At 46.8% G+C, this 71,125-nt stretch overlaps 2 protein-coding genes and 1 pseudogene across 2 annotated transcripts; 2 read left to right on the top strand and 1 right to left on the bottom strand.

Annotated features, from left to right (window-relative positions):
* Positions 1 to 29,160: 29,160 nt before the first annotated feature.
* LOC129496809 (protein PIP-1-like) lies at positions 29,161 to 34,729 on the bottom strand. Its single transcript, XM_055305143.1, has 3 exons — positions 34,560 to 34,729; positions 30,044 to 30,157; positions 29,161 to 29,285 (listed from the first exon to the last, which is right to left on the bottom strand). The coding sequence occupies exons 1-3, from the start codon at positions 34,624 to 34,626 to the stop codon at positions 29,161 to 29,163; spliced, it is 306 nt and encodes a 101-aa protein (XP_055161118.1). The 5' UTR covers positions 34,627 to 34,729.
* An 8,472-nt stretch (positions 34,730 to 43,201) lies between these two features.
* Positions 43,202 to 45,347, top strand: LOC129497417 (protein SDA1 homolog; annotated as a pseudogene).
* A 1,769-nt stretch (positions 45,348 to 47,116) lies between these two features.
* Positions 47,117 to 70,629, top strand: ACRV1 (acrosomal vesicle protein 1). The gene is made up of 8 exons (XM_055305304.1): positions 47,117 to 47,200; positions 48,029 to 48,162; positions 56,538 to 56,621; positions 59,719 to 59,791; positions 64,545 to 64,617; positions 67,284 to 67,904; positions 69,455 to 69,574; positions 70,505 to 70,629. Exons 1-8 carry the CDS (start codon positions 47,117 to 47,119, stop codon positions 70,627 to 70,629), a joined length of 1,314 nt encoding a protein of 437 aa, XP_055161279.1.
* The last annotated feature ends 496 nt before the right edge of the window (positions 70,630 to 71,125 follow it).

Raw genomic sequence — 71,125 nt, 5'->3', positions numbered from 1 at the left:
TTGGTGGGCCAGGAGTCTCGACATCGGGTGATCTGAATCATGCCAGGGATGCGGTCCTAGAAGGATTACACTGATCACCCAAGGAAGGGTTGCCTCTCGACACAGCCGTATACTACATTTTCATTGTCTCTTCACATAGCACATTTTTCGAAAAATAAAATAAAATGCAAACAAGAAAGACTATAGTAGAGTGGCCAACTCCCTCCATTTGGCCCTGGGGCTTGACTGGTTTTGGCATCAAAAGCCTCACGTCTTAGAAAACCCCTTTCTCCCAGGCAGATCCAGAAGGTTGACATTTATACACATGAGAATAAACATGGAAGTATTTAAACTAAAATATTTATATTGATTAACCCTGGTTAGTGACTGAGCAAATCACTGGTTAATAGGCTACTGTTTATTTTAATTTTATTCTGCATGATCTTACCTACATTTTTTGTCTACAGTGACCAACTTTTAATTTGCTAAACAGGAACAGTATTTTAAAACAATACCAATTCCATTTATTGGTCTGGACTTTATCATCGTCAGGCCATCCGTGAATCCCTGAACCTCTGGGTTAGGACCAGACCCAAATCGACGCATAAAGGCCGGGGACTTTGCATTTGGTGTTTGTTGCTCTTGGTGGTGGGACTCTTATGGTGGTGCAGAGAAATCACCAGACCCTAGCCTACCAGACTCGCCCATCTTCTGTTTCTGTCTTTTCTGATTCTCCTTATTTTTTAAAAGTTCACGAAAAACATAATCTTGGGCAGCCTGGGTGACTCACCGGTTTAGCACCGCCTTCAGCCCAGGGTGTGATTCTGGAGACCCAGGATCGGGTTCCGCGTCGGGCTCTCTGCATGGAGCCTGCTTCTCCCTCTGCCTGTGTCTCTGCCTCTCTCTCTCTTTCTCTCTCTCTGTGTCTATCTCATGAGTAAATTTAAAAAAAAAAAAAAAAAACATAATCTTAACAACCTGAGCATAAAATATATACTTATTGAAGCTTCTTATTGAGAAAGAAAATGTTTTAAACTAATCATAAATAAGCACAAATGAATTAAAATGGGAAAGGTTAAAAAATAGATTCAATTATAAAATAAACAACAAAAAATATCCTTCACTTCACATCAAGTCTAGTTTTTAAAAAGGGCTGGGGGAAAGAAGGGGAAGAAGAAAGAGAGAAACAAAAGAATGGAAAGGAAAAAAGAGAAAGGAGAGGTTTGAAATGTGATAAGATGCAAGAAAGAAGGGGAGAGAATCATCTAAAGGAAAGTCAAAGATACAAATAAAAGATAAAAAAATACAGATAAAAACAGGGATGCTTAAACCCATGAGATAGACTTCCTACACTGAGAGGAAAGAAAAATAGAAAACAAGAAATCCGTCTTTGCCTACTAACATGCTAAATGTCTCTTCGTTAAAAAAGTGGTCCTTTGCTTCCACGCTCCCTCTAGCTACCATGCCATGACCTCATTCTCTTCTCAACATTTCCTTAAAACCCTTAATCTACTCTGCTTTCTGCCACCAATGCTCACGGTGCATGCTCTGACCTCAGTCATCAATAATCACCAAGGTCTCCCTTGTATGTTTGGACCTTATCCTATTTCTCTGAGCAGCCCTCCTCATTCTAAGGGTGTTTTCTTCACCCAACTCTTTAACTTTTCCATATCTATAAATCCCACAATTTTCTTGTCGCTCATCACTTGGTTCAGTGGTCAACCACCTAACTCTCATGACTTTTGCATCATGTATGTCCTTGGTCCTCATGTAGCTGTTCATGGTCCCAAACCTCCCATCTCCAGCCATGAAAATCTTGGCACAAAAAGGTGGGTCCTCCATTTTTCCTCCCCTATATCTCATCTGTCACAGTCTTCTCTGTGTGTTCCTCACATGTTTCTCTCAGCTCAAACTTGTTCTTTCATACCTGAGCCCACAGCCACCCTCTCCAGACAGGCGGTCACCACCTCCACTCCTGTGTGATTTCACCTCCTTGACCTTTATCCATGCTTGAGAGCGTCCTGAACCCCAGCTCCCCACGTCTCCACCTCAGTCCATGATGGGAGAGACATGTACATGGTCTAATAGGACGAGATCAGGCTGGGTCTTCAAAGCCAAGCTGTGAGCTTTCCAGACTATTCAAGAAAAGAAAAGCCGCTGAGTGAAGTAAGTCAATCGGAGAAGGACAAACAGTGTATGTTCTCATTCATTTGGGGAATATGAATAATAGTGAAAGGGAATACAAGGGAAGGGAGAAGAAATGTGTGGGAAATATCAGAAAGGGAGACAGAACATAAAGACTCCTAACTCTGGGAAACGAACTAGGGGTGGTGGAGGGGGAGGAGGGCGGGGAGTGGGGGTGAATGGGTGACGGGCACTGAGGGGGGCACTTGACGGGATGAGCACTGGGTGTTATTCTGTATGTTGGTAAATTGAACACCAATAAAAATTAATTTATTAAAAAAAAAAAAAGAAAAGAGAAGCCTGGGAAGCCACGTGCTAGACTAGAAGAAGCCTTGATGGCTGCAATGTTCAGAGAAGGTTATCGTGGACCTAAGCCTCTGAGGGGTGACAGGGACCTTACAGGTCATCAGGCCCCACTTCTCCCACTGCTCCTCCAGGTTCCCAGCCTGTTCTTGTACAGAATTCCCCAGGCTTCCAAGCTCACCTCAATCCTTATCAGACCACCAGCAGTGAGTTGAGGCTGGATCAGAGTGGAGCAGGGTGGCTAATGGCACAAGCTCTGTCTCCATTGGGTCTCAGCCCAAATTCTGACTCCAGCACTTACTGGTCTGAAACCCTGGCCCAGTTACTTAAACCTCTCTGAGAGCATCAGTTGCTCCATGTGGCAAATGAGGACACTAATAGACCCTACCTGCAAGGGTTCTGCTAGGATTAAATAAAATGATGCCTTTTAAGTGTTTGATATGTGTTACCTATAGTCTTATTGTCTTATTGTTAACTTTCTGTTTTCGCCGCACAAGCCTAGGAAAGAGGCGAAGACTGAATGTGACCCTCCCCCAAGTTTTCTTCCTGTGTCCTGTTATTCTCTTGAGCCCTACTCTTCCCAACACAAGCAAACATTCCCCCCAGCCACACTTATCCCCCCTCACACGCCTCACACGACAGAACATGAAACCCTGCTAGGCCTCAGCCTAAGGGCCTACCTGGTCCCAGGGCTGTCGCTTCCCACCTTACATTCCTTCCTGTCCCAGATGTCTCACTTGGAGCAGCCACTGTCCCAGCCCAGGCCAAAGGGCAAGGTGGAGATGGAGACTAGGAATAGAAGGATTAGCAGCCAGCCCAGGCCAGGGGTTCCTCATCAGTTTCCAGGTTATACCAGTGGAAATGGTGTCCCCTACAGCACTGGTCGCAGCAGGACCACATCAGCCAACCAGGTGTGCCCTAGTGAAGGAGCTCAGGTAGTGTGGGGACAGGCTCCTCTGCCATCCCTGTCAGAGCTCCTTCCCCACACAGCCACACCCCTGGCCCCGCCCCCCATGACGTCCTCAGCCTGGCAATATGGGAAGGATTTGTCTGCTCTCTACCTGTCTCTGCTGTAGCCAAGACTCTTCCTGTTGTGTGTCAGGTATAGTTGGATGTGTGGATGGTTGGGGAAGATGAGGGGATAAATAACTAGGAGTCGATGGGTCAGAAATGCTTCCTAGGGGACAAGCAACCAAGAACCTGAAGAATCAGGCTTTGACTCTGATTTGGTCTCCCAGCTGACATGAGCACACGGCCTCTCCTGCCTTATCTTGGGAAAAAGAAGTGTTCCAAGAGAACTCCTCCCCACCAGCTTTCCATGGGCCTTTGCTCAGATCTCCCTCCCATGGTGTCACCACCTGTGACAGACCAACCCTACTGCCTCTGCCCATTCATATGTTGAAGCTCTAACCCTGCATGGGAAGGTACTTAGAGATAGGCCTTTGAGAGGTAACTAGGTTTAGATGAAGTCAGGAGACTAGAGCCTTGAGGATGGGATTAGCACCCTTAGAAGACGAGACACCAGAGAGCCTACAGATTGTCTACTTGGAAAAATTCAGGTCCTGAAGCAACAGACAAGCTGCTGGGGATGGGAGAAGCTGTGCTCTCCATGCTAAGTGCCTGGTGCTGAAAGCAGAAGTATGGGTTCCTCTCCATCCCAAGCCACCTCCACCAGCGAAGTTATCTGAAGGGTTTGGAGGGTCCACTGGTCTGCAAGGGCCACCACAACAGAGTGCCATAGACTTGGTGTATTAAACCACAGCCACTTATTTCTCACAGTTCTGGAGGCTGAAAGTCCAATATGTAGGTGTCAGCAGGGTTGGTTTCTGGTGAAAGCCTCTTCTCCTAGCTTGTAGGTGACTGCCTTCCCGCTGCGCCCTCACCCTCGTGTAGGCTTCCCTCTGTGTGCATGAGAAAGGGGAGAGAGAGAGAGATCTAGGGTCTCTTCCTCTTAAAGGACACCAGTCCTATCAGATTAGAGTCCTACCCTTATGACCTCACTTAATTATCTCCCTAAAGGCTCTCTCCCCAAATACAGTCACATTGTGGGTTATGTCTTCAACATGAGAATTTTGAGGACACATGATTCAGCCCCTCAGAGAGATTGCTCTCCCCTCAGAGGGATCGCTGGAGTTTAGGGAACAAGGATGGTTTTGTTGCCTGTTTCCCACAGGTTCAGAATAAAGCCAAGGCCTGAAGTCTTACATGTGCTCAGGGCTGTGGTCACCTATGGAAGAGCCACTACTCAAGATCACATGCTTCTGGATATTCCTCTTTTTGTGGGGTACATTAGTATATAAAATACACACACACCACATTTGAAAAAAGGTTTGAAGGCTTTTATACCAAAATATCAACAATGATTACCTCTGGATGATGTAATTATGGGTGTTTTTTAGTTTTCTCTTTGTACCTAGAAAATCATTTCTACAATATAACAAAGGCCACTTACAGAGCCTGTCTCCACCATAGGTGGCCCCTTTCTTGACACTCCTGCAGACGGCCAGTTCCAACTTGATTCATGCTGACTGGAACTTGGAAAGGTAGGTCTGCTTGTAGCTGTCTTTCATGTTCATTAGATTCTTGAGGTAGTTTTAATTTAATTTAATTTAATTTTATTTTATTTTTTAATTTTTTTTTTTAATCTATGATAGTCACATAGAATGAGAGAGAGAGAGGCAGAGACACAGGCAGAGGGAGAAGCAGGCTCCACGCACCGGGAGCCCGACGCGGGACTCGATCCCGAGTCCCCAGGATCGCGCCCTGGGCCAAAGGCAGGCGCCAAACCGCTGCGCCACCCAGGAATCCCCTCGAGGTAGTTTTAATAAAGAGGATTTAGTCGAAGCTACTTGCACTTGCCACCACATGACCTAATCTCTTCCTCATCCCTTCTTACATTTCTAGGTCCTATTTTTTTAAATTCATCATATTGCCTTTTAAATATATTATTGGATTTTCCATTTCAGGGGTTGGCAAACCTTGGCCCACAGCTACGGTGGCTTATTTAATCCAGCCTGTGTGCAACCCACCAACTAGGAATGGTATTCACTACTATTTTTCTCTTTCCCTTAGCTGGCCGTGATGTGCAAATGAAGGATATTATTAATATTTGTTTTTCTTATTAAACATATTTTAGAAAAAAAATAAATGTATATATTTTAGCTTCTCTGTTTATGGTCTAAAAACCACAAAACAGGGCAGCCCCGGTGGCTCAGCGGTCTAGCACCACCTTCAGCCCAGAGCGTGATCCTGGAGTCCCAGGATAGAGTCCCACATTGGGATACCAGCAGGGAGCCTGCTTCTCCCTCTGCCTGTGTCTCTTCCTCTTTCTCTCTGTGTCTCTCATGAATAAATAAATAAAATCTTAAAAAATAAAAATTAAAAAATAAATTAAAAAAAATTTATTTAAAAATAAAAACCACAGAACATTTTCTATTTCTTTAATTCTAAAAACACTAATAAGCTGTCAATTAAGATTTTTGTAAATAGGGATCCCTGGGTGGCGCAGCGGTTTGGCGCCTGCCTTTGGTCCAGGGCGCGATCCTGGAGACCTGGGATCGAATCCCACGTCGGGCTCCCGGTGCATGGAGCCTGCTTCTCCCTCTGCCTGTGTCTCTGCCTCTCTCTCTCTCTCTCTCTCTCTCTCTGTGTGTGTGTGTGTGTGTGTGACTATCATACATAAAAATTTAAAAAAAGATTTTTGTAAATAGTAGGATACAGAGAGAAAGGGGGGGGGGAGAATTGCAAAACAGTGAAAAAATAAACCAGAAAAAGATACAAATTAAAAAAGCAAAGAAAACAAAACCCAAGAACAAACGGATACAGTGAAAGACACAAAAAGATGAAGAGAGTCCTCTGGTTCTACTTTGCTTGAAAGAGTCTTTGTTTATCCACAAGCTAAAATCTCTCCCAACATGTAACACGATGAGCCCCAGTGATGATGAGCCCTTCCAAGGACTATGCCACTCTCTGATTCCCTTCACTAGCTTTTTGGAAGAGTTGACCTTACTCCTTCATCCACTGGAATCCAGTCCTTCTCACATTCACTCGTGACCTGCAATCACTAGATTCAACTGATTCCTGTCGGTCCTTCTCTCACTCACCCATTCCAAGCGTCCGTTCTCCGTTCACCTTCTCTGCTCCCTGGAGTTCCTGTCCATGAGAATCTATAACACGACCCCTTCTTGGTGCTCCTCCTGCCTTCCTGCCCATTATCTCTCACTCCATCTTAGTCTCCTTTATCACCCCACCCTTAACACTGACATCTCCTGGGGTTTCTTCTTTTCTCATACAGCTTTGTCACAGAATTCACCAGAAAAAAAAATCTAGTTAAGTCTCATAAATAAGAGTCATCAAATGCTATTGGAATGCACTTAACCATTTACTGTACAGGCTGATGATCTCGAATCTTTTATCCATAGTCCTGACATCTTTCTGCATCCTCAGACCCCTCTATCCTGTTTCTTGGTGCCATTGCCACCTGGCTGTTTCTCTGGCCCATCATATTCATCATGGCCTACACAGAACTCATCATCCTCCCATGCAAACTGCTTTCCCCCTCCTAAATTCCCAGTCTAAAAGCCTTTGGTTACATCCAAACCTAGGAGTTTGGTCTGTCCACGCTTCTAGCCCCCATCCAATCTATCAGTAAGATTTCCCCTGCTAAGCATTTTGTAAATCTATTATCTTCTTTTCATATCTACGAAAACAGTTCTAATAGCTTGGCGCACAAAGTAACCAATGACCTTCTGCCTACTTCTTTTCCAGACTCCTTGCCCACTCTTTCTTGCTTTCTACTTTATCCTTGAGTAATTCTGAACAGCTTGTGGCTGTCCATGTACACCTCACCTAGCTCCAGTTCATTGGTCTTACAGTATCTTTTTTCTAGAATGTTTTCCACCCACTCTTCCTTCAGCTGGCTCTAAACAATCCTCACAGAATTCACCCAACAATCACCTCTTACAAACCTAGAACCCCCAGACTAGCTTAGGTGCCCCTGATCTGTGCTCCCATAGCATCCCGACACATACCACATTGTAAGGAAATTGTTTGTGCCAGACGTCCTAACTGAAAGCAAGGAATGTATCTTACTGCTCTGACAGTGTCCAGCACTCACAGGATATCTGGCAGTAAATACCAGAAAGGTATAGAGGAAAATTGTGAGGTCTTCTGCCCCAGACACAGTGTGGATACATAGATTATCATTTTGGAAAGGATCTTAACCTTTAGAAATGTCTATTGAATGAAAAGCTACTCTTTACAGATCATCAAAACTATTCCTCTCTTCTGCAAGATTTCATCTAAAATGAAGAACTAAGGGATGCCTGGGTGGCTCAGTCGGTTAAGTTTCTGTCTTCAGAAAAGGAGAAAAAATGAGTGGGAAATATCAGAAAGAGAGACAGAACATGAGAGACTCCTAAGTCTGGGAAACAATCTAGAGGTGGTAGAAAGGGAGGTGGGTGGGGGGTGGGGGTGACTGGGTGACGGGCATTGAGGGGGGCACTTGACGGGATGAGCACTGGGTGGTATTCTATATGTTGGCAAATTGAACACCAATAAAAAATAAATTTATATTTTAAAAAAAGGTGTCTGCCTTCGGCTCAAGTCATGATCCCAGGGTCCTGGGATTGAGCCCCACATCGGGCTCCTTGCTCAGCAGGAAGCCTGCTTCTCCCTCTCTCTCTGCCTGCAGCTCCCTCTGTGCAGTCTCTGTCAAATAAATTAATTAAATATTTAAAATAAAAATAAAAATAAAGAAGAACTAAAATAAGATCCAGACCTCTATGAGACAGCGTTAGTGACTGAGGAAGTAACATCCTGGCAAAGTCAAGGGATGAATTGGAACCATGTTTGGGGATCTTCATTCTTCTCTTAAAGAGAGTTAAACATGAATACTGAAAACCATAGTAGATTCTTCTATGCCTTGTCTTACTTTTAACTTTTGGAGGGAGGATAGATAATTAAGAGGCAGCAACTTAACTGATTTGTTGGTTACTTCCGACCTCCCTTGGAAACCCCAAAGAGAAGCCAGGTCAGATGATTCTGGGTCTTTCACAAACCCTTTGGAAGGCACCAGGGCACAAAATGTCATTACATCACCAAGGAGACAGGCATGCTTTCCCACAGTTAGGGTGAGTCAGCGTGCTTTATTTTGTGTTTCTCTTTCAGCTTTTCCCACCAACCCACCTACGGAAACAGCTCACATCTCTTAGTTACAAGATCCCGTGTTCACAACTCCCTCAGATAAAAATATGCTGGAAAAGCACTAAAAATTAATTCACTTTGGTGAATAGCTCTATTTAACATTCTCTAATGTGTTTTATCAGATACCTAAAAATGATCTTACTTATTAATATCATGTGATCTCTCTGCCCATCCTCTAATCAAGTTGTCCATAACTGTAAGACCTAGTGTCTATTTAATAGCTGAGATGTGCTCTTGAGCAATTTTCTCTTACTTCAGGACATTCACCACGTTTTTATGCTTCCATTTATAGAGTATTTTTACAGGTCAGGCAATGCGTTAAGCACTTCCCATGCATCACAATGTCAGATTTCAGGTTGTACTACAAAGCTGTGGTCATCAAGACAGTGTGGTGCTGGCACAAAAACAGACACATAGATCAATGGAACAGAATAGAGAACCCAGAAGTGGACCCTGAACTTTATGGTCAACTAATATTCGATAAAGGAGGAAAGACAATCCACTGGAAGAAAGACAGTCTCTTCAATAGATGGTGCTGGGAAAATTGTACATCCACATGCAGAAGAATGAAACTAGACCACTCTCTTGCACCATACACAAAGATAAACTCAAAATGGATGAAAGACCTAAATGTGAGACAAGATTCCATCAAAATCCTAGAGGAGAATACGGGCAACACCCTTTTTGAACTTGGCCACAGTAACTTCTTGCAAGATACATCCACGAAGGCAAAAGAAACAAAAGCAAAAATGAACTATTGGGACTTCATCAAGATAAGAAGCTTTTGCACAGCAAAGGATACAGTCAACAAAACTCAAAGACAACCTACAGAATGGGAGAAGATATTTGCAAATGACGTATCAGATAAAGGGCTAGTTTCCAAGATCTGTAAAGAACTTCTTAAACTCAACAGCAAAGAAACAAACAATCCAATCATGAAATGGGCAAAAGACATGAACAGAAACTTCAGCAAAGAAGACATAGACATGGCCAACACGCACATGAGAAAATGCTCCGCATCACTTGCCATCAGGGAAATACAAATCAAAACCACAATGAGATCCCACCTCACACCAGTGAGAATGGGGAAAATTAACAAGGCAGGAAACCACAAATGTTGGAGAGGATGCGGAGAAAAGGGAACACTCTTACACTGTTGGTGGGAATGTGAACTGGTGCAGCCACTCTGGAAAACTGTGTGGAGGTTCCTCAAAGAATTAAAAATAGACCTGCCCTATGACCCAGCAATTGCACTGTTAGGGATTTACCCCAAAGATTCAGATGCAATGAAACGCCGGGACACCTGCACCCCGATGTTTCTAGCAGCCATGTCCACAATAGCCAAACTGTGGAAGGAGCCTCGGTGTCCATCAAAAGATGAATGGATGAAGAAGATGTGGTTTATGTACACAATGGAATATTCCTCAGCCATTAGAAACGACAAATACCCACCATTTGCTTCAACGTGGATGGAACTGGAGGATATTATGCTGAGTGACGTAAGTCAATCGGAGAAGGACAAACAGTGTATGTTCTCATTCATTTGGGGAATATGAATGATAGTGAAGGGGAATATGGGGGAAGGGAGAAGAAATGTGTGGGAGGTGTCAGAGAGGGAGACAGAACATGAAGAGTTCTAACTCTGGGAAATGAACTAGGGGTGGTGGAGGGGGAGGAAGGCGGGGGATGGGGGTGAATGGGTGACGGGCACTGGGGGGGACACTTGACGGAATGAGCACTGGGTGTTATTCTGTATGTTGGTAAATTGAACATCAATAAAAATTAATTTATAAAAAAAAAGGAGGGGAAGGAAGGAAGCAGGGGCTATAACCCCCCCCCAAAAAAAAAAATCCTAGAGGAGAACACAGGCAACACCCTTTTTGAACTTGGCCACAGTAACTTCTTGCAAGATACATCCACGAAGGCAAAAGAAACAAAAGCAAAAATGAACTATTGGGACTTCATCAAGATAAGAAGCTTTTGCACAGCAAAGGATACAGTCAACAAAACTCAAAGACAACCTACAGAATGGGAGAAGATATTTGCAAATAACATATCAGATAAAGGGCTAGTTTCCAAGATCTATAAAGAACTTATTAAACTCAACAGCAAAGAAACAAACAATCCAATCATGAAATGGGCAAAAGACATGAAGAGAAATCTCACAGAGGAAGACATAGACATGGCCAACACGCACATGAGAAAATGCTCTGCATCACTTGCCATCAGGGAAATACAAATCAAAACCACAATGAGATACCACCTCACACCAGTGAGAATGGGGAAAATTAACAAGGCAGGAAACAACAAATGTTGGAGAGGATGTGGAGAAAAGGGAACCCTCTTGCACTGTTGGTGGGAATGTGAACTGGTGCAGCCACTCTGAAAAACTGTAGAGGTTCTTCAAGAAGAAAAATAGAGCTACCTTACGACCCAGCAATTGCACTACTGGGGATTTACCCTAAAGGTACTGATGTAGTGAAATCGCAGGAAACCCGCACCCCAATGTTTATAGCAGCAGTGTCCTCAATAGCCAAACTGTGGAAGGAGCCATGATGCCCTTCGACAGATGAATGGATAAAGAAGATGTGGTCTATGTCTACAATGGATATTACTCAGCCACCAGAAGACATGAAAACCCACCATTCGCTTCAACGTGAATGGAACTGAACGGTATTATGCTGAGTGAAGTAAGTCAATTAGAAAAGACAATTATCATATGGTGTCACTCATATGTGGAATATAAGAAATAGTGAAAGGGACTATAAGGGAAAGAAGGGAAACTGAGTGGGGAGAAATTAGAGAGAAAGACAAACCATGAGAGACTCCTAACTCTGGGAAACAAACAAAGGGCTACAGAAGGGGAGGTGGGTGGGGGATGGGGTGACTGGGTGATGGGCATTGAGGAGGGCACTTGATGGGTGAGCACTGGGTGTTATACTATATGTTGGCAAATTGAATTTAAATAAAATTTTAAGGGATGCCTGGATGGCTCAGCAGTTGAGTGTCTGCCTTCAGCTCAGGGCGTGATCCCTGTCTGGGGATCGAGTCCCACATCAGGCTCCCTGTGAGAAGCCTGCTTCTTCCTCTGTCTATTGCTCTGCCTCTCTCTGTGTGTCTCTCGTGAATAAATAAATACATAAAATTTTTAATAAATAAATAAAATTTAAAAAAATATTTTCAAAAAGAGCAATTCATAGTGATGAATAGTCCCCACTAATACAAGTACAAAAGGTTGTGGGATCCCTGGGTGGCACAGCAGTTTAGTGCCTGCCTTTGGCCCAGGGCGCGATCCTGGAGACCCAGGATCGAGTCCCACGTTGGGCTCCCGGTGCATGGAACCTGCTTCTCCCTCTGCCTATGTCTCTGCCTCTCTCTCTCTGTGTGTGTGACTATCATAAAAAATTTTTTAAATTTTTTTAAAAATTTTAAAAAAAAGGTTGGTTTCTATGTCACTTTTACAGGGGTTTTTAACAGAAGAATAACCATTGTTTAAAGTTTAAATGTACCTGATGTTTGATTTAATAGCTATCCCAACATAGATTTAACATTTCTCCTGCTGTTGGACATCTAGATCTTTCCAAATTGTTGCTGGTAAAAAAAATGTTATAATAGATTTTTCCTGCTTATGGTTTTTCTCTTTTCTTTTCACCAATTTACCTATTTTAAAGAGATGACATAAATCATACATACATGTGATTTTAAAAAGTCTCACTGAGAGAATGATGTTACCTCCTGGGGGACGTAAGACAGTCCTCCTTTTTAACCCGCTTTTTAAACAATGATTAGAAATCTACCGATAAGCAAAAGCGCTTTTGTGGGTGTTGTGGGATCTAATACAATATGTCAAGAGACCCTGGTGGAGTCTCATCCACCTGTGTATGTGGTAATAGGCAGACAGACTTCAATACAGGCTGCAGAACCTATGGAGCCAGCAAGCCTGCCCAGACTCACCTTGCCAGGGTCAAGGGGGAAAAGTTGGAAGGTGCTGACCTGGGAAGATCAGCATCAGAGAGTTTGCAGACGTTCAGCCACCCGTAGGGGAGATTCTAGTACCTCATTGGATCCAAAGAAATTAAAGTAGGAATTTGGTTGCAGCAGAAGCAACAGTGAGAAACTTTCCCAGCATCGCCTTCCCCTCCCAAGGAAGCAGCGCTTGGGGCTGATCTACCCAAGAGCGACAGCTTCCCATGGCCAGTAAAGGGGACCAGTGAGTGAGTGCCTGGCTACGCCAGTTGTGCAGGACACAGCTGAAGAAACTTGTTTCTCTTCATCAGCCCCCAGCACACCAGGTGAGACCTCCATGACTGAGGTGTAAGAGGATATTGGGAAGGAGTCAGATAGGAATTTCAAAAGACAATGAAGACCGTGCTGCAGTCAGTAGGAAGTCTACCCAAAAGCCTCTGTGAGTAGCACAACTGGAGATCTCCGTACTGAGTCTGGGCACCCCTAATGCCCCAGGTGCTAAACCCACACCTCCTCCCACTCTGCAGCCAGCTCCTTGTACCCACTCCTGTGTGCTGCACAGGCGAACGCTCCAGGAAACAGGAAGAACAGCCTAGAAAAGAAGCTTTGGTCTAAGGGTAAAGAGGAATCTACAAACGTAAGCTGTAGCACCACCTTCTGGAAACCAAGAGAGAGGTTTCCAGCCGCCAACCTAGGAGTTGTAAGAACCAGAGAAAACACAAAAACTTAAGAATTCTCCCATGAGACAGAGCAAGAAGGGTGGAAAAGACATACCAACACAAAGACAGAAAAGTCCATATAGTAACAGCATGGAAGAGAATACATCTGTAAGTCAGTAACAAAGACTTAAGGAGATGTTTGCTACTTCAAATATGAAAGCATCAGCGCAGAACTACAGGGAACATTTAAAAAAATCAAGGAAACATGCCATCACAAAATAAAATAATAATTCCCCAATAACTGGCTCAAAGACATAAAATTTTGTGATCTAATTGGTAAAAGAATTCAAAATTGCTGTCCTGAAGAAACCCAACAAATTAAAAACTCATAAAGACAATTCAATGAAATGTTTTTTAAAAATACATGTTTTTAAAAAAAAATTCAAAATGAGATTTTTTTACAAAGAGATAGAAATCATTTTAGAAAATCAGATTGATTCCAAAGCTAAAGAATTCAATTAATGAGAAATTTCATAGCACCTGCAGTGATTAGAACAAACAGAAAACAGAAGTATTGAGTTAGAGGATAGGAATTTTGAAATAACCCATTTAGAGGCAAAGAAAAAAAAAGAAAGAAAAAGAGCAAGGAAAGTCAATATGCTCTATAAGACTCCATCTAAAGAACAAAATTTAGAATAGTTGGATTTCCGAAAGAGAAGATTGGAAAAGGGGAACAGAAATTTTATTTAGAGAAATAATAACTGAGAACTTCCCAAGTCTGGAGGGAGAAGTGAACATCCAAATACAGGAAGCTAACGGATCACTCAATTGTCTCAATGCAAAAGACTTTTTCCAAGACATATTATTCTCCTATTTAACATAATACTGGAAGTCCTGGCTAAGGCAATTAGGCAAGACAAGGAAATCTGTAAAGAACACCCAAATCAGAAACAAAGATGTAAAATTGTCATTATTTGCAATTGATATGAGCTTATATAGAAAATCATAAAGACTCTTCAATTTATTGTAACGACCTAACAAATTTTGTAAAGTTACAGGACACAAAATCAACATACAGAAATCAGTTGCATTTCCACACAAGAACAATGAAACCTATGAAAAAGAATTTTTTAAAAAGATTTTATTTATTTATTCCGGAGGGACCCACACGGGGATTTCGAGGCGGTAGGGTTTCACAGAAGGGTTTTATACCCAAGGGGCTGGACTGCCCTTCCCACTGCTCTCACATCCCCTCCCCTTCTTTGCTCCTGAGCCCTAGGAGCCTCGGGCCTGGCCAGAACCTTCGTCATGTCACTAGGAGGACAACTGTCTTCTCCATCCCCCATCTCTGTGCTGGTCCTTCCTCCCAGATTTACCCACTCAACCGTCTCTCTACAAAAACAAGGCTCTCAGCTTTTAGAAATGGAAATGATTGAAGGTTCTTTGTCCTCCCTCAGCAGCAAGACGTCAATCAGCCTCAAGACAAAGCCAGGTCACTTGGAAGTCACCGTTTTCAGTGCTTCCGTTTGTCTCTGTCACAGCATCATTTTCATTGAACGAAGCTATAATCCGTGTTCCTGCCAAAGTCTCCGATTCCTCCAAAAGCTTTCTCTCCAGAATTCAGAAGTGAGTCCTTGAACTCCTACCATGGGGAAGGCTCTCTGCAAACCTGAGGTCCACCTGTAGGAGGCAGCACAGGGCACGGTCCGACTGTTGCCACCACAGGACAAGCTGGGGAGCCTCCTTCCCACCCCCCACCTCTTCTGAAGCTTGCCAGGCTGCCGGCTGCTGACGCTCAGGCCCGAAGCTCACCCCCAGGCAGCCCTGTCCATTCCTCTCTGTAGCTGGGAATCCATCTGTGTTCTGCACATGAGGCGGCCCCCCTCAGCTGCCCTCCCAGCTGGGACTCCTGACCCGTGAGAATGCTCCCAGACGCCGCAGGGGGCGCCACCCACCCTGCCCTGGTTTGGGAGGCTGGGTCTCAGGGGTGATCTCAGAGAGTTCTTTTGACAATTGTGCATCTGGCTTCTCTTGATTGCCCAATTGGTGGAAAAGAGAGACATAAAAATGGGGGCACCAGAAATAGGCGCTGTAGTTTCCATAACCTGGCGCTTGGTCTAAGACCGCGAAGCCGTGACTGCCCCAGAAGTAGACCTAGAGCTTCCACTGGAGGCTCCCGGGCCTCCTCCAGGGCACTTGGTGACCAGTTGGGGATAAGTGCTCAGGAGGAATGGGTTCCCCGTGCTGAAGGTGACCTGCTGTAGGTTGTGCCCAAGGGATGACGTATCCGTAGGAATTTGATTTTTTTTGGACAGATTTTATTTATTCAAAGATTTTAATTTATTTATTCATGAGAGACACACAAAGAGAGACACAGGCAGAGAGAGAAGCAGGCTCCATGCAGGGAGCCCGACGTGGGACTCCATGCCAGGTCTCCAGGATCAGGCCCTGGGCTGAAGGTGGCGCTAAACCACTGAGCCACTGGGGTGCCCTGGACAGATTTTATTTTTAAGGAAGCTCTACACCCATTGTGGGGCCCAGACTCACAACCCCGACATCAGGAGTCCCAGGCTCCACTCACTGAGGGCCCCACGTGCCCCACCCGGGAATGTCATAGTTTTAGTCATCCAGGAATGGAAGCCTGCTTATCACTCGAAGCTAATTTGCACATTATTTTCACATCACATTTCAGGATCCGTGGTGCCTGGAGCCCAGCTGAGCTCGCAGAGGGCTCTGCCCAGAGCTGAGCCCCTAGCCTTTCAGACCACACCTGCTAGGATTTTGAGTGGAAAACCCCAGCCCTTAACCCTGTCCCAATTCCAAGGGGGAACGGTCAGCGGCAGGGAGCAAGTCCCAGCCCCTGTGGGTGGGGCCGGCCTGCTGGTTTGGTCCCTTCCCCAGTGGCAGGTGCATGGGAATTGGGGGGTGGGGTGCACCCGGGGCCTTCTCTCGGCCGGGACACAGTAACGTCCCCTGTTACCACGCATACGTAGGTGCACCTGTCTGTCTCCTCTTGTGTGGATAAAGCCTTTCCCTGATGGGACTCCTGGAGGCCAGAAAGCCATAAAAGCTGAGCACTCGGAGCTCTCAGAGCACCTGCCACCAAACCCAAAGATTCCTGAGTTCAGATGAGCTGATTGTGGAACCGGTCATATTGGCCGTAGGTCACACCAACCTCAAGAAATTTCTGTGTGAGGAGGTGCCCCAGAAAACACTGCACGGTCCCTTTAGGGGATTAGATCGGGTCTCAGAAACCCAGACGGTGAGCAAAATAGATGCTTCAACTCTAGAGGCTCAAATGAGCCTCCTTCGGGCACACCTGCTGAACTTCTGCCTAAAACTATGGTCCTGGAAGCGACACCTATCTACGAGAGTGAAAAAATGTGACTACATCCTGAAACCTCGTTTTAGTAACCGTCCCGCTGAGGGACCCAAGTATGGTGCTCTGCACCCATTTGGGACCAGATTTGGGCTGACGGAAATGTGGGTGGAACTGCATTGGCGGCTAAGAGTCCAACTGAACTGCTGCCAGCCTTCAGGATGGTGACAGGCCGCTGGGAAGAACTTTCCCCGAATGTAAGAAAATGTAAGGAGTGCACTTTGAAGTCGGGCTTTCAGAATTAAACAAACAGGTTGTGATACCCATTTTACTTGGCATAAGGAAGTTTCCAAAAGGCCTCAGAATTCCAAAATCGTTTCATTGAGAGATTCCTGCAACACCCCCACGAGAAACTACAGAAACTACAGGCTTGTTCAATCCGGCCAGCAAGTGTTACTGTTTGTGCCACCTGTGACTACAAAGTAGGTGTTGGAGAAGATGGTGGAGGAGTGGAGTCCCCAAGTCACCTGTGCCCGCCACCTTACCCGGATAATTTTGAAACCATCCTGAAAATCTACGAATTTGACCTGAGATGTAAAGAGAGAACAGCTGGAATGCTATAGAGAGAAGGGTTTGTGCCTCTAACAAGGTAGGAAGGCAGGGGGAAAAAATAAGAAAGAATCCAGTGGGGACTAGGGATGGGAGAAAGGGAGGTGGGTGGGGGGTGGTGGTGACCGGCACTGAGGGGGGCACTTGATGGGATGAGCACTGGGTGTTATTCTATATGTTGGCAAATTGAACACCAATAAAAAATAAATTTATAAATAAAATAAAATCACAATGTGGGAAGTGTGTAAAATGCAGAAAGATGAAAATAAACAAACCATCTGTGGTTCTACCACTTGGAGAGAAAAATAAATGAATAAAAAATAAATAAAAAGAAAAACCACTCAAAAAAAAAAAAAAGGAAGAGTCCAGTGGGGGAGGCCCCGCAGGAGCCTGTCAGGGGGCGCAGGAGCCCCGGGCAGGAGAGCCCCGTCCCGGAGGAGCGGGGACTTTAAACATCCGCCCCGGATTCTTCCCGGAGGGAGAGGTGCTGGCAGGGAACCCGGGCAGGACCGCAGGAGGGGCGGGGTGGGGGGCTCCAGGCTCCGGGGTCACTAGGAGAGGAGGGGCCCCAGGGCGAGCGGTAAAGGGCTGGAGCCCAGGGCTCCCCCGGGGCAGGCGGAGGCCGGGAGGACACAGGACGGCGAGGATGCTCCCGCCGGGTGCCCTGAGCCGTGCAGGTCAGCGCCCCCGCCCCAGAGCATCCAGGCCTCTGCGGACTGGGAGCTGCGGGAGTTACTGGGGGAGCGGGAGCGGACTCCAGGGCTGCAGAGCTGGCTGCAGCCAGTGGGGTTGGCCCTCCAGGTGTCACCCTGTACCCGGGACAGAGCGGGGCCACCAGGAAACAGGGGCCTCACAGGGTCAACAGCTCCCCCTGAGTCGTGCACCTGGCAGGGGCGGGGCAGCTCCCCCAGGTGCACACACCTGAGAGTCAGCACTGCAGCCCCTCCCCCAGAAGACCCGCTGGAAGGACAGGGGAAGAGCAAGTTCTGGACCGGGCAGCGCTGGGAAGCTCCAGGGGAAGTCGAGGAATTTACAATATATAGAACCAGAGGGTGCATCTCCTATTTTTTTATATATTTTTTTCTTCCTTTTTCCAGTACAACTCGTTTTTATATCAGACCGTAAATTTCCAATTTTTTTTCTCCTTTCCCACCTTAACTACAATATTTTACTACCTTTTCATTTTTAAGACTCTTCCTTTTTGACTTTCCTATTTCTACAATGACAGGTCCTAGATATATTTTCCACTTCTAGATTCCCTTCAACATACTCAACGTAATTTGGAGAGATATACAAGATGTTTTTTTTGTTTTGTGTTTTTTTTTTTTCTCTGCCTCATTTTGTTCTACAATGGCGGAAGTTAATGGCTTCTAAAACATGACGAGTAAGCACCCAGAGCCAAGTGGTATACCGTGCTGGTTCATTCTGTGAGATTCCTCATTCCCATTCTTAGCCCCCTCTTTTATCTCATTTATGTTTTGTTGGTCATTAGGGCCTTCTACAAGTATTTTTGGTTTATATGCATTTGGGACTGAGCATCTTCTAACGTACAGAATTTAATACATTCAGAAACAACAGGATCACCCTCTAGAACCCCTCAGGTAGACTACATTCTCCCTCCACTACAACTTTGTCACCACCACCATCTCCCAGTCCCCCCCCTTTTTTTCTTCTCCTTTTTTTTTTCTTTTTTTTTTTCCTCTTCTTCTTTGGGATTCTTGGCCTTTTACTTTTTACTACTTTGTTTTAAAATTTGTTTTTCACTTTAGTGGCCCTTTTGTTTTATATCATTCTGATCCTTGTTTTCAATTTCTGGTATCTGACCTCAGCAGAATCATCTAGAGTGAAATTTACTTAGGTTGTGGTTGATAATCTTGACTCAGCCCGCTCATACACCCACTCTGCACTGAGCAAAATAACTAGAAAGAAGAACTCACCACAAAAGAAAGAATCAGAAACAGTACTCTCTCCCACGGAGTTACAGAATTTGGATTACAATTTGATGTCAGAAAGCCAATTCAGAAGCACAATTATAAAGCTACAGGTGGCTCTGGAAAAAAGCACAAAGGAATCAAGAGACTTCATGACTGCAGAATCTAGATCTAATCAGGCTGAAATTAAAAATCAATTAAATGAGATGCAATCCAAACTTGAGGTCCTAACAACAAGGGTTGATGAGGTAGAAGAAAGAGTGAGTGACATAGAAGACAAGTTGATGGCAAGGAAGGAAGCTGAGGAAAAAAAAAAAAGAGAAAAACAAAAAAACCATGAAGAAAGATTAAGGGAAATAAATGACAGCCTCAGAAGGAAAAATTTACGTATAATTGGGATTCCAGAGAGCACCAAGAGGGACAGAGGGCCAGAAAGCATATTTGAACAAATCATAGCTGAGGACATCCCTAATTTGGGGAGAGAAACAGGCATTCTGATCCAGGAGATAGAGAGGTCCCCGCCACAAAAATCAATAAAAACTATTCAACACCTCAACATTTAATAGTGAAACTTGCAAATTCCAAAGATAAAGAGAAGATCCTTAAAGCAGCAAGAGACAAGAGATCCCTAAATTATATGGGGAGAAATATTAGATTAACAGCAGTCCTCTCCACAGACCTGGCAGGCTAGAAAGGGCTGGCAGGATATATTCAGGGTCCTAAATGAGAAGAACATGCAGCCAAGAATACTTTATCCAGCAAGGCTCTCATTCAGAATAGGAGAGATAAAGAGCTTCCAAGATAGGTAGAAATGGAAAGAGTATGTGACCACCAAACCAGCTCTACAAGAAATATTAAGGGGAGCCCTGTAAAAGAAAGAGGAAACCCACAGAATCCACAAAAACAGGGACTGAATAGATATTACAATGACACTAAATTCATATCTTTCAATAGTAACTCTGAATGTGAATGGGCTAAATGATCCTATCAAAAGACGCAGGGTTTCAAACTGAATAAAAAAGCAAGACCCATCTATTTGCTGTCTACAAGAGACTCATTTTATTTTTTTTAGGATTTTTTATTTTTTATTCATGAGAGATGAGAGAGAGAGAGAGAAGCAGAGACACAGGCAGAGGGAGAAGCAGGCTCCATGCAGGGAGCCCAATGTTGGACTCGATCCCTGGTCTCCAGGATTACATCTTGGGTCGAAGGTGGCACTAAACCACTGAGCCACTGGGGATTCCCGAGACTCATTTTAGACCTAAGGACACCTACAGCCTGAAAATGAAATGTAAGAGAACCATTTGCCATTCTAATGGTCCTCAAAAGAAAGCAGGGGTAGCAATCCTCATATCACATAAAGTTTATTCCAAAGACTGTAGTAAGAGATAAAGAGGGACACTATATCATACTTCAAGGGTCTATCCAACAAGAGGACCTAACAATCATGAATATTTATGCCCCTAATGTGGGAGCTGCCAAGTATATCAATCAATTAATAACCAAAGTAAAGACATACTTAGATAATAATACACTAATAGTAGGAGACTTCAACACAGCACTTTCTGAAAACGACAGATTTAAGCACAACATCTCCAAAGAAACAAGAGCTTTAAATGATACACTGGACCACATGGATTTCACCTTCACAGACATATACAGAACTTTACATCTTAACGCAACTGAATACACATTCTAAGTGCACATGGAAGTTTCTCCAGAATAGACCACATACTGGGTCACAAATCAGGTCTCAACCGAAACCAAAAGATTGGGATTCTCCCCCGCATATTTTCAGACCATAATGCTTTGAAACTAGAACTCAATCACAAGAGGAAATTTGGAAGAAACCTAAACACATGGAGGTTACAGAGCACCCTGCTAGAAGATGAATGGGTCAACCAGGAATTTAGAGAAGAATTAAAAAGATTCATGGAAACTAATGAAAATGAAGATACAACCATTCAAAATCTTTGGGATACAGCAAAAGCAGTCCTAAGAGGGAAATACATCACAATACAAGCATCTCTCAAAGAATTGGAAAGAACTCAAATACACAAGCTAACTTCGCACCTAAAGGAACTGGCAAAATAACAGCAAATAAAACCTAACCAAGCAGAAGAAGAGAGTTAATAAAGATTCAAGCAGAACTCAATGAAATAGAGACCAGAAGAACTGTAGAACAGATCAGCAAACCAGGAGTTGGTTCTTTGAAAGAATTAATAAGATAGGTAAACCATTAGCCAGCCTTATTAAAAAGAAGAGAGAAAAGACTCAAATTAATAAAATCATGAATTCTCATTCATGGGGAGGTCACAACCAATACCAAGGAAATACAAACGATTTTAAAAACATATTATGAGCAGCTATACGACAATAAATTAGGCAATCTAGAAGAAAAGGATGCATTTCTGGAAAACCACAAACTGCCAAAACTGGAACAGTAAGAAATAGAAAACCTAAACAGGCCAATAACCCAGGAGGAAATTGAAGCAGTCATCCAAAACCTCCCAAGACACAAAAGTCCAGGGCCAGATGGCTTCCCAGGGGAATTCTATCAAACGTTTAAAGAACGTTTAAACAATACCTATTCTACTAAAGCTGTTCTGAAAGATAGAAAGGGCTGGAATACTTCCAAACTCATTCTATGAGGCCAGCATCACCTTGATTCTAAAACCAGACAAAGAGCCCACCAAAAAGGAGAATTATAGACCAATCTCCCTGATGAACACAGATGCAAAAATTCTCAACAAGATACTAGCCAATAGGATCCAACAGTACTTTAGGAAGATTATTCACCAAGGCCAAGTGGGATTTGTCCCCCGGGTGCAAGGCTGGTTCAACACTCATAAAGCAATCAACGTGATAGATCACATCAACAAGAGAAAAAACAAGAACCACATGATCCTCTCAATAGATGCAGAGAAAGCATTTGACAAAATACAGCATCCATTCCTGATCAAAACTCTTCCGCATCTTAAAAGCCACCTACAAAAAGTCCACAGCAAATATCATTCTCAATGAGGAAACACTGGGAGCCTTTCCCCTAAGATCAGGAACAAGACAGGGATGTCCACTCTCACCACTGCTATTCAACATAGTACTAGAAGTCCTAGCCTCAGCAATCAGACAGCAAAAAGAAATAAAAGGCATTCGAATTGGCAAAGAAGAGGTCAAACGCTCCCTCTTCACAGATGACATGATACTGTACCTAGAAAATCCAAAAGCCTCCACCCCAAGATTGCTAGAACTCATACAGCAATTCGGCAGAATGGCAGGATACAAAATCAATGCCCAGAAATCAGTGGCATTTCTACACACTAACAATGAGACTGAAGAAAGAGAAATTAAGGAGTCAATCCCATTTACAATTGCACCCAAAAGCATAAGATAAGTAGGAATAAACCTAACCAAAGAGGTAAAAGTTCTACACCCTAAAAACTATAGAACACTTCTGAAAGAAATTGAGGAAGACAAAGAGATGGAAAAATATTCCATGCTCATGGATTGGAAGAATTAATATTGTGAAAATGTCAATGCTACCCAGGGCAATTTACACATTTAATGCAATCCCTACCAAAACACCATGGACTTTCTCAGAGAGTTGGAACAAATAATCTTAAGATTTGTGTGGAATCAGAAAAGACCCCAAATAGCCAGGGGAATATTGAAAAAAAAAAAAAACAGAGCTGGGTGCATCACAATGCCGGATTTCAGGTTGTACTACAAAGCTGTGGTCATCAAGACAGTGTGGTACTGGCAAAAAAAAAAGAGAGAGAGAGAGAGAGTCATAGATCAATGGAACAGAATAGAGTATCCAGAAATGGGCCCTCAACTCTATAGTCAGCTAACATTCGACAAAGCAGGAAAGACTATCCCCTGGAAAAAGGACAGTCTCTTCAATAAATGGTGCCGGGAAAATTGGACATCCACATGCAGAAGAATGAAACTGGACCATTCTCTTACACCATACACAAAGATAAACTCAAAATGGATGAAAGATCTAAATGTGAGACAAGAATCCTTCAAAATCCTAAAGGAGAATGCAGGCAACACCCTTTTTGAACTTGGCCACAGCAGCTTCTTGCAAAATACATCCATGAAGGCAAGAGAAACAAAAGCAAACATGAACTATTGGGACTTCATCAAGATAAGAAGCTTTTGCACAGCAAAGGATACAGTCAACAAAACTCAAAGACAACCTACAGAATGGGAGAAGATATTTGCAAATGACCTATCAGATAAAGGGCTAGTTTCCAAGATCTGTAAAGAACTTCTTAAACTCAACAGCAAAGAAACAAACAATCCAATCATGAAATGGGCAAAAGACATGAACAGAAACTTCAGCAAAGAAGACATAGACATGGCCAACACGCACATGAGAAAATGCTCTGCATCACTTGCCATCAGGGAAATACAAATCAAAACCACAATGAGATACCACCTCACACCAGTGAGAATGGGGGAAATTAACAAGGCAGGAAACCACAAATGTTGGAGAGGATGTGGAGAAAGGGGAACCCTCTTACACTATTGGTGGGAATGTGAACTGGTGCAGCCACTCTGGAAAACTGTGTGGAGGATCCTCAAAGAGTTAAAAATAGATCTGCCCTATGACACAGCAATTGCACTGCTGGGGATTTACCCCAAAGATACAGATGCAGAGAAATGCCGGGACACCTGCACCCCAGTGTTTATAGCAGCAATGTCCACAATAGCCAAACTGTGGAAGGAGCCTCAGTGTCCATCGAAAGATGAATGGATAAAGAAGATGTGGTTTATGTATACAATGGAATATTACTCAGCCATTAGAAATGACAAATACCCACCATTTGCTTCAACGTGGATGGAACTGGAGGGTATTATGCTGAGTGAAGTAAGTCAATCGGAGAAGGACAAACAGTGTATGTTCTCATTCATTTGGGGAATATGAATAATAGTGAAAGGGATTATAGGGGAAAGGGGAGAAAATGAGTGGGAAATATCAGTGAGGGTGACAGCACATGAGAGACTCCTAACTCTGGGAAACAAACAAGGGGTGGTGGTAAGGGAGGTGGGCGGGAGGATGGGGTGCCTGGGTGATGGGCACTGAGGGGGGCACTTGACCGGATGAGCACTAGGTGTTATACTATATGTTGGCAAATATAACTCCAATAAAAAAATATATATTAAAAAAAAAACTACAAAGTAGGTCTGTGATCAGAAATTGGCCAGATTGCAGAGCCTGATAGCATTAAAAGAAGTTGAAGAAGAAAGAAAGTATGTGTCCTCCCCTCAACTAAATTGGAGCCAGGTACCCAGAGGGTCAGGAATGCTTCCCCAACCTTCCTGGGGCATTTACTGAAAAAGAGAAGGTAGCTACAGGGTGAGCCCACCTACGAGAACATTGAAGCTGCAACGCAATTCCTGGAGCAACTGAGAGTCCCTGGCCTCCTCTTACAAATCTTTGCAGCCCTGGAATGCAGCTCTGGAGGCAAGCCTAAGTTGCATATTACATGATGCCATTTTAGCACTTGGCCGGCCAACGTCCCCTGTTTACCCCAAAGGGCTGGGAATCTGCGCTCTCGCTTGGGCCCCTGAGACGCCAATGTCATAAATGTCGCAGGACAAACCTCAAGGAGGAGATTACACCACAAGTTGGAACTCCTTCTGGAACCTGGGCAACCAACCGGGCAACCCTGAGGAGGGAGTGTGTGGTCTCTGTTTCGTCTGTCTGTGGGTCTGTACACCTGTGTTGTGGATGCCGGTATTCGCTGCCTCCACATGGAATCACCAAAGTTCATTCTCCAAGAACACCTGGGAGGGGCGTGAAGAAAATCCAGCACTTACCCGAATTAAGACTTGGTAGAAATCCTCAGGGTGATCACGGGAACTGATCCCACGACTTTTCAGGTTCATGTGCTCTGGGATCATCTTTGGCAAAGAAAAGGTAGTTTCCATTTGGTTGGATGGCAACAGGCCCGTCTTCAGACTTACCTGCATTAACTATCACGCAGATGGTCAGACAGGCTCATGTTCTCTCTCAGATGATTTGTCAGCAAGGAGAACAGCCTGGAATGATGGCCGGCTTGTCTCAGGCCTCATGAAGTTGTTGTGAGTGGCCTAACAGAGCTACTAAGAACAAGGAAGTTCAATAGATAGAAAGAGCACAGGGTGCCAGGGTGGCTCAGCTGGTTAAGAGTCTGCCTTGGGCTCAGGTCATGGTCCCGGGGTCCTGGGATCCAGCAAGTGTCAGGCTCCCTGCTCAGGGGGAGGCCCAGGCGTCGAGCCCGTGACCCTGCAGGTGCTCAGCAGCCCCGGGGCAGGGGCCCAAGGTGGACAGCGCAGCCCTGAGCCCCCCCAGCTCTGGCCCCCGGAACCTCTTCCATCTCATTCCCAGTCGGCCAGGCCCCTACTCTTCGGCTGTCCCTCTCGTTCCTGGAACCCGCCACACCGATTTTCTCTCACAGCCCCTGCCCTTGCCCCTCTATCTTCCTGGAACCAGTTCCCCAACTTCTCCCAGGTGTTGAAAGAGCCAGCCTTTCCTTCTCCCTTTAATTTGCCCACGTGTGAGCGTGAGTGACCCCCCGAGAGAGCCTCTCTGGCCGCCCCGGGTGAAGGGACAACCCTACTGCCCCCCACCTGCCAGCTCTGTGTCCTCGGGCCACAATCTTCCTCTGTCACCAGGACCTGAGATCATCTCCCTCCCGTGTCCTTTGTCAGCCGCTTCCCCCATCTCTTTGCGGCCTTGAGGACATAAGTGCCATGCATGTTCCATTCCTCCCTCCTGTCACTCTGTCCCCGACATCGGGGACAGCCTGGCACACAGCAGGTTCTCAGGGGGTGTTGAGTGAAGGCAGGGGCCAGCTGCTGCCCTCCTAAGGTTGGAGAAGAGAGAGAGCTGGGGCTTGGGCCAGATGTTGGCAGGTGACACCTGCGGCTCCCTCCGCCCTTCTTCCTTCTCCTTTCCTGAGTCCTCCCTGACTTACTCCCCACTCCTCCCTCTGATCTCATCCTACCCTCCTCCATCCCTGGGAGTCGAGGGGGATCTTGTCTGTGCTCCTCCCAGGTATGAGCCAAGCACCCAGAAATCCCCTGCTAGACAGAGCTGTGCCTTCCGGGTGGCAAGCCATAGTCTGCCCACCCACCCCCACAGCCCAGGAAGGAGGAGAAGCTTCTGACTCACCATGGGGCCAGACGCCTGCCCAGCACCCACACCAGGTGAACAGGGGGCCAGGCTGAGTGCGTGTCCTCACCCCGGAGGCTGCCTGCAGGGGGCGGCCTTGCTCACTGGGTCCTGACCCTGTGAGAGGTTTAAACTCCTCCTCCTGCCCCCACCAGAATCCTCAGGTCCCTGAGTTCAGGTGTGAGGATGGAGAGGGCCCAGGGATAAGGTCACCTGCTGCCACCAGGATGGAGCAGAGCAGAAGCATCACAGCTGAAGCTGGAGGAGCCTGAGATGCTGACCGTCAGAGGACACGCAGGTAGGGACACCTCCGGAAGGCTCCCTAAGTGAGGCTCACGACGGGCCTCTGGACAAGCTCTCCAGCTGTCACAGGTGTGAGTCAGGCAGCCACAAACACGACAGAGGTGGCCACATGGCCATTGTCTGTGTTTTCTTCCCTTGTCCTTTTTGGGTTTTGTTGTTGTTGTTTTGAGGAAGCAGAAACCCTGGACATAAAGGCATAGCTAACACTAAACTGTTTCTCCATCTCTCTTTGTTGGTTTGTTGAGTGCTGCTAAGGGCTACACCTGGAATGGGCAGCCCTTTGCTTTGATAAAGTCATTCCCCAGATGAGAAGATTCGTCCCTGATATCTAATAAGGAATTCCCAGGGAAGAGAACTCATTGGCTCCGTTGGGTCAAGTGTGTCCACCACTGTCACAGTCAATTCAGACCAGAGGAGGGAATCTTGTAAGCGTCACATGGTATGGCCTTTGAGGTGGCATGTCTACACCCACTCTTCCACCTAGCCCTTGGCAAACTGTGAGTCTAGTTGTGACCCATGAACACAGAGGCAGCGAGAGCCAGCCTGAGACCATCACCAGCTGATAACCAAAGTTATAACCAAGTCTTTCTCAGAGGAGGAAAATTTTATGAGGAAATGAATCTCCCAGTGGATGAGAAAACTGCCTCCACAGCAGGGCCAGGGACCTCAGGATGTGTGCGCTTGGCTTCAGAGTGTGCACAGCATCTACCAAGGATGCACGGCGACCCGAGTCCGCGTTGTGCCCGGTGCCCTCGCGAAGCCTGACAAAGACGAGGGGGCACAGCTAATGACTCTGGCACAGCTCCATTCCCGGCCTCAAAAGTCATGGCTTCTGTTCCTGTGCTCAGAGGAGCCCTGGGAGAGGGAGTCTGGGGGACGTGCTGGGGTCCTAGTGACGCAGGAAGCCAGAGAGACAGCAGTGAGACTTCTGATTCCGTCCAGCCCTCAAGGATGGGTTTGAGTTGAAAGGGTTCAGAAGCCGCCACCCCAAAATACATCATGTGACATAGGATCATTTTGAGCTGGAAGTCACTTCTAAGAAACAAGAAAAACCCTCTGGCCTCCCTGTCTCCTCAGGGCCGCAGCTCTGGACTCCAGCCCTGAGGAATCTCCCAACAGTCCGGACTAAGTAGGCTTTCCATTCCTTCCTCCGTGTGTTTACCTTCCCCCCATAATTTGCCAGCCCTGAAAGTATCAACCCCCTTTCTTTCATTTTGTCTCTTATGTACAAAATGATGCTTCTTTGCTAAGATGCTACAGAAGCGTGGTTGTGATCACTCGCTTCTCATCCCTGGTGACTCCCACGCAGGGGGGTGAACGAAGCTGGCGTCAACGCACTCTGTTTGGCTTTCCTCTTCCTCACCTGCCTTCTCCCAGTTTCTACCAGTGCCTCTCCCGAGGGCTGGCTGCTTGGGGAGAATGAGGACATGACACCACTGACAGCCATACAGGGGTCACTGTCACCGGGGGTGAGGGAGGCACAGCAAGAGAGCCCTGAGACCCCCCGGAGCACCGTGGGTGCCACAGACGGGCTCAAGAGACACGCTGGGCTCCAGCCTCCATGTGGGGGAGACGGAGAGGGGAAGGGTGGGATATCTGGTCAGGTTCTACATGTTTAATCAGCGTATGGTGCTCCCTAGTCCTCGTTTGTTGGGTCATTCTTTCCCTTGTAACAGAGGCCAAATGTGGATGCAGGTCAAGGGTCCTGAACGGTCAGGGGTGGGGTGGGATGGGGGTGGGGGAAGGAACCAGACTCTATCCACCATGTTCATCAGGGCATCTGAATTTTCTCTCGGGCACACCAGATTGCACGGCAGGTGGCAAGATTACATTTCTTACAAATTGTTTGGAGTCAAGTAATAGTGGAATGCGGGCAGAAATTATGTACACCGCTGTGAGTTCCGGCCACAAAAGACCCAGTGTGACTCCCCACAGTGGAGACCTCGGAGGCCATGTTAAAGACGGCGGCCTAAAAAGTTCAGAGGAGCTGGGTTCTCTAAATAATCACCACCACCTCATTGAACTGTGAAATGGGTTAGCAGTCATTTATTATTATTATTGTTTTAAGACATCAACATTTCAGAGATTCTTGTTACAGCAGCTCACCACCACCTAATACATCATTTACAGCCAACTCATTGCCTACGCTTTTGAGCTTCTGAGGACTCTCCCTCTTCCTTCAGTTGGCTGCCTCCAGAACACCCAGAATCACAGACCCCACAGTATCCCACAGACCTTGCCTTTTTAAAGTGAAAATCAATGTGACTCATCATTAGGATTTTGAAAGGAAGAAATCATGCTTGGACCTACTGGTGCCCACCACTCTTCACCCCAGTTGGATGTTAAAGACTCTCCTGGTGACATCTCACAATGAGGCAAAGAGAAGGGTGACTGGGCCTAGCACACAACTAGCAGGTTGTGTCAGGCCCCCTCTGGGGAACCTGTGGTCAGTGCACAGTAGTTGTAAAGATCGTGAGAGTTGAAAAGTGTGTTGAATCAGCTTCCTCTAGCAGGTCAGGGCAAAGTTGGGCCCCATCTTTAGAACTTGTTGCAGAAAGGTGAGTCATTGCAACATTTCTCCTCCAAATTAACATTCGTACTAAAGATCGTCATAGGGGAACACACGCTGCTACAACCTTGGTATCCGTATGAAAGGATGTTATCTGCAGAGAGGCAGAGAAGGGGGCAAGTGAGACCCCAAAACCTGGGTTTCAAGACCCATGGCTGTGGGGTCCAGCGGGTCCTGGCAAGCAGTGCTTAATCAATATTGCTGAATGGATCAGTGATAGTTGTATCAACAAATTAATCAAGGAATGAGAGAAGCTGGAACCTTCCATCAAGAACTGCTAGCTCTGGTAGGGAGGAGTATCTGCCTCTCAGGATTGAGAAATTTGAGATAGGGCCCCCTATCCTATTCTCACAGGATAGCTGGAGGGGCTCTGTGTCCTAGGGTTCCCTCCCCACACAGGAGAGGGCAGGAAGGGGTGAATAGGAATTGCCCATATCACCTTCCCCAACCCTCTCTCCCGACCTCTACCCCGTGGCTCCCCCAAACACTACAACACTCAGGTCCCACTCAGTGGGATTTTAGCAGCCCAGGAGCTAACAGGAGATCCTATCTTCTTCTCTTGCAGGTACCTGCCCAGTTAAAAGAGCCATTGGCAGCCAAGTACCAGAACCCTATGATGCAGATTCACACATTTAGTTGAAAAAAGACAACCAACCCCTACCTATACTGGTGCTGCTGCCAGGGTTCCTATGGCTCCAGTTCCCTGGGTCCAGGAGTCACCTTGCCTTGTCCTGGGGCCCCCAGTTCCACGTGGTCCCATGGGGGACTCATACCCCTCCCAACCCTGCACACCCACTCCTAGCACCCAACTTCAGGCTAAGGTCACCCAGGACACTCCACAGGCCCACCTACCTTTATAGACCTTCCTCAGAAAACATTGCTGGTTGCCTTCAGCCTGGCAGGTACTTTTCCCATCCTCGCAAACCCCATTGGCATTGACTTGTTTACACTGGAAACATTGCAGAGCTGGAAAGAGAAAATGAGCATCCTGAGGCTCTCCCGGCCCTGCGTTCCCACGGGTCAGGAGCGAGCACACCCTCTGGGCGACTCCCAGCCTGGACAGTGGCCGGTTCCCAGGCCCGATGACATGGCTGAAAGCTGGGGATTTCTGGGTGCTTGGCTCATACCTGGGAGGAGCACAGACAAGATCCCCCTCGACTCCCAGGGATGGAGGAGGGTAGGATGAGATCAGAGGGAGGAGTGGGGAGTAAGTCAGGGAGGACTCAGGAAAGGAGAAGGAAGAAGGGCGGAGGGAGCCGCAGGTGTCACCTGCCAACATCTGGCCCAAGCCCCAGCTCTCTCTCTTCTCCAACCTTAGGAGGGCAGCAGCTGGCCCCTGCCTTCACTCAACACCCCCTGAGAACCTGCTGTGTGCCAGGCTGTCCCCGATGTCGGGGACAGAGTGACAGGAGGGAGGAATGGAACATGCATGGCACTTATGTCCTCAAGGCCGCAAAGAAATGGGGGAAGCGGCTGACAAAGGACACGGGAGGGAGATGATCTCAGGTCCTGGTGACAGAGGAAGATTGTGGCCCGAGGACACAGAGCTGGCAGGTGGGGGGCAGTAGGGTTGTCCCTTCACCCGGGGCGGCCAGAGAGGCTCTCTCGGGGGGTCACTCACGCTCACACGTGGGCAAATTAAAGGGAGAAGGAAAGGCTGGCTCTTTCAACACCTGGGAGAAGTTGGGGAACTGGTTCCAGGAAGATAGAGGGGCAAGGGCAGGGGCTGTGAGAGAAAATCGGTGTGGCGGGTTCCAGAAACAAGAGGGACAGCCGAGGAGTGGGGGCCTGGCCGACTGGGAATGAGATGGAAGAGGTTCCGGGGGCCAGAGCGGGGGGGGGCTCAGGGCTGCTCCGTCCACCTTGGGCCTCTGCCCCGGGGCTGCCGAGCACCTGCAGGGTCACAGGTCCGATGCCTGGGCCCTAGGATTTTGGGCAACTGTCAAAGGACTCTTCCTTGGGCTTCTTTTTCTTCTTGTTATTTTCATCCTGTTTTGCTGTTTTTCCCAATGTCTCAGCGCCTGGTGCCAAAACTCCTCCCCTGCCCCCCATCAAGGCCACAGCTGACCCTCCCCACCCGAGGGGACGCCCACATGTTAACTCACTCGTGACACAGCTGCTCGGCCTTGCCTTGACTGCGGGGCTCCTACTAAATCCTCAGCGGTGCCCCTGGGACCCCCAGGTAGGGGCCTCTCTGCACCTGCTTCAGCAGGAGGAAGCTACAGAAGAGGAGCCCCTCTGCCCACAGCAACCTCAAAAATTTAAGGGTCAAAGCTATCAGAGGAGGAGGTGATGGGAGAAGGGAGCAGGCAGCAGACTCTGCTGAGGCTCACCGTCCCCAGGCCGAGCTCCCGAGCCTCACAGAGGGTAACTCTCCTGCATCTCCTCGAGGACCTCCTTCACTGTGTGACCGCGGCACCCCGGCTCTCTCTAGCGTGACTTCCCTCCCACAACCCTTACCCCCCTCCAGGTATAGGTTAGCAATCACCTTGCAAACACACGGCTTGCTGCTCCCCATCTGAAGGGTCTCCTGACCACTGTTTTAGGGTAAGAGCAGCCCTGCCTTAACCGCAGTAGCCCCCCACTGGGGTCTGGAGATCCCACTTGTAAGGAGCACAAGTTCCTTGGAGACAGAAGCTGGCCCTAACCCCCACTAACTAAAAAGCATATAATCAGTCACTCCTCACAACCCCCCCTGCAGCTCTTTCTGCCCGTGGGGCCTGTCCCTGGGCTTTAATAAAAGCACCCTTTCTGCACGCAAAAAAAGAGAAACGCACAAATGCACAAAAAAAAAAAACAAAAAAAACAAAGAGATGGGCCATGAGTGATTTCAAACACATAGGCAAAAAAATTCTTTTGCTTCCTGATGTAAGTGTAACATCAGTGACATGTAATGGATACTATTTTAGATATATCGGGGTAAATAAAATACATTATTAAAGTTAATGCTACACCTTTCTTATTTTTCGAATGTGTCTACTCAGAAACTCAAAATGCCATCTGTAGCTGGCTTTATATTTTTACTGGACAGGACAGTTTCAGCCGCCATAGGAATTGAGATTTTACTCGAGAAAGGAGGCCACTGGAGGTTTAAAAATGAGTGAGGGACGCCTGGGTAGCTCAACGGTTAGCGTCTGCGTTTGGCTCAGGGCGTGATCCTGAGGTCCCAGGATCAAGTCCCACATCAGGCTCCATGCAGGGAGCCTGTTTCTCCCCCTGCCTGTGTCTCTGCCTCTCTCTCTCTCTCTCTCTCTCTCTCTCTCATAAGTAAATAAAATCTTTTAAAAAAAAATAAATAAATAAAAATAAAAATAAGGAGTGACACGCACTGGTTTCTGTGTTGCAAGCTGCCTCTGGCTGCTGTGCAGACGATGGGCTTTTAAGAAGGAGAGAATGCAAGAGGCCCAGGGGAGAGATGGCACTGCAGTTGGCCTCCCCTGCCTCCCCCTGCCTCCCAGCCTGATTCACCCACACAGGCTGTGGGCTGCTCTTGCACACACCTGCGACTCTGACTGGGGCCCACGGGGCACACTCGCCTTGCACACCAGTATGCTGGGGTCCTACAGAGTCAAAGCCCCTGGAGGTAGCCCTCTCCCAAGAGCAGGTGGGGAGTCGGTGCATAAGTACACTGACTGAGATGGGATGGCTTGCGGCCTTCTCAATGCCTGTCTTCCAGAATGTCCCAGTGGGACTGAGCCCCGGGCTCTGGGTGCTCACCTGGCATCTAGCTCAAGGACGCCTCCTTCACCTGCTCCTTCCTTCAGTGTCTCACTTCCTCACTCCCTTGCTGGCGTTTCCTGGGACCCCTGTCCAATCAAATTTTTTCTACTCAGATCTGTCCCTCAGATCCAGCTTCTGGAGGAACACAGGGCAGGAGGATGAATTTTTTTTAAGATCAAATGAGTGTTTTCTCAATTAACTTGCCATATTTGGTATTCTGAGCCTTCTAGTGCACATACCCTAAGAGAAACCTGGACTACTTCTAGGCTGATTCCACTGGCAGATGGAGAACGTTGTAAACAAATCATATCAGCGGCCAGTTAATGCCAACAATCATTCCATTCTTCACTCAATCCATGGAATCAAGTAAAAGCTGTGGACACATATTCCATAGATGGTAAAACATCTGACTTTTTGTGAATGCTGTTGTAAATTCAGTGTCAAAGTTCACACAGAACATAAAATCATTTCTTTTGTGGTGATAGTATAACTACAGAACAAATTGATTGTATCCTGTGTTCCAACAATTGTACAACACAACCCCACACACACACACTATACAACTACAGGGCATGTAGAAATGACTTTTTGCTAATTAAGTATGTACACACACACAGGTAGGATAACTGAATTACAAAAGTTTTCACTGAAGGTGATGAGGAACCTACATTGCTCTCAGCAAGCTTTGCTGGAAATGGTTAAGCTTCAGAATTTTTTTTAAAGATTTTATCCATTTATTCATGAGAGACCCACAGAGAGAGGCAGAGACACAGGCAGAAGGAGAAGCAGGCTCCCTGCAGGAACCCTGATGGGGGATTTGATTCCAGGACCCCAGGATCACGCCCTGAGCCAAAGGCAGATGCTCAACCACTGAGCCACCCAGGCACCAAAGCTTCAGAAGAATTAATTTATGATTCAATCTAAGTGTCCACAATGGTATGGCACCCTAAATTCAGTTGCCGTTAATAAAGTGTCTGACTGCGTTTTTGGATGTTTGACAAGTGACAGATCTTGTCGCATCCCTTCTGCCCCACATCTGGCCCTGGTGCTCCTGCAATTGGCATGGGTGGGAGGTTCAAAACATTCAGACCCTCATCGCAGGCAGGAACACGCCCCTGGCCCTCTCCTAACCACCATGTACCTCCCGAGCCAGTCTCCCTTCCCTGCTCCTCAGGCCATTGAGACACCTGTTGGACTCAAGTCTTGCTTTTCCAAGAAAGCCTCAGCAGGTAAGAGGAAAACCTTCTCATTCCCTCTGGGTGCAGATATGGCATTGTGGGTCCAGACATTGGAACCAACTTTGGGGTGGGGGCCACCCTGATCCCACAGGATAACCCAACAGCAGAAATGTGAAAGTGCAACAGAGAGAGTACCAACACATATCAGCCTGAAAAGTGTTTAAGTACATGATGCTGTGGGGACAAAAGTTACAAGCACAAAGACACTGAAATGTGTCCCTAGAAAAATAGGATGTCCCGGTTAAAGAATAACCCACGCGGTCATCTTACCTGTTGGGGACAAGTCAGGACAAGGCAGGTAGATCTAGAGTCAGGGAGAGAAGTCCCACCTGGAGCTGGAAAGCACCACTCCCCCGGATCCCAGATCCTTATCAGTCCCCACTGCCCTCCACTGCTCCCCAGCGCCGCACCTTGGAGCAGGTCCAGCTGTGAGCACAGGATGAGCAGCAGGTGCAGCAGCAGCAGGCAGCGACCCATCTCCGCGTTTGGTCCCGGCCTCAAAGATTGGCAGAAGCGGGCTGAGGTGCAGGTATCTGGAGCCGGTGAGAATCGAGGCTTTATGAGTGCGGGCTGGAGGAGCAGCCAATGGCAGCCCAGCGAAGGCTCATTTCCCCAGGATACAGTGAGGACAGAGGAGGACAGAGCACCTGAGGAGCCCTGCCTTCCCCCCAGTGATCCTGGCCACGCTCCCCCCACTGACCCGACCCCAAGGGAGCCAACTCAAATAAGAAGGCATCGCTGGTTGTATCTCAATTTCCCAGTCATAAATGGAATAATAAAGCCGGACTTACATAACTGAAGATGTGAGATTTAAGTGAATTAGGGAACGTGTCCCCACGTAAAGAAGTTTGTCCTGTCCAAGGGACGGACTGAAGAATGGTGTCAATAAACACACCCGCCCTGTTGAAGATGCTCTCCTATTCAATAAACACGTGCTTAGACTTTTGAAAAAAAAATGCGAGGCCAGCACACAACAGAACACAGTAGGTTTTGGTGGTGGTGTTGTCTCAGGTCTTAGAAATGAAACACACCTGCTTTGCTTTGTCACGTTTGAGCCCAACAGGAGCAGAGGAAGGCATTTCCCCCAAATCTTGATGGGCTCTACTGCGGTAACCCATAGTTGGTTTTTGTTTTTAGCTTTTTTTAATCTCACCGTTCCCTTTTTAAGTAACCTTTTCTTTTCTCTCAGGGCTGCTAGATTACCGTGGGTGGCAGGATTCCTTTCCAGAATGGTGTTGGGAGGAGCACTGCACACCCACCTCCACCCTACTCACTCATAACAAGTGAAAAGTGGTTTTTAAACCAATGTTTCAAAACCCTGGGAATCACCCCAGAGACATCCAACAAATTCAAACGGGGGAGCTCTCTCTACCCCAGGGCCTTGTTGAAAGCATGGAGCCTTTAGCCAGCAACTAGTGGAGGCTCGGAGCTTGCTTGGAGGCCCAGAGGCAGAGAGCTTAACGGAGGGAAGAGGGGAAGAGACAGGCCGATAGTGTCCTGCTCACCGCCCTCCCCGGATCACAGGGAGCAGCACACAGCTGACTGCACACAGCTGTCTGCGGGGAGACAGCAGATGTTTTACCCTGGGAGCAAGTCAGCTTCACTAAAACCGTTCAGGCCAGTCCCTAAAGATAGTCAAGAAAACAACCCAGATCCCTGGGAGGCGGGCCCAAAGAGCAGGAACCACTATCCAAGTTGCTACAATAATTTACCTAAAACGTCCAGTTGCATCCAAACCCTGTGAGGCCAGCAGAGCCCCGGGAACATGGGGCCCACACCCAGGAAAGAAATGGCCCCAGAAACCGTCTGCGATGGGGGTGTGGGAATGTTGGTAAGGGGTTCAAAAGCTGAGTTACAAGAGGACTAGGTGCTCCCGACAGGGCTGCCATGGAGGGCTTTGAGGGTTGATCTTTCCCTGAAAGCTAATCGGGGAACTTCGATCTTTTTAACATCTCTACTGGCAGAGCCATGGATTAAGGACTTGTGATAACATTTTTAATGGTTGACTTCTTTTTTATGATCTGGTTATTTGCTGTTGGCCACAGGAGACTGTCATAAACTAGACTCCTCTCCTCAGACACCGAGGGCGGAGTGGCCTGGTGTGTTCCCTCATCTCTGGTTTCCCGACGCCTCCGCATTGTCGGGATTTCTGTGAGCCTGACCACGTAGCCCCCTATCTCTGTCTCCCTATCTAGCCCCACCTGTCCCTTACTCATCACCACGCGCAGAGCAAAAGTAAGCATGCCAAGTGATTAATTAGCTGGATGTGGTAATCATTTCACAAAATACGTGTGTACAAAATCGTTACATTGTACTCCCTTAAATATGTATCATTTTATTGTCAATTATCCCTCAGTGAAGGTGGGGGAAAGACACTCCCTGTGGGACAGGCTGATGTCTGGTTCACCCGAGGCGGCCCAGAGGCCCTTAGGGACGTGTTCAAGAGCTAAAGGAAATCAATGGCTTGCCCGCAACACACCAGCCAGGAGACAGACGTTATGAAAAAGAACTGAATGGAAATTCTGGAGGTGACAAGGTCAGCTTCCATGAAAAAGTGGGAAGGGTCAGTGGTCCATCTGACTGGCTGAAGAAAGAAGCAGAAATATTAAACAGGCTGACAGAGATTATGCAACCTGAGGAAAAGAGGGAAAGAAAGCAGAAGAATGAACAGGCCCCCGCGAACCCCAATACTGACGCGTGTGGAAGGACCAGGAGGCGAGACAGCAGCCAAAGACGCGGCCACAGACTCAACGGCTGAAGGTGCCCCGGACAGGATGGAAAACACGAATGTCCATGTCAGGGATGGTCAGCTTTACACGGGAGGCTCTGTCCCCAGTTGATGAGTCACATGCTAGTCCAGGTGTCGCCATGAGGACCCTTTGTACATGTGGACAATCAGTCGACTGTGGGGAAGGGACATTGCCGTCACTAACACGAGGGCAGCAAAAACAGTGTCCTGGAGAAGAAGAAACTCTGCTTGAGTGTCCAGGCTGCAGGTGCCCTGCCCCAACATGTGACCTGTCAACCTCCCTGATCATGTGAGTTAATTTCTAGAAACAAATCTTTTAAGATACATACGTGTGTGTGTATACATACACACTAGGGTACATACCTATGTGCGTACATGTGTCTGTGGTGTGTGTAGTCTGCATACTGTGTACTATGTACCGGACAGTGCATAGAATCTACATGGTAGCTCTCAGATGAGCTACGTCCCTGTCCTAATCCCTGGAGCCTGCAAATGTTATTTTCTTGCACAGAGGGGCTTTACAGATGCCATTAAGGATCTGGAGATGGGACACGAGACTGGATTTTCTGGGTGGGGCTCGAGTAACCCTAGGAGAGGAAGGCAGGTCAGTCAGTCCGTAGCAGGGGATGTAGTGATGGGAGCCAGAGACTCGGGCGATGTGAGGGGGTCACAAGCCAAGGAATGCCAGCAGGCTCCAGAAGCTGAAAGAAGCAAGGAAAGGATTGTCCCTCAGAAGCTCCAGAAGGCTCCGGTGCTGCCGACATCTGGATTTGAGGCCCATGAGACTCATCTCAGATCTCAACTCCAGAATACTAAGAGAATAAATACATGTTGTTTTACACCACTAAGTTGTGATGTTTTTCAGCAGCAAAGGAAACAAGCACAGATCTTCCTGGACTTCCAATGAAGTTACACCCCAGAAAACCCATCCTGAGTTGCGAAATCCTAAGTCAAGAGAGCACCGAATACACACCTGACCTACTACCTGTCATCACTTACACCGCTCAGAACACTCACGGCAGCCCGCGGTCGGGCAAAATCACCTGTGCGAGCCTACTTTATACCAGATGGAATATCTCATGTCATTTATCGGAGTGTGATGAAGGGGCAAACAGCATGGCTGCAGGGACAGAACACTTGTGAGAGTCTCTGTTGGCCCTCCTGACACTGGGAGCGTGGCCTGCAGCGTCCACCCCTTAGGAGAGGGTGTCACAGTGCCTCTCCCCACCCAGGGAAAGATCCAAAGTACCGTTTTGGGGTGCCTGGGCGGCTAGGTCAGTTAAGTGTCTGACTCTTGGGCCACCCCAGCGGTCCAGTTGGTTAAGTGTCTGCTTTTGGCTCATGATCCCAGGGTTCTGAATTCGAGTCTTGCATCAGGCTCTCTGCTCCTCAGGGTACCTGCTTCTCCCTCTGCCTCTGCCTGCCATTCCCCCTTCTTGTGCTCTCTCTCTCTCTCTCTGTTCCTCTGTCAAATAAATAAATAAAATCCTTAAAAATAAAAGCATCCGACTCTCGATTTCAGCTCAGGTACATGATCTTAGGGTCCTTAAATTGAGTTCTGCACTGGGCACCTCCCTGGGTGTGGAGCCTGCTTAAGATTCTCTCTCTCTCTCTCTCTCTCTCTCTCTCTCTCTCCCTCTTCCCCTCCCTCCATCATGAGTGCTCTAGCTCTATCCTCTCTCTAAAATAAATAAATATATAAATAAAAGCTTAAAAAAATCCAAGTACAGTTTCTGACGAGCGTGTATGGCTTTTACACACGGGAAGCTGAAAAATCCTAGGTGGACTCATGGAATAAAGGGACGGTCAGTCCAGTACTTTATGGCTTTAGGCTGAATGCGGAACCAGATTTCATCCCAGACTTGAGCGAAAGTTCACACACACCCCCTCCTGCTGTGCTTCCCCACCAGCTGATGTCTGCAAAGCCTGCGGGAGCATAGGCTATTTCATGAAGCTATTCTTATTTTCCATCTGTCCAAAGGGCTCCAAAGATACAAAACGAGAATGACTTTCATCTAAGCGCTTACCCAAGGCCAGGGCCCCGGGCAACAGCCTGAGGAGCACTTCCACTTGCGCCCTCTATTTCCAGGTGGTGCCGGATGCCGGGCACCGTCACCTCTGGTTTGTGCAGTGGAAGACTGAGGGTCAGCGCTGTGGCCAGGTGCACACGGCTGGTACCTGTCACCCAGGCCTGGGCTCCGGCCGTCTGCCACACATCACCCCCGGGCCCTGCACAGCACAGTCCCACAGATTCTGACCTGCTCCTGGGGGCAGCCCCCTTAGCAGAAACCATTCTCTCTAATCCCCGTGCACCACTTCCCTCCAGCTCACCTTACAGAGATGGCCCTGGTCAATACTGGTCTTGGCTTTCTGAGATGCTTCTTCAGGCCCAATCCAGCTCCATAAGCCTGTGGATTTTATCAAGTGGTTTTTTATCAAGTGGTTCTTCTGACACACCTGATCATATGATTTCTGAAGATCTCCGATAGGAAGATGGAATGCACCCTGCTGCTGGGCTGCCCAAAGGGATACATTCCTTTGGAGCTTCTCCCTGGCACTCTCTGCAAGAACCTGAGTCCAGAGCACCCTTGTGGCTCCCCGGACATGGTGCTTCCTTCCCTGGATTAAGAGGGTGATGTGCACCTCTTACCCACCCTGTGGATGAGGGAGGGAATCCCACTCCTCACTTATGAAGATGACCAAAGGCATAATGTGGGACAGTGGAAACAGATGAGATTGACAGATGAGATTGAGTATGGTCACGTACTCTCATAGAGGGAGAGGGACACCACATGCCACACAGGGCCCTCAGGGGAGTCGCACATGGGAACAGCACATCATCGAGGGATGGTGGAGGGCCAGCTCAGTAGCAGTAAGAGGCTTAGGGGGCCCCTAGTTTTCAGAGAGGTTGGGACTGTGTCAGAGGAATAATCCCATGGCTGTCAGGGAACTGACACCTGCTATTCAGGACTGAGCAGGAACCACACCTGGTGCCTTGATGAGGGGGACTGGTCCCTAGGGAAACTTATCCACAGGATCAGAATGAGGTGGGAAATGTATGGTTGGATCATTCCAGGCTTTCCCGGTTACACTGATGTCATGGTGGCACGTAATTGTGGACCTGAATTTCTGACTCACCCCAGGGGGGATGGAGGACTGAAGCCCCTCTCACAGCTCTGCTGCTGGGACAGCACCCCCAACATGCACATGTCGGGAGGTGGGGGGTGGGAGACAGTATTTCATATCCTGAAGAATGAAATCAGTGCTAATTGCTTTTATAGAAGGACCCACAGGAGGTAAAATCAACAACTCCTTGGCTGCGAATGTAGGCACTGATAACCTCATTGTCAGTGGGGATTTGGGCCTGGGGGCAGAAGGTGGAAATGGTCCCCGAGGCAGCCTGTGATCCTAGGGATCGGATGTCTGGGGAAAGGGTCTTATGATGGGACATATTTATGATTAGCAGAATGGGTGGGAAGTTCTTAAAAGAAGAAGACCAGGGGTGCCTGGCTGGCTCAGGGGTAGAACATGCAACTCTAGATCTCAGGGTGGTGAGTTTGAGCCCCATGGTGGGTGTAGAGATTACTTACAAATAAATCTTTTAAAAAAGGAAAAAAAAGGGATCCCTGGGTGGCGCAGCGGTTTGGCGCCTGCCTTTGGCCCAGGGCGCGATGCTGGAGACCCGGGATCGAATCCCACGTCGGGCTCCCGGTGCATGGAGCCTGCTTGAGACCTGGGATCGAATCCCACGTCGGGCTCCCGGTGCATGGAGCCTGCTTGTGTCTCTGCCTCTCTCTCTCTCTCTCTCTCTCTCTCTCTCTCTCACTATCATAAATAAATTTAAAAAAATTTTAAAAAAAGGAAAAAAAAAAGAATGAGAAGATCTGCTACGTGACCTATGTGTGTCGCTGGCAGAAAGTGCAGGTGGCTGAGGTGGGGACAGGTGCACAGAAGCAGCAGCCACTGTCCCCAGGCTCACAGGGTGGGGGATAGACAGAGATTACAAATGAAGCTGGCAGACGGCAAGGGTTCCATCCAGTTCCCACACAGACCTCCAGCATCTCCGTGGGGGACCCAGACCTGGGACTCAACCAAGGTCCCAGGAGCTCCCACCAGGCCAGGTGTCCCTGCCCTGCCCAGGGACTCTGCTCAGCCCCTCTGCTCTCACTTGAGGGTGGGAGACAGGTGATTCAGCCAGCCAGTTGCTAAAGCTCCCCTAAAACCTCTTTTCCTTTTGTATAACATTCAGCTCAAGGATAAAAACCATTTTGTGGCAGGATACCAGCTGACCTGCTAAACCCTTTTTGTCTTTCCTCTCTCCTTTCTCAAAATAGCTCCCACATTCTTCCAAGAAGTTTCCAGTCCATTTTATGCCTGGCCTCAGGGAGAATTTTTTGGCAAGCACAAACAGAGTTGTTTGAGAACAACCTCCCCACACCTGCTGGTTTATCTGGAAGCCTGAAGGCCTTTGCAGGATTACCTAGATAGTGGGGAGAGCCGTGAATGCCTTGGGGGCTGTGGGAGAATGGGATCGCTTCTCCCCACCTTGATTCTGGCAGCGCCTGAAGGAGCAGGTGACCTCACAGGGACATGGTCCACTGGGAAAGGTGGCCCCTCATCTCTGTGGATTTCAGCTGTGGTAGGAACCAGTGAGGCCCCGATCATGAAACTAAAGCAGGAACCAGGAGCTTCAGCAGAGGCCAATATTTCTTCTGTAAATTCAGGCAAAAATCCATGAACTTCCACTGATGTGTCTCTTCTTTAGACACTCCTCCTGAAGGAAATGAGGAGAGAAGCCCCCGAAATAACAGAGATGGATGTTTTTACCATCCAGGTAGGTAGTGATGGAGTGTCAGATTCTAGATGACTTCAAGAGAGTGAGAAGTAAGGTATTTCTTGGACACCAGGTTATAATGACAACAAATCCACACCCACCACACCCATACTTCCTGCCCCAAGTAAACTTTCAGGGAGCCCTCAAAATCATGTACAAGCAAAATTAGAGTCAATGTCTGATCAGTAACAGCATGGCCCCGTGTGCTGAGGGATCGGCTCTCAGGGAGCCTCCTCTCCACAGGGCCTCCTGCAGTCATAGGGGGTGAAGAGCCCCAGGGACAAAGAACAGGAAGAGGACATGAATTTCCCCTTGGCTGAACCCACCACTGCTGTGTCAGTGAGGACCTGAGTAGGCTCCGGGAGAGGCCTCTGAATGTCAGCTTAGGCTGGGGTGAGTACGCATGGGGTGGATGGCAGGGAGGCCAAATCCCAAGGAAACCTGAGGGATTTGCCATTGGGGTGCTTCCAATTTTTATGTTAAAAGTGAGCAATATCAGCCTCAAAACGTTTTTTTTAGGACCTGGAATTTTAGCCAATCAGAACCCATCAGGGCTGACTGCCTTCCCAAAGGCTGCCCTGCCCTGAGCTTCGTGGGGTCCCAGAGGGCAAAGGTTCAGGACACTGGGCCCCAACATTGTCAGCCCTCCTCTCCCTAATTCCCTGGAAGCCTTTGGGGTTGGATGCTCCCTCCTTATTGAAAACGCATGCTGGGGTGCTGTACTCTCCCCTCCTGCCAGTCTTGCCTTCCATCTCCCAGAGTAGAGAAAGATGACAAACACAACAAATGTGTGAGGAGTTCCTAAGATGTGGAAGGTGGACCCACAGAGCAACACTGACCTGTAGCATTCCAGAAAAAAAATGGGACGGATTTGTCAACGAAAAAATGTTTCCCCATTTTCCTCAAGTGAACATAAATCTTAGGTAGAAAGGGTCTAGCAAGTGTCGAGAGAAAACGAGGTAAGACCCTGCCTCGCTCAAAATTGTGAGCTTCCAGTACATTTGGCAAGTATAAGGAAGATAACGAATGACCCCTTCCTAGAGAGAAGAGCAGATCCACTGCAGAATCACTGAACCAACACTGTTCTTGTCAGGAACAGCACCAGCTGCTGAAGACAGCGGAGCAGTAATGCCCACAGTGCTCAGGGGGTCTGCCTGGATTCCAGAAGACAGACGAGAGAGATCTCTGCCTTTATTCAAACACCTAATTCTGTAAAAAGATAAATACACAGAAATGGAGTATTTCATAGCTGTTAATGTACCCACATATAATCATAGAATTTTTTTATGTAATAGAAATTTTGAAGATTCTGTTTTTAAAAAATGTATCAGATCCACAGAGGAGTAAATGGAGAAAAGAAAGAGGGAGAAAAAAGAAAGAAAATAAAAGAAAAGAAAAAAAAGAAAAGAAAAGGGCTAGCGGTGAGGTGCTTCTTCAGACCGCTTCTTGCGAGCCACTCAGCAACCAACATGTCTAACAGAAACAATAACAAGCTGCCCAGCAACCAGTCACAGTTATAGAATCTGATCAAGCGGAATCCGCCAGCTTATGTCGAGGAGTTTCTACAGCAGTATAATCACTACAAATCCAATGTGGAGATTTTTAAATTACAACCAAATAAACCTAGCAAAGAACTGGCAGAGCTAGTGATGTTTATAGCACAAATTGGTCACTGCTACCCAGAACATTTAAGTAAGTTTCCTCAAGAGCTGAAAGATCTTCTCTCCTACAATCACACTGTCTTGGATCCAGATCTTCGAATGACATTTTGCAAAGCTTTGATCTTGCTGAGAAATAAGAATCTCATCAATCCATCAAGTTTTCTAGAACTCTTCTTTGAACTTCTGCATTGCCATGATAAGCTTCTGTGAAAGACTTTATACACACATATTGTCACTGATATCAAGAATATAAATGCAAAACACAAGAACAATAAAGTGAATATTGTGTTGCAGAATTTCATGTACACCATGTTAAGAGATAGCAATGCAACTGCAGCCTAGATATCTTTGGATGTGATGACTGAACTCTACAGAAGAAACATCTGGAATTATGCCAAAATTGTCAGTGTGATCACAACTGCATGTTTCTCTAAGGTTACCAAGATATTAGTTGCTGCTTTGACATTTTTCCTTGGGAAAGATGAAGAGGAGAAACAGGACAGCGACTCAGAATCCGAGGATGAAGGACCAACAGCAAGAGACCTGCTAGTGCAATATGCCACGGGGAAGAAAAGCTCCAAACACAAGAAAAGGTTGGAAAAGGCTATGAAAGTGCTCAAGAAACAAAAAAAGAAGAAACCAGAGGTGTTTAACTTTTCAGCTATTCATTTGATTCATGATCCCCAAGATTTTGCAGAAAAATTATTAAAACAACTAGAGAGCTCTACGGAGAGGTTTGAGGTGAAAATGATGCTCATGAACCTCATCTCCAGATTGGTGGGAATTCATGAGCTTTTTCTCTTCAACTTCTATCCCTTTGTACAAAGATTTCTGCAGCCCCACCAAAGAGAAGTAACAAAGATCCTTCTGTTTGCTGCCCAAGCATCTCATCACTTAGTACCCCCAGAGATCATTCAGTCAGTGCTCATGACTGTGGCCAACAATTTTGTCACTGACAAGAACTCTGGGGAGGTCATGACAGTAGTAATCAATGCTATAAAAGAGATAACAGCTCGATGTCCTCTAGTCATGACTGAAGAACTTCTCCAAGACCTAGCTCAGTATAAAACACACAGAGATAAGAATATGATGTCTGCTAGAACTTTGATTCAGCTCTTCCGAACACTGAATCCTAAGATGTTGCAGAAGAAATTCCGGGGTAAGCCTACAGAGGCCTCCATAGAAGAGTGTAAGAATATGGAGAATTAGATGCTAAAGATTACATTCCAGGAGCAGAAGTTCTAGAAGTTGGAAAAGAAGAGAATGCTGAAAATGTTGAAGATGGGTGAGAAAGTACCAGTCTCAGTGAGGAGGCAGATGCTGATGGTGAGTGGGTTGATGTGCATCATTCTTCTGATGAAGAGCAGCAAGAAATATTCAAGAAGCTCAACAGGATGCCCATGGAGGAGCGGAAAGCCAAAGCTGCAGCCATTAGCATGAGCCAAGTTCTAACTCAGGAAGACTTCCAGAAAATCCGCATAGCCCAAATGAGGAAAGAAGTCGACGCTACCCGAGGGAAAGCCCAAAAGAGGAAATATATTGAAAGAGATAGTGATGAGGAGCCCAGGGGTGAGTTACTTTCTCTTCGGGACATTGAACGCCTTCACAAAAAGTCAAAATCTGACAAGGAGACAAGACTAGCAACAGAAGTGGCTGGAAAGGCAGACCGAAAAGAATTTGTGAGGAAGAAAACCAAAATGAACCCATTTTCCAGTTCCACAAATAAAGAGAAGAAAAAACAGAAGAATTTTATGATGATGCGATATAGCCATAACGTCCGGTCAAAAAACAAGCGTTCCTTCCGAGAAAAGCAGCTGGCACTACGAGATGCACTTTTGAAAAAGAGAAAAAGAATGAAGTAACCTCCGAGCAAGTCTTCCATTCCAAGAAGAATGCTAAATTTGTATCATTATTTTGAAAATTAGTTAATCAAGAATGTTTACATTAAAAAGTCCTGAAGGTAAAAAAAAAGAAAGAAAGAAAGAAAGAAAGAAAGAAAGAAAGAAAGAAAGAAAGAGAAAGAAAGAAAAGAAAAGAAAGAAGCAGCCTCCTGTCTGGTCTCCCTGCCTCCATCCGGTCTGGCCCTCCTACTCCCTGCCACACTATGTCCTGCACACCCTCAGGCAAATGCTCCAGGGACACCATGGGCGGATCAGGTCACTCCCCTGTTCAACACCTTCCCCTGGCTCCCTGGTGCACTTAGAGTCAAGCTGGAACCCTTAGGGGGCTGGCAGGCCCTGCAAGATGTGGGCTCCCAGTGGCTCTCTCCTGCCTACTGCTGTGACCCTGGCCACTCCAGACTCTCTGGGCCTCTTGGCTATTCAAGCAAACTCCCAAGCAAAGTCTGCCTCAGGACATTTACCCTTGCTACTCCCTCTGCCTGGAAGGTCTTTCTCTGGGGAGTCTCAAGCCTCACTCACCTGCTTCCTCAGGTGCACCTGGGTCAAGGTAACGAGAGAATACCACCCTGTGCACCTGTTCTCTCACTTTTTGCTAAAGAGGCCCATGAGTGTCAGTGTCACAAACCTGGCCTTCACTCTTTGGCACAATGGTGGGTGCTACTCCAGGCAGAGAAAGTGCTCAGGAATTTTCTTCATTCACAGATAGCAAGTTGCTCATCCGGGGAAGAGGAAGAGGCAAGGACAATAGCTGGCACATTATGCAAAGAGTTTTGCGTGCCCCTAAGATCCCCATTGCATCCATGGGCACCCCGGGCATTAAAGGCACGTGTATCTTGAATTGGTAAATGGGGAAAGAGAAGCTCGGTGGGTGTCCAAGCGTGGTGGCCTGACAGCTTCCGCGGGAGGCAAGTCCAAGGATGTTCCTGCCGGATGGAGTAGCAGGTGAATTGGAGCTTTTCTGTTTAAACAAAGAAAAACTAAAACAGTTAAAGACATATTCACGCATCATGTATCGAGGAAAACCCACAATCTTCGCTTTCCTGGCGGATGACTTAAAAATGTAAAGAAAAACCTTTACAATCTCTTACCAAGAGCAGACCAATAGCTCAAGTGTTGGTTCAGTGAAGACTTTGTCCTTTTAACAGGGAGCAAACCGTTCTGGTTTTGTACCCATTTACCTCTGGGGCCCCTGGATGGTGCAGTGGGTTAAGCCACTGCCTCTTGATTTCAGCTCAGGTCCTGATCTCAGGGTCCTGAGTCTGCTTCTATCTCTCTAACCATCCCCCTGCCACCCCTATCCCAGGCTCACGCTCTCTCCCTCTAAAAAATAAAAATATAAATAAATCTTTAAAAAAATGTTTAAAGGTCTCTTGCTCTGCCCCTTCCCCCTCTTTCTCAAATAAATAAATCTAAAACTCATTTCACTTAATTAAAAGCCTTCTGCCTTGACCACACATTAAAATTTCTTTCCAAAGTTTCCTTCTTATAAACCTTCAACAACTTTCTTTTGATATTCACATTTTGTCCTGTTTTTTTTTTCTTTCTCTCTTACCCACTTTCAATAATTAGTCTCTCTTAGGACAAAATTCCTTTCTTTTCCTTCAACAAAAAAATGCCTTTTTGTTAGGCCACTCACAACAACTTCATGAGGCCTGAGACAAGCCGGCCATCATTCCAGGCTGTTCTCCTTGCTGACAAATCATCTGAGAGAGAACATGAGCCTGTCTGACCATCTGCGTGATAGTTAATGCAGGTAAGTCTGAAGACGGGCCTGTTGCCATCCAACCAAATGATTTTCTTTGCTACCTTTTCTTTGCCAAAGATGATCCCAGAGCACATGAACCTGAAAAGTCGTGGGATCAGTTCCCGTGATCACCCTGAGGATTTCTACCAAGTCTTAATTCGGGTAAGTGCTGGATTTTCTTCACGTCCCTCCCAGGTGTTCTTGGAGAATGAACTTTGGTGATTCCATGTGGAGGCAGCGAATACCGGCATCCACAACACAGGTGTACAGACCCACAGACAGACGAAACAGAGACCACACACTCCCTCCTCAGGGTTGCCCGGTTGGTTGCCCAGGTTCCAGAAGGAGTTCCAACTTGTGGTGTAATCTCCTCCTTGAGGTTTGTCCTGCGACATTTATGACATTGGCGTCTCAGGGGCCCAAGCGAGAGCGCAGATTCCCAGCCCTTTGGGGTAAACAGGGGACGTTGGCCGGCCAAGTGCTAAAATGGCATCATGTAATATGCAACTTAGGCTTGCCTCCAGAGCTGCATTCCAGGGCTGCAAAGATTTGTAAGAGGAGGCCAGGGACTCTCAGTTGCTCCAGGAATTGCGTTGCAGCTTCAATGTTCTCGTAGGTGGGCTCACCCTGTAGCTACCTTCTCTTTTTCAGTAAATGCCCCAGGAAGGTTGGGGAGGCATTCCTGACCCTCTGGGTACCTGGCTCCAATTTAGTTGAGGGGAGGACACATACTTTCTTTCTTCTTCAACTTCTTTTAATGCTATCAGGCTCTGCAATCTGGCCAATTTCTGATCACAGACCTACTTTGTAGTCACAGGTGGCACAAACAGTAACACTTGCTGGCCGGATTGAACAAGCCCTGTCTGTAGTTTCTCGTGGGGGTGTTGCAGGAATCTCTCAATGAAACGATTTTGGAATTCTGAGGCCTTTTGGAAACTTCCTTATGCCAAGTAAAATGGGTATCACAACCTGTTTGTTTAATTCTGAAAGCCCGACTTCAAAGTGCACTCCTTACATTTTCTTACATTCGGGGAAAGTTCTTCCCAGCGGCCTGTCACCATCCTGAAGGCTGGCAGCAGTTCAGTTGGACTCTTAGCCGCCAATGCAGTTCCACCCACATTTCCGTCAGCCCAAATCTGGTCCCAAATGGGTGCAGAGCACCATACTTGGGTCCCTCAGCGGGACGGTTACTAAAACGAGGTTTCAGGATGTAGTCACATTTTTTCACTCTCGTAGATAGGTGTCGCTTCCAGGACCATAGTTTTAGGCAGAAGTTCAGCAGGTGTGCCCGAAGGAGGCTCATTTGAGCCTCTAGAGTTGAAGCATCTATTTTGCTCACCGTCTGGGTTTCTGAGACCCGATCTAATCCCCTAAAGGGACCGTGCAGTGTTTTCTGGGGCACCTCCTCACACAGAAATTTCTTGAGGTTGGTGTGACCTACGGCCAATATGACCGGTTCCACAATCAGCTCATCTGAACTCAGGAATCTTTGGGTTTGGTGGCAGGTGCTCTGAGAGCTCCGAGTGCTCAGCTTTTATGGCTTTCTGGCCTCCAGGAGTCCCATCAGGGAAAGGCTTCATCCACACAAGAGGAGACAGACAGGTGCACCTACGTATGCGTGGTAACAGGGGACGTTACTGTGTCCCGGCCGAGTGAAGGCCCCGGGTGCACCCCACCCCCCAATTCCCATGCACCTGCCACTGGGGAAGGGACCAAACCAGCAGGCCGGCCCCACCCACAGGGGCTGGGACTTGCTCCCTGCCACTGACCGTTCCCCCTTGGAATTGGGACAGGGTTAAGGGCTGGGGTTTTCCACTCAAAATCCTAGCAGGTGTGGTCTGAAAGGCTAGGGGCTCAGCTCTGGGCAGAGCCCTCTGCGAGCTCAGCTGGGCTCCAGGCACCACGGATCCTGAAATGTGATGTGAAAATAATGTGCAAATTAGCTTCGAGTGATAAGCAGGCTTCCATTCCTGGATGACTAAAACTATGACATTCCCGGGTGGGGCACGTGGGGCCCTCAGTGAGTGGAGCCTGGGACTCCTGATGTCGGGGTTGTGAGTCTGGGCCCCACAATGGGTGTAGAGCTTCCTTAAAAATAAAATCTGTCCAGGGCACCCCAGTGGCTCAGTGGTTTAGCGCCACCTTCAGCCCAGGGCCTGATCCTGGAGACCTGGCATGGAGTCCCACGTCGGGCTCCCTGCATGGAGCCTGCTTCTCTCTCTGCCTGTGTCTCTCTTTGTGTGTCTCTCATGAATAAATAAATTAAAATCTTTGAATAAATAAAATCTGTCCAAAAAAAATCAAATTCCTACGGATACGTCATCCCTTGGGCACAACCTACAGCAGGTCACCTTCAGCACGGGGAACCCATTCCTCCTGAGCACTTATCCCCAACTGGTCACCAAGTGCCCTGGAGGAGGCCCGGGAGCCTCCAGTGGAAGCTCTAGGTCTACTTCTGGGGCAGTCACGGCTTCGCGGTCTTAGACCAAGCGCCAGGTTATGGAAACTACAGCGCCTATTTCTGGTGCCCCCATTTTTATGTCTCTCTTTTCCACCAATTGGGCAATCAAGAGAAGCCAGATGCACAATTGTCAAAAGAACTCTCTGAGATCACCCCTGAGACCCAGCCTCCCAAACCAGGGCAGGGTGGGTGGCGCCCCCTGCGGCGTCTGGGAGCATTCTCACGGGTCAGGAGTCCCAGCTGGGAGGGCAGCTGAGGGGGGCCGCCTCATGTGCAGAACACAGATGGATTCCCAGCTACAGAGAGGAATGGACAGGGCTGCCTGGGGGTGAGCTTCGGGCCTGAGCGTCAGCAGCCGGCAGCCTGGCAAGCTTCAGAAGAGGTGGGGGGTGGGAAGGAGGCTCCCCAGCTTGTCCTGTGGTGGCAACAGTCGGACCGTGCCCTGTGCTGCCTCCTACAGGTGGACCTCAGGTTTGCAGAGAGCCTTCCCCATGGTAGGAGTTCAAGGACTCACTTCTGAATTCTGGAGAGAAAGCTTTTGGAGGAATCGGAGACTTTGGCAGGAACACGGATTATAGCTTCGTTCAATGAAAATGATGCTGTGACAGAGACAAACGGAAGCACTGAAAACGGTGACTTCCAAGTGACCTGGCTTTGTCTTGAGGCTGATTGACGTCTTGCTGCTGAGGGAGGACAAAGAACCTTCAATCATTTCCATTTCTAAAAGCTGAGAGCCTTGTTTTTGTAGAGAGACGGTTGAGTGGGTAAATCTGGGAGGAAGGACCAGCACAGAGATGGGGGATGGAGAAGACAGTTGTCCTCCTAGTGACATGACGAAGGTTCTGGCCAGGCCCGAGGCTCCTAGGGCTCAGGAGCAAAGAAGGGGAGGGGATGTGAGAGCAGTGGGAAGGGCAGTCCAGCCCCTTGGGTATAAAACCCTTCTGTGAAACCCTACCCTCTCGAAATCCCAGTGTGAACAAATACCCTTTATCACTTTGAAGGTAAAGGGTGACACTCCTCGTGTGGGGGTGGTGTCATCCTAGGCACAAAGGAAGGCATAAAGGTAAATTGGGGTGAGGTCGTGAGTCCAGGGAGAGTTTAACTTGGAATCCTCAGTAACCATGAGAGAGAGTCTAGGGCACCATACCCCATGTGCATGGATGCAGAATTTCCAAATAAACTGGGGGTTTTCCTGGTTAGGGGAGAGCAGGCCTGGGGCAGAGGTGCTTGGAGGAACCTATGTTTCCCAGGGGCCTCCACGTGCTGAGACAGAAATCCATGGACACCGGGCTTCCACCCAACAGCACCTGCTGGAGGACAGTGGTCACAGAGACAGGTGTTTCCTTGGGCATAGAGAGCCAGGGACTAGGGAGGAGAATTTCAGGTTGACTGCATGTCTCTAAAGAAATCCTGGCATAAGTCATGGGGGTCTGAGGGAGGGCAGGGGAACATGTGAGCCCCGCAGGCCATCTAAGTGAGCTGTGCCTTCGGGTAGCAAGCCATAGTCTGCCCACCCACCCCCACAACCCCAGGAAGGAGGAGAAGCCTCTGGCTCACCATGTGGCCAGACGCCTGCCCAGCACCCACACCAGGTGAACAGGGGGCCAGGCTGAATGCATGCTCTCACCCCGGAGGCTGCCTGCAGGGGGCGGCCTTGCTCACTGTGTCCTGACTCTGTGAGAGGTGAAGACTCCTCCCCTTGCCCCCACCGGAATCCTCAGGTCCCTGAGTTCAGGTGTGAGGATGGAGAGGGCCCAGGGATAAGGTCACCTGCTGCCACCAGGATGGAGCAGAGCAGAAGCATCATAGCTGGAGGAGCCTGAGATGCTGACCGCCAAGGGACACGCAGGTAGGGACACCTCCGGAAGGCTCCCTAAGTGAGGCTCATGACGGGCCTCTGGACAAGCTCTCCAGCTGTCACAGGTGTGAGTCAGGCAGCCACAAACGCGACAAAGGTGGCCACATGGCCATTGTCTGTGTGGTCTCAACTCTCTCCATTTTTGTCATTGTTGCATTTTGAAGAGGCAGAAGTCATTTCAAAGATTTCTCTTCATTGCTATTTACTTATTATGTGTTTTGTTTGTTTTTTCATGTTGCTAAGCTCCAGACTTGGAATCGATGGTCTGTTGCTCTGGTAAAGATGTTCCTCACCACCTTGGAGCCAGGACTGTGAGGCACAAGTATATCGGAATCACCTGGAACCCAGCAGTGTTGGGGACCCCGTGTTGGCACTTCCAAGGATTTAATACAAGTGACAGCTCAGCTTGTTTCCATCCTGCTGCTAAATTAAGTAAATAAAGAAGATGAGAACAATGAGGGCCAGATGCCTCCCTTTTTAGCCCTCTGCCTCCTGAACCTTCTGAATTTCCCATCTTGTGGTTTTCTGTAACTTCTAGTAAACTGTGAAACAAAGCTTATTTTCACTTTCTCACTAACAAGTTCTAGAACTTCATTGCTAAAAGCTGTATTGGGTATTTCCAGCGGGGTGCTGGGGATGTGGTGGGAGTGAGGGCCTGGCACTGTCCTTGAAGGCTCAGAGGGCCTCGGCAGGGCCAGAGGGACAGAGAAAATCTGAGTCTTAACTAAGCTGAGGCTTAATATTGTCTCTGTAAAGTATTGTGAATCAGGACATTTACTTGATGTTTTGAATCTGCAAGTCCTCACCAGCAGGACAGACACAAAACCCTTTCATATTCCAGCATCTCTTTCCTGGGAAGAGCCCAGCTGGGCTCGGATGTGCAGCAGCTTAGTCACAGACAGTTAATCAAACCTGATGACATCTCTGTCTCCGGTTCAACAGGGAAGCCAACATTTAAGGCTGCTCTCTGCTTTGCGAGTGCCAATGAGATCACTTTTCTCTGGATGGGAAGAGAGCTTGGCATTCTGTTTTTGAAGGTACTAAAGAGCACATGCACAGGCACCTCTCTAGTTGGGACAGCCTGGCCTGCTGGGAAGTGGGGACACAGGCCTCTCCTGAGCAGGTACGTCTCCTGAATGAATGCCACCCTTTATTTCCCTCAGCCTGTCCTCCTCCTCATCTGCCTCTGATGAGAGTTAAACCCTGGGCTCACTTTTCTCCCATCCTTTCACCATGTTTCTCTGTCTGGATTACTTCCCCCCACCTTCCCTCCCTCTGGAGGGAGAGCATCAGGCTCTCCTCTAAGGCCGAGTCCCTGGTCAGGAAGGGCATGTTGTGCTCAAGATACGACACTCTCTGCCCTTGTCAGTCTTCCCTGTCTCCCTCAGGATCAGAAACAGAACATTTTTGCTCAGGCCCTTATCAAATGAGCATGAGTTCCAAGTAGCAGGACTAGGAAGGAACACAGAGACCAAGACCATAAGGACCATCACCCTAATCTCTGCCTTCTGAGGAATAGGGTACAGGAAGAGATAAGTAGAGGCTGGCATCCTGCTGCCTCAACGAGCAGGGGCACACTATAACCAACATCACAGTCTACCTGTTCTTCATTCCTTAGGAAACAGAGTCGTGGGCACTTTCTTGTTGGCCTCTCCTTCTCTGGGCTCCAATTAGCTTAACATTCCAGAGAGGGGCTGCAGGGGCAGGGGTCTGGAAGAAGCTGCTTTGGATGGCATTTCCCTTGGTAGACAGTCCTGGAAGAAGACCACCGCCCCACTAGCAGTCTGCTCTACAAGTGAGTCCTGCCTTCCCACATCTCTGAGTGTAGGGTAGGCAGGGCCAGCAAACAGGTTCCGACTGAAAACAGGTGCTACACTGGCTGCCTCTAGGATCTGAGACCTCAGAGAGATCAAATTAACACTTATGATACCTCCTTAATTCCTTAGGTACAAAATTTGAGTTATGCAGGAGGTCATGAGAAAATTCCCATCCTGTCCTCATCCTTCCCAGAGACCCATCACACAGCCTTGTTTAGCAGAAAATATAGGACCAGGGAGAGCATGGCATAGTGGAAGGACCTTAGCTGTCCAACATTCAGTGGAGGTATTGACAAAGACTTAAGAAACCAGGAGGGGCTCACGCTCATCTGAATTGAATATAAATCTACTTAAAGAGATTTATGAGGGCTCTCTGAAAGTTTTATTAGAAAAGGAAATATGGGTGGTGTGGTGGGTGTGAATTTGTTGTTACTATAATCTGGTGTCCAAATAATATCTTATTTCTCACTCTCTTGAAGTCATCTAGAATCTGACACTCCATCACTACCTACCTGGATGGTAAAAACATCCATCTCTGTTATTTCAGGGGCTTCTCTCCTCATTTCCTTCAGGAGGAGTGTCTAAAGAAGAGACACATCAGTGGAAGTTCATTAATTTTTGCCTGAACTTACAGCAGAAATATTGGCCTCTTCTGAAGCTCCTGGTTCCTGTTTTAGTTTTATGCTCAGGGACTCACTGGTTCCTGCCAGAGCTGAAATCCACAGAGATGAGGGGCCACCTTTCCCAGTGGACCATGTCCCTGTGAGGTCACCTGCTCCTTCAGGCGTTGCCAGAATCAAGGTGGGGAGAAGCGATCCCATTCTCCCACAGCCCCCAAGGCATTCACTGCTCTCCCCACTATCTAGGTAATCCTGCAAAGGGCTTCAGGCTTCCAGATAAACCAGCAGGTGTGGGGAGGTTGTCTCAAACAACTCTGTTTGTGCTTGCCAAAAAATTCTCCCTGAGGCCAGGCATAAAATGGACTGGAAACTTCTTGGAAGAATGTGGGAGCTACTTTGAGAAAGGAGAGAGGAAAGACAAAAAGGGTTTAGCAGGTCAGCTGGTATCCTGCCACAAAATGGTTTTTGTCCTTGAGCTGAATGTTATACAAAAGGAAAAGAGGTTTTAGGGGAGCTTTTTAATGCAACAGAAACTGGCTGGCTGAAAGTTAAAACAGGATGCACAAATAGTTGAAGAATTGAAAGGAGAGATGGAATTTCTAAGAAAGAGTCCATGGCTAGAAATAAAATCACACAGTATCAGAGGTAAAGAATTTCTGTGCTGGGCTCATCAGTAGACTCAATACAGGAGAGGACAGAAGCAGTGAACTTGAAGACTGGGCAATAGGAAACAGAAACATGAGGAGACATAATAATAATTACATTAATAATAGTAAGAAGAAACCAGCACATAGCATCCAATAGCCAGATAGCCGTATGATAATACAAAATATTCTACAGATGTGATTAGTTTCCCAGACAGAGAAGAAAGAAAAAATGGGATGGAATATTATACTTAAAAACAAAGGAGCCAATATTTTCCAAAAATAATGAAAAACATCAAAACACAGATCCAAAGAAGCTAAAAGAATCTCACATAGGAGTACACACAACATCACCACCAGGACCACCAAACTGCTTAAAGCCAAAGAGCAAATCTTGACGACATCAGGAGAATAAGGTACTTTAAGTAAATTGTGATAAATTAAAGGTATATACCCCAAACACTAAAACAAGGTATGTCTCTACATGAGAAGATGAGATGGCTAGTGATGTCTATTCTGGCCACTATTTTTATACTTTTTCTAAACTGAATATTTTAGTTACATGATTTAAACATAAAAACAAAGATTCCAAATAACACCAACTTAAAAAGACACATTTCTTAAGAAAAAAGCTACATAGTGGAAAGGGGGAAAAGACCTAGGAAGTAGAGTGTGTGTGTGTGTGTGTGTGTGTGTGTGTGTGTGTACCAGAGGGGCTGGTGAAGGAGTCCCTCCCAGCCCTAAGTTCTATGAATAAGAGGGAGGCAAGATACTGGAGCCATTGTGGCTCTGGTCAGCCTGGCAGCAAAGGAGCCTCTAAACCGAAGGCACCCTGAGGGCAGGGAGCAGGTCTGTTTTATTCACTGTTCTATAATCATCTAGTTCCCAGGCTTAGCCAGCAGAAAATATAGGTTGAAGGAAGGAAAAGAGGGAAGAGGAAAGCTTGCTATCTGGCAGCCAGTGATAGGGGAGGGAGGGAGGGTTGGAGGTGCACAGAGAAAAGGGGAGGTTGACACAGGAATCTGAGAGAGCACCAAGGGTGGCAGGAAGCAGAAAGCCTTGATCTGCTGGGTCAAGCTGTGGACATGTCAACAGCCACAGCTGAGCAGGGCAGGCTTCAGGCCTTGAACGGTACTGGGGCAGGATGGCCCTGTCCTTTGAGGCTACAGGAGCACAGAAAGGACTAACTGAATAACTCACCAGTTCAAAGAATGGCCAATCTCTACGGTTGTTTCTAGTGTCACTGTGGTATTTCAAAACCAATTTGCACCCTTGGTTTGCAGAAAGGCAGGGAGAGATGCCCAGTGTCTCGGTCTCCATACGGGAGCTTCTTATCTGGAAAGAAGACAAGAAAAGAGCATCTCTGATTTGTGGCCTGCAAATTCAAATGTTTGTCATCTACAAGGTAAACGATACATACCCATGGAAAGAATGAGTGATTCAGCCAACAGGAAGAAACGGCACATAGTCCTGAGTTGCCAGGTAAGAAGGGACACCAGCCACCCTGCAATGGCCACCCTAGTGGCCATCTCCCCGCAAACCCTCACCTTGCCCCCACCAAGGCCTCCAGTTTCCAAAAGCACCACCACAAACAGGCTCTGCTACAACTTTTATAGCCAGTCCCGCCCATCCTGGGGTCTGCATGGGGACTCCCCAAAGACCCAGGCATCCCTCAACAAGCACTTCTTCTCCTGATATGTCTGTTGGTCCAGTCAAGGGTCGGTGGCAGTCCAGCACCAGATCCAGGACCCTTTTGCAACTTTTTTTTTCCCCCAAAGGATTTCACTATCACTTTATTCACTATCACATGTGATGCTTTAGATCATAATCAAATACTGCTACACTGATTTCAGCCCTCAGCTCAAACAATGGAAACGCTAATTTTACAAACAGCGCCAGAACCCAGAACTGGGATTGTTTTCACAGTGCTTAATGGTGGAGTTTGCAAGGAAGAGCCTAAAGCCAAGACCTGTAGGGAGTTTCCAGAGTAAAACTCTAGCGAGCTGATTATAGAGATATGGTGACATTTACTTAAAACCACCACCCACGGGGATATCCCTGATGTGTTCTGGCCAGGACCCCTTTTTTCAACTTTTTAGGAAAAACACCCTTCTGGAGCTCTCCGCTTTTGCCCCCGGGGCTCCTGAGAGCTACCGCCCCAAGATGAAGCAAACATCACTCAGGTGATTTTGCACGTCCCACCTACCTTCAGAGGCTGTCAGAGAGTTCTGCAGGCTCCCTGCAGTCTGGGTGGCACTTGGCTCAGCCTGGGAAACTCCATTGGCCATAAAAATCTTATAGACGTAGACTCTTAGATTCTGGAAATGTACTAGAATTGGAAAGTGAAATTGGGCATCACGAGGCTCTCCAGGCTCTGTCTTCCCACAGGTCAGGAGGGACCACATTCTCTGGGGCCCTGGCAGCCTGGACAGTGGCCAGTTCCCAGGCCTCATGAGCCACCTGGCGGAAAGCTGGGGATTTCTGGGTGCCTGGCTCATGCCTGGGAGGAGGCATGCCTGCCTGAGGACAGACAGGATCCCCCTCTACTCCCAGGGACGGACTGGGCTGCCCGGGGAAGGTCGGGTCCTACACTGTAGCTCCCCAACCCCACTCATATGGACCCATCACCATCTTCCCAATCCCTCCTGAAGGGCAGCCCACGTTGCCTTCACCATCCACAAAATCTTCTTTGCTCCCTTTCCACTCAAATTTAGGGCTCTCAGCAACAAAGCCTGAGGCACTGGGGAGTGTCAGGGATTCGAACTGAGGTGGGAAGGAGGTGAAGTAAAATGGAAGGCAGGGGAGGAAGGACAAAGGGAAGAGCAAGGACAAAAGTGGAGGAAGCAAAGGAGAGGAGGCAGAGAGGGAGGAAACACAGTGGGGTGAGGGGGTGAAGGCTATGATCACCTCTGAGGTTAAAGGGAGGCCCTGGGTCTTGCTCTTCACCTCCCCGTGGCCCACCAATTCACAGCTCACCTGAAACCAGTCCCCAAGGTTTCTTCTTTTGCTTTTCAGGAGTGCTTTCTTGCCAGATGCCCAGCCCGATGCAGAGGAACTGCATCAGCATCACTGGCAACAGCACCAGCACCACCAGTAGAGATGGGATGCTGAGACTCCTCTTGCACCCACGACCAGGGAGCAGAAGGCAGGACAGAGCCACAGGTGCACAGGCCCTGAGTATCTGGCTTTATAACCCTGGCTGGGAGGGGCCCCGATGGGAGCTGAGACAAAGGGCTGCACTCTCACTGCAGAGTGAACAGAGGGCTGGTGGGAGCCTTAGCCTTCCTGCCTGCCTTCAGGGGGGTGAGCACACACCACCATGTGACTGCCCATATTTAGAGAACATGCTCCTCAATAGAGCATGAGCGCAGATTTCTCAGATATGGATGGGCACCCAGACTATTGCTGAAAAAAAAAAAACAAAACAAAACACTAAACCAAACATCCTGCTTAACAAAAAATAGTCTAACCATGAGGTGATCTTCCTTAGGGACTCTAGCAAGGGCCAGCCACTCACGTCCTGAACCCTAACCTGTAAGGACCCCTCAGCCTGTAAGTGGCGAGGGCTCCAGCCTTAGCTGGGGACCCCCTCTCCAGGTTTCAGTTGCCGCAATTAAGACCTGTGTTTGCTTCTTCTCTCTCTCCCTCTGTCTTTCTCTCCTTCAATCTCTTGTTGCAAGAGTTAATCAATTGCATTCATTCAATCTATTGCATTTATCTTCCAGATTAGCTGTATTCCAGATTAGAGATGTTTGTTTATATGCTGAGGAATGTAATTTTAAAACTTTGATCTGAAAGGGTACATGGCTGGCTGGGAGGGTGGAGCGAGCAACTTTTCATCTTGGGGTTCTGAGTTTGAGCCCCATATTGAGTATAGAGTTGCTTAAAAATAAAATCTTTAAAAACAAAACACCTGGATTTTAAGAGTTTTATAGCTTTGGATCAGGCTCCTCTGCAGCCTTAGAACTTGGGTCCATCCTTACTCAAACATGGTAAGAATGACTTGAAGAATAAATATATCTGCTCCCCTTCTGCATTAATATTCTCTCCAGTTTAAGAAATAGAAACCCACTAAAATGGAGGGCTTACTCTATAAGGGTGTAATTATTCCCCCATCCCTCTAAAATCTGAGGAGGCTGACTCAACTATGCCATCTCAAAACAACGTAAGACATTTATAGAGAGCTTGCTATGTGCCAGACTTAGTGCTGAATAATGTCAGGGTCCTGGGATGGAGCCCCGTTTCAGGCTCTCTGCTCACAGTAGGGAGTCTGCTTCTCCCTCTCCCTCTGCTCCTCCCCTGCCCCACCTCATGATCATGCATGTGCACTTTCTCTCTCTTTCTCTCAAATAAAAAAGGAGAAAATCTTTAAAAACAAAACAAAACAAAAAACCACTGGAGACAAAAGAATGCATAGATTGGATGCAACCATTAGTACCAACTCTCATTTCTTATCTGGCTCCAACAACAGCAGAATTCCTGGCAGTGGGCAGCCCCTGTGGTGCAGTGGTTTAGCGCCGCCTGCAGCCTGGGGTGTGATCCTGGAGACCCGGGATCGAGTCCCTGCATGGAGCCTGCTTCTCCCTCTGCCTGTGTCTCTGCCTCTCTCTCTCTCTTTGGGTCTCTATGAATAAATAAATAAAATCTTAAAAAAAATAATTCCTGGCTGTTATTTTGATCAGCCATCCTGTCAGATATGAAAAAGTATGCAAGGTTTCAATATCCTGAAAAGTTGGCCACTTTTCCCAGTAATTACAAGTACATGGATTTAGCCCCCTGGTGTGCTGGTAAACGTTTAACAACTGGTTTGTGGGGTGAGCCTGGATGGGAAAAGCCCTGATTTGTAGCCTTTGCACATTTCCACGGTGTAAATGTCAATTTTCAGCTACCATCCTGACATCACTGAATAGGGAGTTGGGAAGAGATATGCCCACTATTATAGAGTATTTCCAGCATATAGATACAACAGTACTAAATAACCTTATGAGCATAGATAATAGTAAAATGTCATAATTAAGAAGTGATGAAGTTTTGAGTATTTGTTTCTAATATGTCAGTTTATATGTTAATTTTAATAGCTGTGTTCAACAAACAGCTTGTGGAATTCCTGAAACTTTACCAATTAGTACTCTTCAGCCAGTTCAAGCCAGTTCCCAGCACATCACGGGTTAAGTTACCACCACTCAAAGAAGGTGGGCATTGAAAGGTAGAAATTGCTATATCCTTCTACTCATACAATTCTCAGTGATAATATCACATGCCCCATCTCTGATTTGATAGATCGGGGAAGGAACAAATCTACACAGACAGCCAAATCGAAGATTTCCCCACTTTTGAACAGGCCTCTCCTCAGGTTTGTGCCATATTCAACAATGCATTGTCTCAAAAGGACTGTGTCTAACCATCTGTTTGCATGCTAGGTGACTGACAGGGATGTCAGGCTATGGAAACTGAAGCTGGAGAAGCTTGATCTTGGACATCTTTGTTTGGAGTCTGCAGAAAATTCAGAGGAAATTTATTGCTCAGGATTTTAGTTTTAGAAGTCAGTTTTGGCAACAGATCAAAGGAAAGTTCTGATGTGGACAAAAGACCAAGAAGCAGCTGTTTCAGTGGTCCAGGAGAAAGATGAGCTTGAACTCAGGTTATGTCAGTGGAAAGAGAGAAGAGCTGATAAATGAAAGAACCAGTTAGAGGTAAAACTGATATAATGTGTGAGGGGAGGGCAAAGGAGGAGCTGGTTACTGAGCCAAAGGTCCCAGGAACAGAGTTGGGGTACAAACAATGAATTCAGTGTTACAAACATTGAGTTTGAGATGTTTTGTTTTTTTTTTTTAATTTTTATTTATTTATGATAGTCACAGAGAGAGAGAGAGAGGCAGAGACACAGGCAGAGGGAGAAGCAGGCTCCATGCACCGGGAGTCCGATGTGGGATTTGATCCTGGGTCTCCAGGATCGCGCCCTGGGCCAAAGGCAGGCGCCAAACCGCTGCGCCACCCAGGGATCCCGAGTTTGAGATTTTGTAGGAACCCACATAGAAATGTCCAGCTAGTAGTTGGGTAGCTGAGTCTGAACTAAGGAAGAAGGGCCAGCTTATAGGTTTAGAGAGTCCTCAATTTGTAGGTGTTGATTGACACAGATTAAAACTATTCATAGGGAATATGTAAAAAGTAAGAATTAGTTCTCATCAGGAGGATGGGATGGAGAAGTACAATTTCAGGAAAAGTGGGGAGGAGCACCATGAAAGTCACAGAGTATTGTACATTCAGAGAATAACTAGGAACTGGGTATGGGTGAGGCTTGAGATGGACATAGGATGAAGATGTAAGAGAAAGGGACAAGTGAGATGACACTAAGGAAGCAAATGTGGGGACAGATGGCAAGACGTCTTGATGGCTTTCGCTGGCAGCAGTACTGCACAGATGAAGCAACACACTTTCCAATTTTACTGCCCCCTGCCCCCTGACTTCTGAGAAGCTTCAGGATGGTTACCACAGCTACGACCCCTTCCCTAGGTTTCTTAACAGAGATCACCATTCCAGGTGTAACCTAGACTCTCAGTGTCTTTCTGACATGAATTGCATAAAAGGCCTATGAAACAGGCTGGCATTAGAATTTTGTGCAAAAATGATGATTGTGAGAGTTTAAACCATTGAGATTCTCTGTCTTGAAAACTGAAAGTAAGGATGGGGCACCTGGGTGGCTCAGTGGTTGAGCGTCTACCTTTGGTTCAGGTCATGTTCCCAGGTCCTGGGATCAAGTCCCACCTTGGACTTCCTACAGGGAGCCTGCCTCTCTCTCTCTGTGTCCCTCATGAAGAAATAAATAAAATCTTTTAAAAAAAATAAAATAAAAAAGAAAATTGAATGTAAGCAGAGTCAACAGTGCATATTAGGGCCAAAGGACAAAGGCACACATCAGAAGTCAGGGGTGAGCACAAGCCATGAATAAACAGAAATCATGAATAAGCAGAAATAGCAAGCACTCCAAAATGATGAGCAAGCAAAAATTCCAAATCAGTAGGAATTATGAGTAAGCAGAAGTCACAAAATAGAGGGAACAGAACAAGAGCAGTAGAAACACAGGCAAGAAAACTAGAAGAAACTAAGACCTACAGGATTATTAGAACTAGAACTGGAGGTACCTGGCTGGCTCAGGCAGTGGAGCATGTAACTCTTGATCTCAGGGCTCTAAGTTCAAGCCCCATGTTGAATGTAGAGCTTACTTTAAAAAATAATAATAAATTGGGCAGCCCCGGTGGCGCAGCAGTTTAGCGCCTCCTGCAGCCCAGGGCGTGATCCTGGAGATCTGGGATCGAGACCCACGTCAGGCTCTCTGCATGGAGCCTGCTTCTCCCTCTGCCTGCGTCTCTGCCTCTCTCTCTCTGCATCTCTATGAATAAATAAAATCTTTAAAAATAATAATAATAATAATAAATTAAAAATAAAAAGTTTATTTAAAAAAGAAACCAAACTGGAACTGCTAAGTATCCAGAAACACCTTCCAGGTGACAGACTGTGTCCAGGTCTCCATGAGGCCCAGGCTGGGTGGTGTGTGTTCCTACCTGAATATCTGAGTCACCTCCCATTATTTAAGGTCAACTAAGATCAACTGAAGGAGGCATGGTATCTTTCATCTCTTCTGTGTTTTCTGTTATTCTTTCCTGGATTTCTTGGCTTGCTCATTTTCCCTTCGACCCCAAACAGCTGTCTCAGACTTGAGTTACATAACCTTTCAACTCAGCTCTCTCTAGATAAGACTATTCCTACAGAGCCTAGTTGCCTCTCTCTGTGTTCCAACTGCAAGCCCTTGGGAGAAGACTGTTCAGTTCAGCTCATCTTTTTGAACCAGGCCACAAATATTACCAGCCAGGGTTGACACCGCGGTTTCTTTGCTTCGCTTCAGGCCTTTAGAAACTGGAGTTTCAGATGAACACTGGGTGTTATACTATATGTTGGCAAACTGAATTTAAATTTTTAAAAAATGTAAATAAAAAATAAATGTCATTGGTCATTTGAAGAAAAAAAAGAAACTGGAGCTTCACTTTTATCTAGGATGCAGAGATGGGCAGAGGAAGGACACAGGGATTGGAGCACCTCTGGACATCTTAGCTCTGGAGCACTTCTGGTCCCACAGCAAATTCTCCATCACTCCACGTTTTCTTATACAGTGTGCTCAGATACTCACAGGTTTGGCTCTGCAGTGCCAGACCACTGGCATAGGGAGAAAAGTCTCCAAAGTAGACCCCAAGAAAAGCCAGCCTGGGTGGGATTGGGATACAGTCCTGTAAAGTCAACCTTAAGAAAAGAAGGAAGAAAAAGTTGGAGGCTGAGGTTTAAGGAAAGACCATTCAGGCTTTAGGTCTTACCTTTCAATTCTGTGACTACTGGGGAGGGGTGAGTCAGTGATATTCCAGAAAGTTCTGAAAGTTGCAAAAAAAGGGTGCTGCCAAACTTTAAAACAACTGGTAGGTGGTATACATAGTGCCTCTCCCTTTCCACAAATTTCCACCACTTCTATCAATGAAAGTCTGACTCGGTATGATCCCCCAGCTGTTTCTCCAGACTCTCTCCACATGGAAGAAAAGAATTATCAGCAACATACTCTTTCATGAATTTTTCCACTCCACAGAAGCCCAGCCTCAGACCACAAATCCTAGTTTTGTCCTCCAATACAAGCGAAGTAGGGTAGGCCTCCCTCTGCAACTTTTGATGCCTGGTGATCCCTTTTCTCCAACTGACCCATGGTCTTTAGCCAGCCCATTCTAAGAGCTCTCTATAAAATTTCCAGTATGGGGCAGACGGAGGCCCAGAAAAGGCACTTTATCCATTCCTTCATTCAGAAAGCATGTATTAAGTATGTATTATATGGCAAAGCTGCTGCTAGGTAGTGAGGTACTACAGTGATCAAGACAGACAGACAGAGATCCTTCTTTCAAGGAGCTCAGAGTCTAATGGAGGAGATAAATATTAAATAATTATAAGACTGATAAATCTATTCTGGTTCCAGCATTCAGTCCTACATGTACCAAAGTGGTCCGAGGTTGGTGGGCAGGGAAGATGTAGGAGGTGAAGGCCATAGGATCTCTGCCACCCAATCCCCAACAGTTCTAGCTTTCTATCATATGGATGCTTCACTGCATCCATATTCTACCCCCTTGATAGAAATTACAGCTCAAGGCACAGCTTTCAACAATCCCTTGTTGGTCCTTCTTCTGGATACATTTCATGTATTTACCATTTGTTTCTTACCAAAACCAACATGTTACCATAGCTGGTTGAGAGCAGGAGCCATAGAAGAAAGGACACCCAATAGAAGCTTTGTCATGTCAAGACCCAACCAGTATCAAAACTGTGGCAGGAAAGGAAGAATAAATATAGAATAAATATTTCAATCTCAATGTGTATGTGTATGTGTGTGTGTATTTCCCTCTCGAATCTTCCACTGGCTAGTAAACCCAGTCTGAAGCCAAACCCAACCAGCATTCAGGTGATCAAGTCAACAGAGATTAACTTACAAGGGCCAAAAAGAAAAGGCTGATTCAAAGAGCCAAATAGAAAACAATAAGCCAATCACACCTCTTTGTCAAGAACATTTCAAAAGAGAATAGCTTTGGGGATCCCTGGGTGGCTCAGCGGTTGAGCATCTGCCTTCAACCCAGGGCGTCACCCTAGAGTCCTGGGATCAAGTCCCACATCGGGCTTCCTGCATGGAGCCTGCTTCTCCCTCTGCCTGAGTCTCTGCCTCTCTCTGTGTGTCTCTCATGAATAAATAAGATCTTAAAAAAAGAGAGAGAAAATAGCTTTTAAAATTTATTACAAAGAGAATATGTTATTTTGGTAATAAGGTTGGTTTGTTTTTAAAGATAGGGCAAAGAGCCCCAATATACCACCTAATACATGGCAAATTAGCCTTCACTGGCACAGTTAGCCCTGAGTTGTTAAGAGGGCCATCCTGCCTGAATAGCCTACATGAGAACCTCAGAGCTCAACCCATTGTGAGGCACATGGGTGGTGTCTGAGGTTCTAGAATTCCCGGGAGCTGTAGCTTAGCATTAGGAGCTTCTGCTTACAGTTTTCCTTCACAGCTCTTGGGTGTCCTTCACCAGGGTCTCCTCTTTCCCAAAATCCAGATGAAGTTTCTCTTACTAATGAGTCTTTATCTGATTGGATATGCCAGAGGTGAGTCCCCTAACTTGGCCCTTGGGAAACTTCTTTAAGGTGTTATAGCCCTTGAAGAAGGAAGACCAGGAGCACCTGGGTGGCTCAGTCAGTGAAGCATCTGCTTTTGGCTCAGGTCATGATGCCAGGGTCCAGGGATCCAGTCCTGGATCGGGCTCCTGGCTCTGCAGGAGCCTGCTTCTCCCTCTCTGTCTGACTGCCACTTTCCCTGCTTGTGTGCACTCTCTGTCAAATAAATAAAATCTAAAATAAAGAAGAAAGACCAGAATATGTTCCCAAACCAATCTGACTCAAAATCAGGAATAGCTAAACAAGTTCAACTCTGAGAGCTTCTGAGCCAGTTGATTCTTCCTAGTAATGGCTTTATCATTAGAGAGGCCTGCTGGCTTGGAGCAGTCTCATTCTTACTACTTTTTTCAGCCACTGATCATTTGTACCTGATGATCTGTGAGATGCAAAGACAGGTCTAAGGGTTCTGTGAAAATCCAATAAAAGTTTGTCTCAATGAACTGAGTGCAAGGGATCCTTATGTAGCTAATGTAGCAAGGAAAACAAAGGAGATGGGAATATGATGTACCCAGAAAGCCATCTCAGGACACAACAGGGCTATGGGCCAGAGACTTTATGAACCTCTCCTTCCTGGCCATGTTCTTTCTACCCATCCAGTTGTCTGTATTTCCTCTTTGAGGATCCTCATTCATAATGGGCTGTGCTCCCTTATTCCTCCTAGAGAAGAGAGAGGCCATGAGCTCTGAACTGTCAGTTAAATGACAAAGTGTTGCCATTTAATGTTGTTTGTCCGAGATTTCAGTTTTTTGCTTAGATTTTCCAAAGTTGGGACGCCTGGGTGGCTCAGCCATTGAGCGCCTGCCTTCAGCCCAGGGTGTGACCCTGGAGTCCCAGATTGAGTCCCACATCAGGCTTCCTGCATGGAGCCTGCTTCTCCCTCTGCCTGTGTCTTTCCCTCTCTCTCTCTGTGTGTGTGTGTGTGTGTCTTCATGAATAAATAAAATCCTCTAAAAAAATAAAAAGAGATTTTCGAAAGTTGACTTAGAAATGTAGATATATAGCTACCAGATGGTAGTATATGCCAGCCATGTGGCAAAGCAGTAAGTCATCAACTATAAGAATGGCTAAGAAATGAGTGTGCTTTTTCAAGCCTCCTTTCCACATCAGAAATCTCTTTATTAAAACTTCTGTTAACTATTAAAGAATCAGTCAAGCAGATAATACTCAGTAACAACTTTTAAAAATAAAACCTCCCAAAAGCTTTTCCAAACCTTGTTTTTCCTTTATCAACATATTCTAATCTTAGTCTTTAAGAAAGTCATTGATTATAGACTGTGAATCACCCAGAATATATGTATCTATTGCAGGGCTCTTACAGAGATAAGGGTAATTTCGAGCCTTAGGTTACCTCCAGCTCAAAATATCTTGTCATTCCTCTCAGCTTTTGGCTAGAATTAAGATTCGGTCCTTGTAGTCTACCCACCCTCCTCTGGGTTACTCAGTCTAACCAAAGAGTAATAATCAAATTGCTTGGTGCTACATTCAATAAAATGAAAGTCATACCTAAAGAATATTTGTCTGATAGTCATTGGTGAGGTGGATTAAAGGTAGAAAGGATTGGCTGGCCAGAAGAGAATGACCTGCTAAGAGTTTTTTAAGCCCCAGGGTAAAGTGGGGAGGAGAGAGAAATAAAATTGAGCACTTAAGCCATAAACTAGGTGCTTCACAATTTTTCATACTGAAAACTCATGGCAACAGCATAAAGTGGGTATAAATGTTATATCGCAAGGAATCTGAATTCAGAAATAAATAAGCAAAGAATGTTTTTATCTTAATAATTGATTCCAACTTTGAGTCTCTAACCCACATGGATTGGTGATTGAGTGTAAGAATAAAAATGTCTTAAATCCCATCTGATCATTTTTGTGGGTTCATTAGATATTCGTCATCTCTGGTTGAAAATTTTATCCTATCTGAAGTGTAAAATCCTCCACCTTCAATTACAGCTAGAATTACTTAGCTATTGAAACAACTTGCTTTCTCTTTCCCTTTTGTATCTTTATCTTTCTTGCTTTTCACCCACAAAAGACTGGAGGGAGGGCTGGTGGTAGACTTCTGATTATGTGATTGATGGCACATTGATTTCCTGAAGCAGGAAGGCACATCATTTTCCCTTCAGGTGCTTTTGGTACATGGGCTTCCCTGTGCATTTCTTAATAATGTGGATCTTAAAATTCTTCCTTTAAATACCAGAGGCAGTCTCAGTGCGTTTCATTAACACCTCTGTCCTTCATGGTCTCTTGGGTAACTAAATGATATCCTCCAACATCTGCAAGATCTTCAGATGCCTGACCAGGCCCAAAGGAAACCCAGGAATTCCACCGTAGCTTTATTGTATAAGAAAAAGTCTTTGGGCAGCCTGGAAGGCTCAGCGGTTTAGCGCCGCCTTCAGTCCAGGGCCTGATCCTGGAGACCCGGTATGGAGTTCCATGTCAAGCTCCCTGCATGGGGCCTGCTTCTCATTCTGCCTGTGTCTCTGCCTCTCTCTCTCTCTGTCTCTCATGAATAAATAAATAAAATCTTTGGGAAAAAAAAAGTCTTTACCCTAGATATTCGTTCTCTTATCTTCACCATCTTCTGTTCCTTCTCCATTCCAGGAGCATCAGGTCAGCCTGATGAGTCTCCTGGCTCTATGGCTCATCAAGCTTCAGTTCAGCAACTTTCAGGTGAGTACTTTTCACTTGGAAACCCGTCAGATGGTGAGGCTTTATATGAGACTGCTGCAGGTGAGAACACTTTAAGTGAGCACACTTCAGGTGAGCATACTTCCGTTGAGCACGCTGCAGCTGAACATTCTTCAACTGAGCATACTTCAGGTGAGCACGCTTCAGGTGAACACACTTCAGGTGAACGTGCTACGGGTGAACACACTTCTGGTGAACATGCTACAAGTGAGCACACTTCTGGTGAACAGCCTTCTGGTGAACAGCCTTCCGGTGAAAAGTCTTCAGGTGAACAGCCTTCCGGTGAACAGTCTTCTGGTGAAAAACCTTCAGCTGAACAAACTTCAGGTGAACAGGCTGTAGCTGAAAAGCCTTCAGGTGAACAGGCTGTAGCTGAAAGGCCATCAGGTGAACAAGCTTCCAATGAGAAGGCTTCCAGTGAACAGGCTTCAGCTGAACAAGCTTCAGCTGAACAGGCTTCAAGTGAACAGGCTTCAAGTGAAAAGCCACTGGGTGAACAGCCTTCAGGCATTCCACCTTCAAGCACATTTTCAGGTAAGGCACATTTTCAGGGGAAGCACATCTGGTTGGGTGCTAGTCCTTGATTTCAGGTGTAAAATATGCAACACATCAAGAAACCCAATTTTAAGGAGAGGGTTTGGAAGAAAGACCAGTTCACAAACAGTTCATAGCTCTCTCAAAGACACTCTTTACACCTCTTTACAATAGTACCAGGAAGGCAGGAGACAGGTTTTGTGGGGCTCTGAAGGCTAAACAATTTTGAGGGCCCTTTAAAAAAATGAAATAACACAAATACAAAATTCCAGCAGTCCCTCCAACTTCACTCTATGTAAGTAATTACAAATACAAATGCCCACTGCTCCCTTGGAAGGAGCAACTAACCTTCATGAGAGACTAACCTTCATGAACTTTGTGCTAAATCTGCCTTAACAATCTATGTTAGAGGGCAGCCAGGATGGCCCAGTGGTTTAGCGCTGCCTTCAGCCCAAGGCGTGATCCTGGAGACCCAGGATCAAGTCCCATGTCAGGCTTCCTGCATGGAGCCTGCTTCTCCCTCTGCCTGTGTCTCTGCCTCTCTGTGTATCTCATGAAAATAATAAAATCTTAAAAAAAAAAAATCTATGTTAGAATGCCTGTCTAGTGCTGGTGTCTCCATTTTGTTTGTTTAAATGTGGAAATTAAAGCATGAACACACTTTAGTCTCTGCTAGGTTCCTAAAGAAGTTCCCAGCACAACTGCAATTCTTTGGCTCTTACTAAAAAGGGTTGCTCAAGGAAGGAAAACCAGATCCAGAGTTTGACACCTCAAGATATTACCAGACATAAGCACTTCATATTTCCTCCCATTGCATATGTAGTGGTATTCCAATCTTCAGACGAGAGAAGTGAGACTAACATCACATAGCTGGAGAGTTACAATCCTTGGATCCAACTTAAGTTGCTCTGACACATCTGCTCTGACAAGGCCCACATCTTTCCTATTTCTTTGTTTCCCTAACTAGGGATTTGGCAATGGAGATAGTAAAAGAGACAAGATGGAAGCATTTCTTAAAGAATGCCTTTTGTGACAAATTGACATAGTTGACGGTTGACTTGAAAATGGCGAATGATCAATCTACACAGAATCTGCAACATCAGAGCATTCTAACATAGCTTGTTAACCAGTTAGCTTGTGCTCTAAATATTTGTGCCTTGTGGGTGAGAGTATGATGGGGGGAGTCCAAATGGGAGCCAGTCATATGATTAAAGTTCTTCTTTGCTCCTATGGAGTTAGACATGGCAAAAGGACATCTAATTATAAATGTCCAGGAAGTCAGGGGGAATATGAATTGGAGTTAACATCAGTATTATAGAGAGAAATTTGGGATTCTTCAGCAATGACAATGATAGATGAAGCAGAAAGAATGAAGGAATTTCCTCTAGTCCAGAAGATAGACTATGCTTTATCAGACATAGGGCCCTCAAATGCCCAAGAACCAAACAATGAAGCGTGTTATATCCAGGCCCTTCATTCCTCTCCTTGTGACTCATAGCTCTGTGCCTAGTCCATCAGGAAATTTCAACAAGCTTATCTTAAATTTGCAGGTCCAATATTAAATTGTCACACATGCTCATATATGAATGATCAAGGAAAATGTCTTCGTGGAGAGGGAGTCTGCTCCACTCAGAATTCCCAGCAGTGCATGTTAAAGAAGATCTTTGAAGGTATGTGGGGACTTCATGATACAATCTTTGCCAGAGAAACACACATCAACTAACTTGAGTAAACTCTGGAGAGCAGCTGGGATGGCAAGAGCCTGAGGACGGGTCAAGCTGCAATTCCCCAGAAACTTGGGAGATTCAGGAGAAACTTATCCTCTCAAGAATTAAGAGCAGAATTCCAGCTACTGATTGGGAGGTAGAGGCCTTCCCAGGAGCACTCTGATGTCTTAAAAGGAGACAGGGAGACTAGCCATCTCTTCCTCTTAAAGAAATGTATGAGCTGTACCTTGAGATGTTGAGACATTGACCATAAGCTCAAGACTGTCTTGTTCACAGCTATATTTTCCTAGCACTTAGCACAATGTTTAGTACATGGTAGGCATTTAGTAAATGCTGAATAAATGAATAAACCATTGTCAATCAGTCAGTGTTCACAGGTTGCTGGACCTGTCTTATTATATTCCCATACCTCTCTACCCTTATACCAAAATAAAGGATCTTGGTTACTGCCATTCTATGAAACATACTACCTGACTTGTGATTTGTCTAGTCCCTCAACAGAGGGCGTGGGCAACAGATATGAGGAAGGGCCCAGAAGACAGATGGAAGGAGAGGGGAGAGGGCAGCCCTGGTGGCTCAGCAGTTTAGCGCCGCCTTCAGCCCAGGGCGTGATCCTGGAGACCGGGGATCAAGTCCCACGTCGGGCTCCCTGCATGGAGCCTGCTTCCCCTCTGCCTGTGTCTCCACCTCTCTCTCTCTCTCTCTCTCTGTCTCATGAATAAATAAAATAATAATAAAAAAAACGGAGAGGGGAGGAAGAATATACAAGCTGGAGGTCTTGGTTGTGCTTGCAGGACACTGGGGGCCATGGGTGAAGGCGAAGGACAAGGAGGAAGCCTTCTGCTCACTACAGTCTGTCTCTGCTTCTTTCAGGTGGAAAACTCCAATTCATGGTTCAGGGATGTGAAAACATGTGCCCATCTATGAATCTCTTCTCCCATGGAACCAGGATGCAAATTATATGTTGTCGGAACCAATCTTTCTGCAACAAGATCTAGAAGCCTATGCCCTTGCTTCCTACCCTGACTCAGGCAGCAAAAATCCTCCATCACCCAATATGGCCCAATTTATGTTTTGTTTCTTCCCCAGTCAACAACTAATCACATCTGCCTCTGCCTGAGTGTTAGACAGAATGTGCAAATACTTCACTTTTCTTCTCCTATCCATGCTGTTTCCCATTTTTCTCTGTCATCTGTCTTCCCTTACCCCATCTCTCAACATTCTTTTCTTTCTCAATAAATTCCACATGGTCAAGAATACAGACTGGAAAACGGACTTCTTTTCCTATCAGTCAGTTGCAGGATCAGTCAGATCTTGCTTCCTCTCCTCACACTAAAGTGGATGCATTTTAAATCACTCCACATTCCTCAAAGTGGAGGAGTCCCCCAGGGCAGAGACCACAAAGAGAAATGCAGGGTAGCTCAAACAATACTGTGGGGATCTTCTCTGACCCCCCTCCTCTTCCATCCCAATAGAAACCCTACCCCTTTCTAC

Source organism: Nyctereutes procyonoides, unplaced genomic scaffold, assembly GCF_905146905.1.
Source record: "Nyctereutes procyonoides isolate TBG_1078 unplaced genomic scaffold, NYPRO_anot_genome, whole genome shotgun sequence".
Classification (NCBI taxonomy): Eukaryota; Metazoa; Chordata; class Mammalia; order Carnivora; family Canidae; genus Nyctereutes; species Nyctereutes procyonoides.
This window is presented reverse-complemented; position numbering and strand designations above follow the sequence as displayed.

Bases quoted from the DNA above. Each gene is read 5' to 3' on its own strand.
- ACRV1 (XM_055305304.1), top strand. From the start codon at position 47,117: ATGATCCCAGAGCACATGAACCTGAAAAGTCGTGGGATCAGTTCCCGT. The intron at 56,622-59,718 runs GTGATTTTGCAC...CTGATTTGATAG, and splicing joins ATGAAGCAAACATCACTCAG to ATCGGGGAAGGAACAAATCT. The intron at 64,618-67,283 runs GTGAGTCCCCTA...TCTCCATTCCAG, and splicing joins TCTGATTGGATATGCCAGAG to GAGCATCAGGTCAGCCTGAT.
- LOC129496809 (XM_055305143.1), bottom strand. From the start codon at position 34,626: ATGGGTCGCTGCCTGCTGCTGCTGCACCTGCTGCTCATCCTGTGCTCA. The intron at 30,158-34,559 runs GTGCGGCGCTGG...TTCTCTTTCCAG, and splicing joins ACAGCTGGACCTGCTCCAAG to CTCTGCAATGTTTCCAGTGT. The intron at 29,286-30,043 runs GTAGGTGGGCCT...GCCTCTCTGCAG, and splicing joins TCTGAGGAAGGTCTATAAAG to ATAACATCCTTTCATACGGA.